Consider the following 72,089-nt stretch of genomic DNA (forward strand, 5'->3'; position numbering starts at 1 on the left):
ACCAGACAAGGCATCATAGGTGTAAAGTTATGTTTGTCACCAGATTTATATCAATGTTCCTGATCCCATTTCCCGTTATCCTTGTTTGCTATGGGCTCATTGCATTCTGGATTAGAAAAAGCAGCAACCGCCTTGGGTCCAGGCGAACATTTAAAATCATTGTTACAGTTGTCCTTTGTTTCTTTTGCTGCTCGTTTCTTTTTTATTTGTGGCCTCTCCTCAAATTTATGGGGGTTGACCTAAACCGGATCTTTGATGCTATAATGCATAATGCTGCACTTTGCTTGATTTATTTTAACTGTTGTCTCAATCCAATAATCTATGTTTTTGTTGGCCGAGAATTTAAAAGATCCCTAAGGAAGTCAATCCCATTTCTTCTAGAAAGCGCATTCAGAGAGAAAAGTGACCCTCTTCAAGCACATGACAACTCTGCTGTAGGAAATGAGCTGATGCCATGCCATGCTTGATGTGCTACAATGCAAGTTATACAAAAGTGCTTCTGCTTCATCTGATTCCTGATAAATACACATGTAGTTTGGCTATCCTGGATCATTATATCTTCATTCTTAAATGTTATTTGATTGATTAAAAGATTCTTAAATGTTATTTGATTGCTCATGTCAGCTTACATCCATTATGGTCTACATCAGGAATCCTCAACCCTTTTTACCCATGAGCCACATACAAATGTATAAAGAGTTGGGGAGCAACATAACCATGAATAAAGTCCCTGAGGATACCACATAAGGGCTGTGATTGGCTGTTTGTAGCAACATGTTACTTGTGAACCACTGGTTTGTAATCACTGGTCTACATTAAGGGGCAGATTTATTTAGGGTTAAATTGAAAATTAAAATTTTAGAATTTTTTTTATGGTCAAAACTCTCAAATTCAAATTGTGAATTATCCAAACTCGAGTTGTAATTCGTATTCAAATAAATTTTAAAGAGCTATCACACTCTGGACCTTTAAAAGCTCGAATTCGACTATTCGAGTTCATGTATAAGTCAATGGCAGAGGTCCAGGAATCAATTTGGACATGCTAGTAGCCTTCCTGACATTAAAGTTTTTTTCAGAGAAAAAATTTGAATTGAGTTTAGTCTAATTTGATTCGAGTTTTCAAGTCGATAAAATGCATGCGAATTAAAGATATTCGATTTTTTCATTAAATAACCCCCCAATTAAATCTCAAGTATATCCGACCTTTAATAAATATGCCTCTAACTGTTATTGCATGTCCCGTATACTCAAAGACAGGTTGCTTGCCTTAAACAGTTCTGATAGCTCTGTATTTAACTTGATGAATTCAATATATTTATCAATTCCAAATCATTTTAGGATGTTTAAGGAGAAGGAAAGTCGGTTTGCACTTGGGGGTGCTAAATGTTAGTGATTGTATTCAGGGCCGGAACTAGGGGTAGACAGAAGAGGTACGTGCCTTTGGCTCAAACCATGGGGGGCGCCAGGCACGTACCTCGTATGCAGCCCTTTAATGTGAGGCATTGGTTGTGCACAGCAAGGCACGCTTGCAGTTGCACATACGTACCCGCAGTAACGTGCATACTTCGGCGGTTGCACATGACCACACGCGCCCAAGGATGCGCACGTCCACCTGCGCGTCCTAGGTTGCACACACCTGCAGCAGGGGGCGAAGTGGCCGGCGGGTTGCCTGGGGCGCCCGGCCAGTCTGGTCCGGCACTGATTGTATTGACTTACCTGAAACCCTGGCTCGGTGCTGCTATCGGCAGAAAACTGCACCAGCGCAGGGTTTTTCTAGCTAGCTCCATGGAGAGACCTTCTTCCGGCTTCTTTCTTCAAATTTCCAGGTGCAAACGAATGTGCTGTAGAACGAAATAGCCGACTTTTAGTTAAAGTTCAGCTTTTCGTTCTACGGCACATGTGCAGTCGAGCGAAGAAAGAGGAAGCAGGAAGAAGATCTCTCCATGGTGCTCACTGGTATAACCCCGGGCCGGTGCAGTTTTCTGCCAATAGGAGCACCGGCCCAGGGTTTCAATACAATTACTTGGGGGTGCCTAACATTTGCAAACAGATTTTCCTTCTCCTTATAACCCCAGTAAATATCTTGTGTTATACAATATAGATAAACAACATACGTTTATGTTTTGAGAGGAGAACATTATGAACAACATTTTTGTAGTGTATCAGCTTCTGCCCAAAACTGGGAAATGAATCATGTCTCTAAAGATGATTAAAGGACTGTTGGCTGAATTTGCTTTCTGTTACTCCGATATATATTTGAAATTTATTGACTCAATGGATCTGTTACTCTTCCAACAAGTGTGTAAATGGAAAATGACATCATCTGATATACAGTAAAGTAGTTAAAATTAAAGTGCACTTACAGTGTCCACCTAAGGAGACATAATAGAGGGTTTCTGCTGTTTTGTATTGATTGTGCTCCTATAGAAACAATGTAGAATGTGACTTTAATTTCAGTTTCAGTTTTTGCCCGGTTAAGTGCAAGAAATAACCAAAAACACACATGTACCTCAAATTAAACAATAAAAAAAATGTATTTTGTTTATTGAGCTCTTGTTAAAGGGGTGGTTCACCCTAAAGTTAACTATTAGCATATTATAGAACAGCTTTTTCTAAGCAACTTTTGCATCAGCCTTTTTTCATTATGCTGTTTTTAAGCATTGGAGACAAATATCACTAGTGATGGGCGAATTTGCGCCGTTTCGCTTCGCCGAAAAATTTGCGAAATCGCGCCGGCTTCTCGTTTTTGACGCCGGTGCCCGTTTTTGGCGCCGGCGTCCGTTTTTTCGAAAAAACATTTTTTGACGTCGGCGAATTTTTGCCACAAATTTTCGCGGGCGTTTTCGCGAATTTTATTCGCTGGCGCCCGAATCGCGCAAATTCGCCGCGAATTCGCGCCTGGCGAATAAATTCGCCCATCACTAAATATCACCGGTGATGTTGCCCATAGCAACTAATTAGACGTTTTCTTTTATTTCTAACTTGCCGATGACTGCTGATTGGTTGCTATGGGCAACATCACCGGTAATGGTTTTCTCCAATGTTTTAAACAGCATGACCAATAGGCTCCATATATGTAAATATTTGATCATAAACAACTGCACTGTGTTCCAATGGGTATTGTAATGGAGTTTAAATATGCAAACTGCAAAATATGTTGGCGCTCTCTAAAAATACATGATAATAATAATAATAATAATAATGATGTACTTTTTCATTTTAATTGGTGTTAAATCGGTGTTTTTGAACCATAAACCATCCAAACTTTATTTAAATTGTTTATTATTAACAGCTGTATAATATCTCAAGAAAGTGCAATAATGAACTCTGAATATGATGCACTTCAAGAAAAAATTGCATTTCCACATTTTACTAATAAACCACAGGGGAACATCCCCAGGCAAGTACTTCTGTGTGCTGGTCCTGTGTGTGCAGAGACATTGAGTTGGGTGCCGTTCTCACCCAGTACTACACCGCCGGGTGCCGTGACAGAATGTACCTTCAGATATTCTATGTTACTATTTGTGGCTTACATATCCTTTCCACCTAACAGAATATCAAGAACACAAATGTTATAAACATATTGATGATAGAACTGATTCCTTCAGCATAAGAACATGTTATCTAAACTGGTAACACAATTCTGGCGCGGGAGGGAAATGTGCCCATAATTGAATGTCTTTTATAAACCCGCAAGAGATGAGAATATGTAGATACAATCTATGGTAAGAGATAATGATGTCCATGTGATGTTTTCATGTGTTACAAAAAGATAATCTTCTCTCAGAAACTGAGACTCAACTTCAGAGTTTGATTGGGATTAAGCGTCGAGAGACCTTGTATCAAGCAGTGACACCAGCAGGTCCGGTAAGATTTTATATGGCTGGAATAAGTATAAATATACAGAGAAACCAGAGGAATGTTCATGAAAAATAGGAAAGGAATCCACAGATTTTCTTAGATAATATGGAGATCTAGCTAAACAGTTTGGTTTAAACTGTGACTTACAGTATCTCCAAAGATGTATATCGTGGCTCTCTGGCTGAACAGCTTTTACATAGACAGAAATGTATGTAGACTTTCACTGGGAACCACAATTTTTGCTCTAGATGGCTGGATCCAAAGCAGCCTCTGAAGGACTGAACCTGATAGATTAGTAACTGTTCACTACATTACACAGCGTTGCTCAATGCAGTCACAGGTCTCTGTAAGGCACAGCTAAAAGATAAATGCTGAGAGGTAATGTACAATAATAACAGGTGCAAAGGTTATCTAGGTTTAGTTATTGTTACCAGCCAAGCAGATGTTTGCTGTTAAGTATCATAGGTTGCTAGAACTTGAACAAACTATGCATCCGATATCAGTTCATGTCATGTTAATTGAAGTTTCCTATTTTTTTGCCAGAAGATTTATCACTATGTCCATAACTGTCACACCTCTTTATAACATCTCAGAGGCAACTGAAGACTTCTATGACTTTTACTGGAAACGGAACCAGATTACACTTCCACCAAATATATATGGAGCCATGCGAATTTTCTCCATCATCTGTCACAGCATTACTTGCATTGTTGGGATTATTGGAAATGGCTTTGTCATCTGGATTGCTGGCTTTAAAATGAGCTCAATAAGCGCCAAGTGGTACCTTAACCTGGCAATAACAGACTTTATATGCAGTGCCAATACTGTTGTACGTATTGCAGAGTGGATTCAGCGAGGTTATTTCTCCCTGTGCTCTTATAGTTTTGCTCTGCCTCTTGCAAACATGCTCACCAGTGTCTATTTCTTAACTGCCATAAGTATTGATCGCTGTATAACAATAGTGTGGCCTTTTTGGGCAAAAAGTCACAGGACAAAAAGATCAGCAACCACTGGTATTGTTTTTATTTGGATTGTATCTCTGCTCTTCAGTGATGGGCGAATTTGCGCCGTTTCGCCGAAAAATTTGCGAATTTAGCGCGAAATTCGCGAAACGGCGAAAAATTCGCGAAACAGCGCCGTCTCGTTTTTGACGCCGGCGCCCATTTTTTCAACGCCGGCGCCCGTTTTTCTAAAAAAAAAATTATTCGCCTGACGCGAATCGCGCAAATTCGCCGCGAATTTGCGCCTGGCAAATAAATTCGCCCATCACTACTGCTCTTCTCTGTCTCAACTTTTTACTTTATATTTGGATTTCATGATTTGATGACGTGCGTTCCTAAAGAAGTGGGTTATTATAATGTCTACAATATTTCTGAGGAGCAGAAGTTTGAACATCAAAAGCATCCTGTTCCTCTTACTATATTTGTTGTTATGTTTTTGTTACCATTTACTATTATCCTCCTCTGTTATGGCTTCATCGTGTGCAAAGTGGCCACTTTGAGAAGAGCCAACAAATCTCAACGGTCGCTGAAGATCATCTTTGCAATTGTCACCAGCTTCTTCGGCTGCTGGTTCCCATATAACCTATGGCAATTTTTCTCAATCAGAACAGACGAAGATGACATTGGTGTCGACTTGATAATAAGTTCAATTTCAGTCTGTTTGGTTTATACCAGCAGCTGCCTCAATCCCATCCTCTTTTGGGGGAATTCACAAAAGTGTCGGGAACGAAAAAAATGTCTTTAAAATGTCGTTGGATCAGGTACATTGCATGTAGACATTAATTAGCATACTTACCAGTTTTATCCTGAGTCCTGCTAATTTAGCCCATACCTGTATTTCTCTTCCACTGTGCATCTGTATTTTCCATATTCTGCAGTCGTTTAGATCTCCTCTGGCTCTGGGAATCACTGATGTTATCTACGAGCAGTTAAAAGGGAGGCTGTTATGTCCCTGCTCTATCGGTCCATCTGTATGGCAGTTCCCTAACAGTTTCTGGTCATGTAAACCTTCTTCAGGGGATAACCTCAATCAGGTAAAAGGCACGTTTAGATGCCTTAAGGTGAGCAAAACCTAACAGGTTCACTTGGAGAATTCCACAATTTTTGATGTATGCCTTAATTCATCATTTATTGATCTCTGTTTTTACTTTAAAGTATCTGATCTAGCTATTCCCACCGTGGTCTCAAATTCTTCGCTATTCTAGTGGAATATCCTATGGTCACTTTCAATTTGAAAGCATTTTCACTTGATACAGTTCCTTTTGCTTTTAATCATTTTGGCTGTTTGTGACATTGTTAAAGGAACAGTTCAGTGTGAAAATAAAAACTGGGTAAATAGATAGGCTGTGCAAAATAAAAAAGGTATCTAATATAGTTAGTTAGCCAAAAATGTAATGTATAAAGGCTGGAGTGAACAGATGTCTAATAAAACAGCCAGAATCCAACTTCCTGCTTTTCAGCTCTCTAACTCTGAGTTAGTCAGTGACTATAAGGGGGGCCACATGGGACATAACTGTTCAGTAAGTTTGTGATTGATCCTCAGCATTCAGCTCAGATTCAAAAGCAACAGAAATGACCCATGTGGCCCCCCCTCAAGTCTCTGATTGGTTACTGTCTGGTAGCCAGGGTAACCAGTCAGTGTAAACCAAGAGAGCTGAAAAGCAGTGATCTGACTGACTTGTTATACATCAAATCACTCCAGCCTTTATACATTACATTTTTGCCTAACTAACTATATTAGATACATTTTTTATTTTGCACAGCCTATCTATTTACCCAGTTTTTATTTTTACACTGAACAATTCCTTGAAGCCATTGGTTTGCTTTTAATGTAAAAGCCCATTAACAGTCACTTCTTTATAATGCATGGTACTAATATTCAACCCATTTTCGTGACCAATATTTTATATTTTATATCTTTTCAAAATTGGTATGTGAATTGCAGTCCCATGTCATGAGAATTGACTATTCCCAGGAACTTTTCTGCTCCACTTGAGTCTCCTTCCCAAATTATAAACAAAGCATCTACGGATAATATTAGCCATAGACAAGGATTCTCACACAAACTCCTCATCGAACCACAAGAACTGATCCTCCAATACTCCCATGGATAAGTTTGCATGTTTGTTTAAGAACCTACACTTTAAAAATAAACAAGCCAGACAGTAGATAATTATTATAGTCATTGAAAAGAGTCCAAGGAGTGTCCACAAATAACAACGTTAAATATCAAAAATAGGAAAAAAGGGACTTAACCTCCAGGGCTCCAGGGAACAGTATTTGAACAAGATCCAAGTAGTTTAAAAAGGCAATATTTATTAAGAACCATGCCCCAAATCTAGGTTAAAACAAGTTAAAAGACAAACAAGGTGCAGCAATTGGGAGGAGGGATCCCTCTCTTAGATTATTTGGCCCCACCACCTGCCATATATTAAAGCAGGTGGGAAGAACAAATCATTATTGATGGGCGAATTTGCACCGTTTTTGCGCGAAATTCGCGAAACGGCGAAAAATTTGCAAAACGCCCCGTTTTTTACGCCGGCGCCCGTTTTTGCCGCCAGCGCCCGTTTTTTTTACGGCGAATTTTTTCGGGCGAATTTTCGCGAATTTATTCACACAGCTGATAAGGCACCAAGCTGAAATAGTAAAAAGTGTTGTATACAACAGAACATGGAACGTAGACACTGTCCAAAATACTGTAAGGTTACAGGATTGTCCCAATGCTGTGAGCACTAGATCTTTCTCAAAAGACAGTTCCACAATGTGAATAAATGGCGCTGTGTACAATGTGTATGCTGTAAATCCGCAATGGGATCTGTATATTGAAGATAATGACAGGTAATGTTGGGAGTCCAGGTGTAAAAGTCCAGCGACTTCCTTAGCGATTTAGCAATCGAGATCAATGTCCTGTCCCACTCCCACACAATATAGATAAGTATACAGACTGTACTCCTGCAGTTTTCACCGCTGTGCGGGTTTAGATTGAGCAGATGAAGTCAGCGTCCATGTTCCATATCTGCCAGTTTAAAGACAGTGGGTGGATTTCACATCAATGCTTGAAGCACCTTGTTTGTCTTTTAACTTGTGTAACCTAGATTTGGGGCATGGTTGTTAATAAATATTGCCTTTTTAAACTACTTGGATCTTAGTTTAAGAACCCCAACGCCATGGCCATCCCTTGGATGTGAAGGAAATATTGCCCTTGAAAATTCTATTGTTGAAAAGTTTAACAATATAAACTCTACCCAATCCAAAAAAAATAAAATATGCTCATGAGTAAATCAGTTAGATGTGTACTGCTCTTTCCATACAAAGCTGTCAAGCTTTTCACTATAGATTGCAATAGTAAATTAAAATATTTTGACATATGTGCCGTAAGACTATCTGAACCTGCATTAATATCAGGTTGGGCCACAAATGAGTGGTTGGCTGGAAGGAGCCTATGTGCTGCATAACATGGATAAAGTGGGTATGTGACTTGATAATAGGCTGGGAACATGCTGTTAGGTTGAAAATGTGATTTTATTAATGAAGACAGACAATACAGCAGGGTCAGTGTAAAGGTATCAGAAGATACACAAGTCCTTATATCTGGCCAGCGGTGGTAGGCAGGTGGCAAACAAACAAGTCTGTAATATAGGCAGAAGTCTGGGCTGGCGGCAAACAGGAAGAATCCAACAAACAGGCTGAAGACAAGGAGGAATCCAAAGAACAGGCCAAGGTGATCAGGAGAACCACACAAAGCAAGGCAGGGAACTGGACAAGGCCTGGCAATAAGGTCTCAGGAACAGGCAGGAAGGGACCAGGCAAGGATTCAAACAGCAAACCAACCGGATCACACAAGGGAGCTCAATGATCAACATGGGTTGTTGGGTTGTAAGAAGCAGGCTTATATAGGAACCTTAGATTGCCTACACATGTTATTAATGAAGGAGGCGGAGGAGGTAGAATAGCAGGGAGACATAACCCATGTACCTTGGTAAGACAGAACAGCACTAACCCTAACAGCCCCCAGTAGGAGATTAGTATAGGTAGTGCTTAGCACACAATCTAGACTTTGGTTCATGACAATTAATGGGTCAACCTTGTGATGAATTTACAAATGTTGGAATTCTGTAGCTTTAACTCATGGACGGGACTCATATCCCACCCTTGACGCGTTTCGTGGCGTCTCGCCACTTCCTCAGAAACATAAGGTTTCCAAACCCCCAACACCGGTTAATAAATCTAAATTGATCCCTCCCATTAAAACCAATTAACCCAGGACGGGAAAGTTACAAACATATCTATCGAATGGCTCGAGTGAATTAATTCATAGTGGGGTTACCACATACGAGCTTAATCAGAAAGACTGTGTATATCACAGCAAGAACATTTGAGCTGTTCATAACATCATATTAATAGCATTAGATTATTATAAGATTTACTGACATTTAGGGGCATATTTATCAAAGGTTGAAGTTAAAAAAAACTTCGAACTTCAAATTCCATTGGTGGTGGAAGTTTTTTGGGGTCGAAGTGGGCCGAATTCAGCCTACTTCTAATCGTAGAATCATGCTACGATCGTACTTCGATCTACTTTGATTCGAAGTTTTTTTAACTTCGACCTTCTATCTCCAAACTCCCCCAATTGCCTCCATACAGGTTCTACGAGGTCCCCCATAGGCTTAATCAGCACTTTGGTAGCTTTTAGGTGGCGAATGGTTGAAGTTTTAAAGAGACAGTACTTCAAAAAAATCCGACCTTTGAAAAGTTTTTTCAAATTCGAATCGAAGTTGGACTATTTCCTACTCGAAGTACATAAAAAACAGCTCGAAATTTGAAGTTTTTCAATTCGAAACTTCACCTCAACCTTTGATAAATCTGCCCCTTAATAACAAAGCATGCTCATAAACCAGGGGTTTACTCAAACATTGTACAATACATCTCACATCCCTATATATAGACTCCTATAAGGAAAATATCATGGATTGTGCATTAGTACATAAAAGAAAAGCATTAATAAAAGTAGCAAGCAATCTCCCACTCCCTATTGAGCCCTCCGTAATTTTCTGTGGTTTTTAACTGATAAATCCAAAAAACCTCGAGCCGATTTAGTTTTTGATCTAAATCTCCTCTCCTCACATCTCTTGAGGGTTTGTCTATAATTTGAAAGATTATGCACTCCTTGCCCTGATGTTTTAGATGTTTGTCTATGGCGGACTTCAAATCTAAACGATCCACTGCAGACATTTGTTCCAAAATTCGGGTACTGGCCATCCTAATGGTTTGAATGCATTGTCATTAAGTGGGGGGCGTGTAACACGAGCCAGCACAGGTGTTTGTTGGACCCGAGGTGCAGGTGCGGGTGAGTGCTCTCAAGCAATACTTTCTACATGTAACTCAAGGGTGGGGTCTTTTAGTTCGTTTCCAACAGTTTCCAACTGTTCGCTTAAAATTCTATTCACCTCTTTATTGGACTACCTTTTATTCATAATAACTGTACCTCCACCTTAATCCACTGGTCATCTAATAATCTCATTATTATTTTTTAAATTATGTAATTCTTGTCTTTTCCCCTTTTTTTGACATTATCCTGGGCTTTTTGAACCAACAATATACCCATGCAAGGACAGAAATCACATACAAACTTCTTGTGAATATTGCATTAGTGAAACCTAGGCCTCCAACACTGCAATGCCGCCATGCTAACCGCTGAGCCACTGTGCTGCATTCTATTTCTCCATTTATTAGGTCACTTCCCTAATTATATCAGATCATGACCCCAATACTGCTAAGTCACAGGCTTCTTCAGCTTCAGGAAAGGTAATTACAACACAATGGGATAGTAAGGGACGTATGGAAGTGGCCAGGACGTTTGGAATACAATGGTAACATAGGCATAAAAAAGACAGTAAAAATTTTTGTTTTGACGCTATGACACTAATAGTGATGGGCGAATTTGCGCCGGCGCCCGTTTTTGATGCCGGCGTCCGTTTTTTCGAAAAAAATATTTGACACCGGCGAATTTTTTCCGCAAATTTTCGCGGGGGTTTCGGAAATTTATTCGCTGGTGGCGAATCGCGCAAATTTGCCGCAAATTCGCGCCTGGTGAATAAATTCACCCATCACTAGACACTAACAACGTAGTATAAACTAAAAGGGAATTGGAAAAATGAAATGAAAGCGTTCATGTATCCACACAGAAATTCAGTATTTTTTAGATTTTGAAACGCAGGTACGTTAAAGCCCAATGAATTGTTCTGATTACTTTACTGTGAAACATCTCTAGCACTTGATGGCATTTTATTCCTCCCATGATGGAGACTGGTACTCATTCCACTTTGTGACTCTTTTGTCCTATCAAGACCAATAACTGTAAGGGGCCCGAAGGCTCAGCCAGGGATAGCGGACCAAGGAGGAAGCACAGTCCAACCAGATCGAGGTATCTAAGGGGTTAAGTGAAAGACGAAGTCAGGTCCATTAAAAAAGATGGTGATTTTAATATGCACTAAACAATATATTTATTTTAGAGCTTAGCTGACTGATTCTGCTTTGGACTTATGAGGTATATACTCCTGTAAGCCATTAATAATTTGTTGTTTGGTATATTGGTAAAATTGGTATAATTTGTTGTTAGGTAGGATAATTTATTATAATGCCTTGCTATTTCTTTCTGCATCTTCCCAATTCCCTTTGGGAGAGTTTATTAGCTGTCCCATATTTTAAGACTATGGCTAAATGGCAGAGACAGCAATGTTTACATCAGACAATGTAGCCCTGGCCAAATGTTGGTCTGTAGAGTGTGGCTTGAACCCAAACATCACATTGAACAGTGATCTACAATAGTGCCAACACTATGGGGCAAATTTTCACCAGCAAAGGCTCCGCCACACTTCGTGCCACTTTGCAGGCGCAAATTCGCTATCACTAGGCTAATTCACTAAAATGTGAAGTTGCGTCTATGTAGCCAAATGCTGCTTAAGTTCAATTAGCGTTAATTCATCAGTGCGAGCATTTCATAGTGAACTTTCTCTAGCGTTCAATTCTGCCTAGCGAAACTTCATTAGTTCTCATACGTTTAGGTCGGGTACATACAGGTCATATATATGTCTTTATTAGACATGTTGGTGCAAATGCTTGAAGTGTTCACTTATTGTTACAAATGTCCAAGGAAGCAACATAAATACAAAAGAGATGCTCTAATGCCCTAGACATGAGCCCACCCTAAAACAAATGTGGCATGCCCCTCAAATTGGTTTAAAAAATTTGATGACACAAAAATCTTTAATAGTTAGAACCTTTGAAGGCAATCCCGCTTTAAAATATGAAAAAAAAACACTGGAGTTTTTTTTTTAGAACTTTTATGACTTTCCAGCATACAGGATATGATGTCACTGACATAAGATTGAGGAGGATGAAGCTTCATCTAATCAGTTCACAGGTCTAAGCTGGTGAAGGAAACTCTGGCGAAAGATATAATGTTCTGTAAAATTCTCACTTTACTGAATTTGCAGAGTATCAATTGTTTGCCTGAGTGACAATTTGCCTGGCGATAGGGCGCTAAACTATGCTAGCGATGGTCTCTTTTGCTAGCAAATTTTCCTCTAATCCTGTCATATCTTGGATATATGCCTGCGGATGGGATTTCTGGTGAATTTTCTCTTCATTTAGTAAATCTGCCCCAAGGCATCTAAGGACCAAGGATGTTAAAACTTCCAAAACAGCATTGTGTGTGTCCCCCGCCTCTATTCAAACTTGTTTTTTCAGTTTTTGCAAATACGGTTTGGATTCTTTAACAACTCTTTTGAATCAGTCACTCTCCCGGTCCAGAATCTGGAAGGTTAAATAACACCTCAAAGCTCCAATCATGCTAATACAATCAACACCTAACTTCATGACATCTTTGCAGGCTTATGATAAACAGATTATGCTGATTGGAGTGACATTCCACAGGATATATCCCCCCAAAAAAGATCATAATTACAAGTATTTCTGAATTGAGAAAGCCAGTTGGATGACTGGTGAAACGTCTTCAAGGAAAAAACACAGCAAGTCCACTTGATTTAACTTATTTCTACAGATATACCATGAACTGGATGAATGAGAATCGTCACAAACAAATCCCTATATTGTTCACACTTGTGAGGATCTGCATTGTTCAGAACTGTAAGGACCTGCGTTAACACCTGCATTAAAGAGATTTATAAGAAACAGTTTGGAAACATGTGTACTATAATGTAGGATAGTATATGCTGTACCAATTGCATATCCAGAAGCATCTACAGATACAGATCAGAGTTTTAAAATGCAGAACCCATGTGACATGTGTGGTTTAAACTATTGATATCTAGGAAAAACATCAGAGACCAATTTCAGCCAAAATAAATAAATAAAGTTCTGCATCACGCTTGTTAAGTATACATATTGTTGTGTTTTTCTGTTGGACACGTAAGAAAGAAGCTCATAAAGAGAGGAGCAGAACTCAAAGGCTGAATTGGTAAGGACAATCTGGGGCAGTATTAACTAGAGAGACTGAAAGCAGGGCTGTTACATGAAGGAGATCTACAAAGGTTATTGATTGGTCTTTGGACTGAAAGGAAGACGCCTGATGGATACAGTATCTCAACCTCAACTAATATTTAAAACACCAGTCACTCTACTTGTGTAGACCGTAGAGGAATGTGTATCAGAGGATGATTTTTTGTATTAGAAATACTCCGATGGATGTCATTAAGATAGTGATGAGTACTCTTTTACATCCCAGCCATCATTTATTTGACGGCATTGATATTTTTCTAGAATTGTGGTATACTTGTTCCAGTTTTTTCCCTCATTTTAGCCTACTGTACCTCCTTATTACCTTAATGTCTTCCTGGTTAGATTTTGTCAGGATCAGCCCGGGACTTGAACTCTGGTAGTGCTGTTCTGCTTATTTGCAGCACTTACCTGATGAGCCACTGGGGGCTCTCAGGGCTGTTTCTGAACTCTGGTGTGTATTGTTTTCTGTTATCTGCCATTCACAGTCCGTTTTCCACCTACCTCGTTTACCCTCATGTGTTTCCCATTTCCTAATCACCTTCCCTTTATAAACCCCGCCCTGAGCTTTGCTCAGGGCTGAGTCATTGATTGTATTATGTTTGTTCCTGACCTGCAAATCTGAATCTGAATCTGAATCTGAATCTGAATCTGAATCTGAATCTGAATCTGAATCTGAATCTGAATCTGAATCTGAACCTGAACCTGAACCTGAACCTGAACCTGAACCTGAACCTTGAATACCTTGTATGTCTTGTTCCTGAAAACCTTGTTACCTTGTTTCCTGAGTGAGTACCTTTGTTCCTGTGTTCCCCATTTTTCCCTCACCATGTGGATTCCTCGATCAGCCATTTTGCTTGTTCCTGCCTTTTGTGTTTCTGTGTTCTGACTGCAATAAACCTACTATAACTTCATCACCATCATGTCTTTGCCTACAATTACCTATGGCTACACCCCTGGGCGTCCACCATATCCACTCCCCTTGGAGTGGCTATCCTCAGTTACAGCGGTCCCCCGTTGTGAACGTTAGAGAATGACTCAGCCTAACTGCAAGAAGCCTTTGGGAAAGCCCTCCATGCCTTCTGACTCTGTTGTTAAACTGCAACTCCCTTGGGATGGAGAGGATAAGGCAGAAGACGCCATCCATTTCTTTGATGATGTCTGGCAGGATTTTGTCTCCGATGATGACTGGGAGGATTCAGTCTTCGATGAGGACTGGGAGGATCTAGACTCGGATGAACTACAAACTGCTATCTGGCCTGTGTCAGATCGGCCACTTCCAGTTTTTGGGCCCTTGTCTCCTCCACAACCTTCTGCTCCTGTGGCAGCTGCCAAACCCAGGTCACCCTCTTTTTCTCTCAGACCTGAACCCCAGTTTATTAGTTTTTCTACAGTTTCCCAGCACCCTCTCCAGTCTCCAGCTTGTGTGCCGGCTCTTCAGTCACCTGCTCCTGTGCCGGCTCTTCAGTCACCTGCTCCTGTGCCGGCTCTTCAGTCACCTGCTCCTGTGCCGGCTCTTCAGTCACCTGCTCCTGTGCCGGCTCTTCAGTCACCTGCTCCTGTGCCGGCTCTTCAGTCACCTGCTCCTGTGCCGGCTCTTCAGTCACCTGCTCCTGTGCCGGCTCTTCAGTCACCTGCTCCTGTGCCGGCTCTCCAGCCACCTGCTCCTGTGCCGGCTCTCCAGCCACCTGCTCCTGTGCCGGCTCTCCAGCCTCCAGCTTTGGTGCCGGCTCTCCAGCCTCCAGCTTTGGTGCCGGCTCTCCAGCCTCCAGCTTTGGTGCCGGCTCTCCAGCCTCCAGCTTTGGTGCCGGCTCTCCAGCCTCCAGCTTTGGTGCCGGCTCTCCAGCCTCCAGCTTTGGTGCCGGCTCTCCAGCCTCCAGCTTTGGTGCCGGCTCTCCAGCCTCCAGCTTTGGTGCCGGCTCTCCAGCCTCCAGCTTTGGTGCCGGCTCTCCAGCCTCCAGCTTTGGTGCCGGCTCTCCAGCCTCCAGCTTTGGTGCCGGCTCTCCAGCCTCCAGCTTTGGTGCCGGCTCTCCAGCCTCCAGCTTTGGTGCCGGCTCTCCAGCCTCCAGCTTTGGTGCCGGCTCTCCAGCCTCCAGCTTTGGTGCCGGCTCTCCAGCCTCCAGCTTTGGTGCCGGCTCTCCAGCCTCCAGCTTTGGTGCCGGCTCTCCAGCCTCCAGCTTTGGTGCCGGCTTTCCAGTCAGTCCTCTCTCCTGTGCCGGCTCTCCAGTCAGTCCTCTCTCCTGTGCCGGCTCTCCAGTCAGTCCTCTCTCCTGTGCCGGCTCTCCAGTCAGTCCTCTCTCCTGTGCCGGCTCTCCAGTCAGTCCTCTCTCCTGTGCCGGCTCTCCAGTCAGTCCTCTCTCCTGTGCCGGCTCTCCAGTCAGTCCTCGCTTCCTGTGCCGGCTCTCCAGTCAGTCCTCGCTCCTGTGGCCGGCTTCCCAGCCAGTCCTCGCTCCTGTGCCGGCTTCCCAGCCAGTCCTCGCTCCTGTGCCGGCTTCCCAGCCAGTCCTCGCTCCTGTGCCGGCTTCCCAGCCAGTCCTCGCTCCTGTGCCGGCTTTCCCAGCCAGTCCTCGCTCCTGTGCCGGCTTCCCAGCCAGTCCTCGCTCCTGTGCCGGCTTCCCAGCCAGTCCTTGCTCCTGTGCCGGCTTCCCAGCCAGTCCTTGCTCCTGTGCCGGCTTCCCAGCCAGTCCCTTGCTCCTGTGCCGGCTTCCCAGCCAGTCCTTGCTCCTGTGCCGGCTTCCCCAGCCAGTCCTTGCTCCTGTGCCGGCTTCCCAGCCAGTCCTTGCTCCTGTGCGGCTTCCCAGCCAGTCCTTGCCTCCTGTGCCGGCTTCCCAGCCAGTCCTTGCTCCTGTGCCGGCTTCCCAGCCAGTCCTTGCTCCTGTGCCGGCTTCCCAGGCCAGTCCTTGCTCCTGTGCCGGCTTCCCAGCCAGTCCTTGCTCCTGTGCCGGCTTCCCAGCCAGTCCTTGCTCCCCGAAAGCTGCCTGTGCCCGTTACCATGCCAAGGCAGCTGGATCCAGCCTCCGTGCCTGCAGCCCAGCCGGTTCCAGCCTCCGTGCCTGCAGCCCAGCCGGTTCCAGCCTCCGTGCCTGCAGCCCAGCCGGTTCCAGCCTCCGTGCCTGCAGCCCAGCCGGTTCCAGCCTCCGTGCCTGCAGCCCAGCCGGTTCCAGCCTCCGTGCCTGCAGCCCAGCCGGTTCCAGCCTCCGTGCCTGCAGCCCAGCCGGTTCCAGCCTCCGTGCCTGCAGCCCAGCCGGTTCCAGCCTCCGTGCCAGCTCCCAGACGACTGCTTCTTCCTGAGCCAGTTTCTGTACTGTTTGCCCTGGCCTCCGGGCCTGAGGACCTGTTTGCCCTGGCCTCCGGGCCTGAGGACCTGTTTGCCCTGGCCTCCGGGCCTGAGGACCTGTTTGCCCTGGCCTCCGGGCCTGAGGACCTGTTTGCCCTGGCCTCCGGGCCTGAGGACCTGTTTGCCCTGGCCTCCGGGCCTGAGGACCTGTTTGCCCTGGCCTCCGGGCCTGAGGACCTGCCTGCCCTGGATAGTGCCACTTTCCCTGCTACTGGACCTGGTAGGGCGGTTAATCCTGTCTCTATCAGGTCTATTGCTGTAGGTGGTGGTATTGCTGTCCTGGCTTGCCTCTTCCTGTTTCTAACGGGTGCCTGTGCTCCTGGTCCGCCACCTGTGATGGGTGCCCGTGCTCTTGGTCCGCCACCTGTGATGGGTGCCCGTGCTCCTGGTCCGCCACCTGTGATGGGTGCTCGTGTTCTTGGTCCGCCACCTGTGATGGGTGCTCTTGGTCCGCCACCTGTGATGGGTGCCCATGCTCCTGGTCCGACACCTGTGATGGGTGCTCCTGGTCCGCCACCCGTGATGGGTGTCCAAACTCCTGATCCGCCACCCGTGATGGGTGCCTGTATACCTGGTCTGCCACCCGTGATGGGTGTCCAAGCTCCTGGTCCGCCACCTGTAATGGGTGCCTGTATTGATCTTGTCTGTCTTCATGTCCTGGTTTCCGACTCTGACTGTGATATCTTGGCTCCTAATTCTGCCAATGTTCCTGTTCTGGCTCCTGACCCCAGCAATTTCTTTGTTTTGTTTTCCAATCCTCAAGAAGCTCCTGTTCTCGTTTCTGGCGAGGCTTCGGCCCATTTCCCCAGGGTTTGGACTAAAAAGGATGGGGGACCATTTGATCCTGGGATCGCCCGGAGGTCGATCCTCAAGGGGGGGGGTTAATGTCAGGATCAGCCTGGGACTTGAACTCTGGTAGTGCTGTTCTGCTTATTTGCAGCACTTACCTGATGAGCCACTGGGGGCTCTCAGGGCTGATTCTGAACTCTGGTGTGTATTGTTTTCTGTTATCTGCCATTCACAGTCCGTTTTCCACCCACCTCGTTTACCCTCATGTGTTTCCCATTTCCTAATCACCTTCCCTTTATAAACCCCGCCCTGAGCTTTGCTCAGTCATTGATTGTATTATGTTTGTTCCTGACCTGCAAATCTGAACCTGAATCTGAACCTGAACCTTGAATACCTTGTATGTCTTGTTCCTGAAAACCTTGTTACCTTGTTTCCTGAGTGAGTACCTTTGTTCCTGTGTTCCCCATTTTTCCCTCACCATGTGGATTCCTCGATCAGCCATTTTGCTTGTTCCTGCCTTTTGTGTTTCTGTGTTCTGACTGCAATAAACCTACTATAACTTCATCACCATCATGTCTTTGCCTACAATTACCTATGGCTACACCCCTGGGTGTCCACCATATCCACTCCCCTTGGAGTGGCTATCCTCAGTTACAGCGGTCCCCCGTTGTGAACGTTACAGATTTCTTCTTGATTTGTACAGCTGAGAAACGACTGTCCTTGCCTTGCACTGAGGGATTCCAATACTGTGGAAATGTAATAAATGGCACAAAATTGGCGCCCGTTCTAGTAAAATAAGCAAATGATCAGATTTATGCTTTTAAACATGTCCCCATCAAACACCAACCATTTAATGGTTATAGAGGAGTAGACCTGGTTCAAAGTTTCCAAATTGTCTGTAAAGTTTTTCTTATTGTTTCAGAGTCATGATATACAGTATCTGAAGCAACTGGACTTGCTGAGTAACCTCAAAAATGTTATGCTCTCCATCCAATGGGATTCTTCAGTTCACTGGTTTCTCAGTTACTCAGTAAATCCAGTTGCTTTATCAGTAATAGACAAGTTGAATTACGTTACCTCCAGAGTTTTACTCTATCAAAAGAGAACATTATTAATAATTTATGGGATGACTGGGATTGTAACCCTTAGCAACTAATCAGATGTTTGCTTTCAGTTAGGTGACTAGTACAGACGACCCACTTATGGGTTACATGACCCTCAAACAGTCTATGGGGCAAATTCACTATGCGCCGTATCGCCTAACGCTAGCGTCAATTCGCTAGCGTTGGTCATTTTCGTTACTTCGCAAATTCACTAACGAACGCTGGCGTAAATTCGCTAGCGTTACTTCGCACCCTTACGCCTGTCGAATTTGTGCAACGGACATAACTACGCAAATTCACTAACGCGCGCATTGTACTGAACGCTACCTTTTACGCTAGACTTCCTTCGCCACCTCAGACCAGGCAAAGCTCAATAGAGTAGATAGGGATTGCTTCAAAAAAAGTTAACATTTTTTCTAAGTCCCAAAAAACGCTGGCGTTTTTCTATATTATGGGTGATAGGCTGAAAAAGATCGAAATTTTTTTTGGGGCTCCCCTCCTTCCCCCCTACATTTCCTAACTCATGGCAACTTAACTATACAGTGGGCACATGTGTAGGGCAAAAAAAAAATTTTATTTGATGTTTTGAAGGTTTCCCAGGCATTTGTAGTGATTGTACGTATTCCTCCATTGAAATTTGGCGCTGTATGCAAATTAACCATCGCTAGCGTAACTTCGCTTTGCTTAGCCAATCAACGCTAGCGCAACTTCACAACCTTACGATACCCCTGAGCTCAACTTCGGATTTTAGTGAATTTGCGGAGCGATGGCGAAACTATGCGTGGCTAAGTGTGCCGAAGTTACGCCTAGCGCAACTACGAATCTTAGTGAATTTGCCCCTATGTGCATATCCAGATATAATTTATAAACGTGTGGCTTTTAATTTGCTATTGAAACTATGCATTTCTCAATATTGCTTAAACTACTGCTGAGAAGCATGGTAGCACCATACTTAGCCCTATTTACTTGTCACACAGGGGTCTCGAGTTTGATTCCAACCTGGACACTATACGCTTTCCCCAGGTCTATACAGACTTCCTTCCACATTGAAAAAAGCATAAAGGCAGGTTTAAAGAAATATAACTATAACCTACGTTATACACTTTAAAACCTGTGCAATAATCACTGTACGATAGATAAAATGGAATGGTGAGTAGGAAACTATTTTCATCTTTATATTGGGGCAGGTATTATGTGGTGTGAAAAATGGCAGAATAATTTGCTACACATCGGCAGGAATCACTAAGTAAAAGATGGTGTAAAAACATTTAATTTTTTAAATGCATTTAATTTGAGCGACTACCACCCAAACTTACTTACAAAGGTCTGAATCAGTGTAAAATAATGGCGGCAAATCTGGCATTCGTGTGGCGTACAATAAAGCATACCTTGATAAATTTGCCATTTATTTTACACAGCATTTTACACCATTTTCCAGCGAATTTTGTTTTGCACAGCAAAATAAATAGGTTCCTTAAATCTGGGAGGGAGTAATTACAAAGCTTTCACAACCCCTTTAATTGGCTTCTGATGAAACTGACCATAGTGAATGTGACAGTGAACTCAGATTGCAGAGACTGAGGCAAACGATGAACAAACTCTATAGCACTGCATAAATGTGTTATTCGCTAGGCATAAAAGAAGGTAAGTACCGTATATACTCGAGTATAAGCCGTCCCGAGTATAAGCCGAGGTACCTAATTTTACCTCCAAAAACTGGGAAAGCTTACTGACTCGAGTATAAGCCTAGGGTGAGAAATGCAGGAGCTTCTGGTAAGTTTCAATCAAAAAATTGAGGGTTTCTGCTCCCATTGGAGGTGTCGGCTTCTCATTTTTGGATGCTGGCGACCATTCTTGGACGCCGGCGAATATTTTTGGAGACTATTTTTGGATGCCGGCGACTATTCTTGGACGCCGGCGACTATTCTTAGGCGCCAGCAACTATTCTTAGACGCCGGTGACTATTCTTAGACACCGGCAACCGTTTTTGCGCTTGACCCGAGTATAAGCTGAGGTAGAGTTTTTCAGCATATTGTGGCGGCTGAAAAACTCGGCTTATACTCGAGTATATATGGTACATTCTATTCTATTTATCTCAATTTCTTGAGCTTTTGCCTAATGTTTTTCTATTTGGACCACAGGAGGCATTGCAATATATTTTACATATATTTCATTCTATACCTACTGGTTCCTCTGTTTACTTGTGTAGCACTGAGGTATCAGTATTGTGTGTCTAGAATATACCTGTAGCATTTCAAGCCTGTTTGCATTGCTATCAGCAACGACAGACTGCGGTTACATGTGTTTATGGCCAGTTGACTTATGCATTGTAGAGAAACTCTCAAGTTTGCACATTTCAGCTTTGAAACATTCACTGAAAAGATTTGTACATCAAATGAAAAATGTACCTTTAAAACGAAGGAAACAATTTCCAACTGATCTTTCTTTAAATTCAAATTATTATTTAAAAAAAATAAAAATAAAATGAAATCTTGCTTATTCTGATGCAACCACAAAGCACACACCTTCATTTGTAAGGCTATTGATATTGTTTTTTCTTTGGAAAGATGTATCTCTTCAGTAGTGATGGGCGAATTTGCGCCGTTTCGCTTCGCGCGAAATGGCGACAAATTCGCGAAACGGCAACGGCATCTCGTTTTTGACGCCGGCGCCCGTTTTATCGACGCCGGCGCCCGTTTTTGACGCGAATTTTCCCGGGCGTTTCGCGAATTTATTCGCTGGCGGCGAAACTCGCAAATTCACCGCAAATTCGCCCATCACTACTCTTCAGAGCTGGAGCAGCCTGTAACACAGCTACAACAGTCCCCTGAGCACAGGAAATCATTAATCTGTATGGGAGCAACCTGACTTTAGCTGCTCCATCAAGAGTTGGGGCTTAAGTTTTAAGCAAAAGAAATAGCTTTCCCAAGACATCCAGTGGTGCTCCTGTTTATACGTTTTGTCATTGATGACTTTTCTTTTTGTCTTCTCTTTCTCTCTTTCCGTCATTATCTTCTTTGTAATGTCCATCAGCGTGGATCATTGCACCACTATTCTAAACCCTGTATGGTCAAAAAATTATAGATTTGTGATATTAGCTAGGAACATCTCTATGAAAAATCTGTTTTTTGTGCTTGGCTCTCAGCTCTCCTTATCATGCATATATTTTGGGGCAAATTCATCAAGGGTAGAATCTCGAGGGGTTAAATCCCTCAAAATTCGACTGGGGAATAGAATCGAATAGGCAATTCGGGCGAATAGTCGAATTGGTGAATATTCGCCAGGCAAATAGGCACTCAATCGAATATTCGCTCGAAGGATTTTCATCCGATCGAATGCCTTTTTATTCGATCAAAACCTTGGAAAACAAGCCTATGGGACTTTCCCATAGGCTTTTAAAGCAATTCGGTAGGTTTTAGGTGGCAAAGTATTTTTAAAAGAGACAGTACTTCAACTATCGAATTGGCGAATAGTCACAGCGTTTTTGCGTTCAATCCAGTACTTTGACTATCGAATGGCGAATAGTCGTAGCGTTTTTGCGCTCGATCTTTTCGAATCATTCTACTCAGGCTAATTTACGCCAATTCGATAGTCGAGGAGCACAAAAAACTACTCGAAATTCTAGCTGTTTTTCCCTCTATTCATTCACCCAAGCTTGGTGAATGGGCCCCTTTGTATTGAGCACAGTACTAACAGTAATACTGCTTATTGTACAGTCATGTATGCCATCTGGGATAACACACCTTTCTCTGATTTCCAAACATGGTTGCTAAGGCACAAAGCTACAGTATGTATGTCCCCATATTGATATCAATGTTCCTGATCCCATTTTCCATAATCCTTGTTTGCAAACACATTGGGTCCAGTCAACTTTCAAAATTATAGTTACAATTGACTTTGCTTCTTTTGTTAATGTTTTTTTCTTAACCATTTGTTTTGTCTCCTCGATATTATGGAGGTTAAAGTTAACTGATGATAACTTTGATGATATAATGTTGCACACTGCTTCGTCTACTTTAACAGTTGTCTCCATCCAATGATGTATGTCTTTATTAGCAGGGACTTTTAAAGAACCCTAAGAAAGTGAATTCTATTTCTTCTGGAAAGCACACTCAGAAAGAGAGAGAGAGAGATACTGTAGAGGGAGAGAGCGACTATTGAAACACATGACAACGCAACTGTATAAACTAAACAGGTGAGATTCCATGCATAATGAAGTGCAAACTACATGTCACTTATCCAAAAGGGGTTCTGCAGAATTTGATTTCTGATAAATACAGATTTAGCTTGTGTTATCCTAAAATAACGTTTTAGGCTTCTTAGATCATTATATCATCATTCGTATATGTTTTTAGAGTGAGATTGCTGTGTCCGGGCCCAGCAGCTTTACTGAGGTTAAAGTCAGGACACAGGAGAAAGCAACAATACAGGCAGGTTGGAGTAGTCCAACATGCAGTATTCAAAGGGTTAAGAGGCTCAAGGTTGAAATCCAGGCAACAGTCAGGGCAGGTATCAGTGTAGTCAGAATCAAAACTGAAGGAACCAGAAATCAAGTCAGAATAGCAACTGACTTGGGAATTAAATTGGGAATCATGAGATGAATATTTTTGGTGGAAAGCCAGGTTTTCCTAACCAAATAACGAGGAGAGTATGTTGCTTACGTAAGGCTTTAGTAGAACTCCATATTTCAGACATGGGCAATATTATCGTTGGCTGGTGGGAAAGGAGGAAGTCTTGGAGGAAGGTCTCCCAACCCAACTATCCATAGACACATAGGCATGGCGACCTTCCAGTAAAGTTATGAGAAGAATTGCGATGTGAGAAATCCACCCACGGAAGATCAGACCAATCATCCTGACAGAAAGATACATGACATCTCAAAAATGGCTTGAGAGCTTGGTTAACTTATTCAGTCACCTCATTAGATTGTGGGTGATAGGAGAAGAAAATTGGAGAGAGATGCCTAGGGATTTACACAGGGAGCACTCCTGACTTGCTGAAGTCAGTTTCCTTCCTTTACAGTTCACAGCAGCTGCAACTGCATACTCAAGGGAGTTTGTTTGGCATTGTCTATATTTAGTAGCTCTGACGTTGACTTGAATTGAATTTATTCAATATATTTATGAATGTTATTTCATTTCAGAATGGTAACCAGGGCACTCAAGTATATAAGGGAGGTTATTGAACAGAAAGAGAAACTGCTAGACTGACTGGAGGTTACAACATCTCCTGAGATTAGAGTGCCCCAGATAAGTTAATGAATAACCCTATGCTTGCAAATGAGGTAATAAACAGCTACATGGGGGTTCTGTCATTTTTGTAGGGCATTTGTTTTTCTCCAAAGAAAGTAATTCACTACCGCAGTTGGGTTCATCAAAAATAAATAGAATTGTAGCGCGAATTGTCACCATTAAAGATACTTGTGTCCAAAGATATTCCTTACATTTCTGTATAGTTGGCTAAAATAACAAAAATTACTCAGCAATGGTATAATTGGCTATAATCGAGGTATCACTACTTAAATTACCATACTGAAAATCAAAAAACACAATAGGACTTCATCACCAAAAAGCCAGATAATAAGATACTAAATCGGAAATATTGAGTATAATTAAAATGCCAAAGTTTATCAGTCAACCATGCCAAAACGTACAAATTAAAAACACATTAAAAACCCTAAGACTCCTGTAAGAGGAGGGGCCCCTCCCTCCTGTGGCACAAACAATTGTATTATAAAATAATAATGTTATCACGATACTGTGAATAATAACTGCTCTTAATACTTAATACTGAACTAAAAAATTAATAAAACGTCTTCAAAATATTGTCACTCCTACTTGTGAGCTTGTTACCGTATATACTCGAGTATAAGCCGACCCGAGTATAAGCCGAGGTACCTAATTTTACCTACCAAAACTGGGAAAACTTATTGACTCTAGTATAAGCCTAGATACACTTACAGCCCTGTCTCCCAGCAGCGCACATTCTGCCAAAGCGACCCCCCCAGCGATCAACCGGACTTCTTTGCAAAGTTGATGGTGACAGAGAATTGCCAAACGGATTAATGTGTGCATTGTCCCACTGTCCCACTACCATGTGCAGAGGGTGCTGTGTGATATTGCCATCACTGTTAATCTTTCGTATAACCAACAGAGGGCGCTGTGTTATATTGCAGTCACTGTTATTCTTTCATATAACCAACAGATGGCGCTGTGTGATATTGCCATCACTGTTAATCTTTTGTATAACCAACAGAGGGCGCTGTGTGATATTGCCATCACTGTTATTCTTTCATATAACCAACAGATGGCGCTGTGTGATATTGCAGTCACTGTTATTCTTTAACATAACCAACAGAGGGCACTGTGTGACATTGCAGTCACTGTTATTCTTTCATATAACCAACAGAGGGCGCACTGTTATTCTTTCATATAACCAAGAGAGGGCGCTGTGTGTTATTGCATTCACTGTTATTCTTTCATATAACCAACAGAGGGCGCACATTGTGATCTACAGCCATTAAAAGCACTGTTAGCATTTTGTTTCATGGAAATGTTATTTCAATATTTTATTGATTTTTAAGAAAATGTATATTTCTATATTTAACACATCACTATTTCTTATGTAACATAAAACATATCTGAATGAAAATAATTAAATAGGAGGGTGATTTAGATAAGCTGTTTGTTGATAGTGTCTTGAGATGTACTGATCACCACCAGCTAATGTGCCTATTTGAACTCAAAATGTCATCTGATTGCTGAACTCTCTGCCTAAATAACAAAGACTAAATTTGTATGAACATTTATATTATCACTCATCCTTCTCTTTAGATCGTCTCCTATCCATCCTCTAGTCTGCCATTCACACAAAGAGCTGGTTGCTAGGGTAAGTAGGACTCACATTTGATTTTTAAACAAAATAGTACAAAAAACAGGAACCAATGTCTTTGTATGGCAATACAAAAAGAGATTCTTACACTCCATTGGGCACATGTACGTCTGCAAGTGCAGTGAGAAAAGTGGAATTTTTTTTGCGTCCCTCCATGTCAGTACAGATGGGGCAGTATTGTCCCTCCCAGACTAGGAGGTAGGACCTATAACATAGCCAATCAAAATGAATCATGACCTATAAGACCACATGACTTCCTCCTCACCACTGGGATTTTTTTGTCCTACTGGACAGGGAGGTTGGATCTCCCTCCTCACTCTTTTCGTGATTTTTGATAGAAGACAAACACAGTTTTTGTTTTTTCTTTTGCATTTTTGGTTTATTTTTTACCTCTGTGTAGATGGACTATTCCCAGGTAATATATAAGAATTTACCTGATGCCCCAAGATGCATAATATGTTAATAGTCACGTATTGGGAAGAAACACAGGTGTGAATATACCCTGGTCCTAGTCCTGTGCTAAAATAGCCCACTGCATCATGCTCAGCACACACAACTCAATAAACTACTTTTTGGGAAGAGATGTGTGGGCTTCCTACCTTGTTAACTGTGAGCTTTTTGGCCTCCCTTTTCTTTTGGGTTTTTAACGCAAATTCTGCTTAAATGAACACAATATTAGATGTACATGTTCAGAAGTTTTTAACAAAGGGCCATGGATATCGATATGGGCTAGTTACAACACAGCCTGAAGCTTGGGAGTATGATCCTTAGTATTCATTGTGGGATTGAAAGGCTAGGGGGCAAATTCACTAAGATGCGAAGTTGCGCCAGGCGCAACTTCGCCGCACTTTGCCAGGCGAAGTTTCGCCAGGGCTCCGCAAATTCACTAAAATCTGAAGTTGCGCACAGGGATAGCGTAAGGTTGCGAAGTTGCGCTAGCGTTGATTCGCTATGTAAAGCGAAGTTACATAAGCGAAGGCTAATTTGCATACGGCACGAAATTCAAATTTCAATGGAGGAATACGTATCAGCACTACAAATGCCTAGAAAACCTTCAAATCAGCAAATAAAAATTTTATTTTGCCCTACACATGTGCCCACTGTCTAGGTAAGTTGCCATGAGTCAGGAAATGTAGGGGGAAGGAGGGAGCCCCAAAAATTTTTCGATCTTTTTCAGCCTATCACCCATAAGTGGTAGAAAAACACGCCAGCGTTTTTTGGACTTAGAAAAATTTTTGACTTTTTTTCAAACAATCCCTATCTACTCTATTGTGCTTCGCCAGGTCTGAGGTGGCGAAGGAAGTCTAGCGTAAAAGGTAGCGTTCAGTACACTGCGCAAGTTAGTGAATTTGCGTAGTTACGTCGCTAGCAAAAATTCGCCAGGCGTAAGGGTGCGAAGTAACACTAGCGAATCTACGCCAGCGTTCGTTAGTGAATTTGCGCAGTAACGAAAATGCCAAACGCTAGCGAATTAACGCTAGCGTTCGGCGCTTAGTGAATTTGCCCCCAGGTGTTCCAGTACTGGCTATGAGTTTGTGCTGCTGTAGCAGTATAGTACCCTGTTCTTTCCGATGATGTTCCTCACTTAACAAGCAGTTTTCCTATTTATGTGGTGCTTTTTTGTGTGATAAAGGTTTTCTCTTTAGAGTTTTGTTGGCTGTATGTTTCCCTTCTTGTACCGGTGTGTTGAAGGGCAATTACTGTAATGTCTGCTGGCATCTTAACAGACTTGAAGCCAGCTGGTTTTCTATGACCCTTGGTTTGGATGGCCTCTTGATTCTTGCCATGGCACTTGCATGGCCTCTGGCCCTCATTATGGCCCTTGGCTTGTGTTATGGCCCTTGTTATGTTCCCTGGCTCACATGGAAGCTGACCTGTTGTCTTTTTTTAAGCTTGCACAACTGCTGGCCTCTTACCAGGACCCTTGGCTCATATGTCTGCTGGACTCATACCAGGGTTCTTGTGGCTGCTGGCCTTTCCATGGTCCTTTGCTAATGTGGTTGCTAGTTTTTCATTATAGGGCTTGTGGTTGCTGTCTTTCATGGGGCTGCCAACCTTTGTTTTGACTTTTGCTGCATTGACCATTGGTTGTGCGGTGGCCTGTGGTAGGCATGGCTGTTTGCTTTGTGGCAGTCCTTGGCAGAACAACATCCATTGGTTCTGTCTTGTCTACAACCCTTGCATGTTTGGTTGTCGGTTTGCACCAGTATTTGGCATGATTTGCAGTTTGGTTGCATCTAGCATAGGTAGCACTGGCAGCTAGAGTTTGCTCTGAGTTTCGCAGACCATAGTTAGTTTTGGTGCTGATTGGTATTCAGCCTCTGTTGTTGGCCCTATGTTGTTGGTTTTGCTTCAGCCTTGAATACGTTGTTTTGGTCTTGTATGTCACAACATATGAGCAATAGGGCTGGCTTGTGGACCAGTGTTTTGAAGATGCAGTAATTGGCTTGTGCTCAGTGGTTGCATGTGTGGACATTGATTTTTTTGTCTGGTGCAAGTGCAGTTGGTGGCTTTTTGCCCAAGGGTGGAATTCACAATTACTGGCTTGTGTGGTATTTGGCATCAGGGTAACAGCTGTCTTGCACATCTATGTTGGCATACACAGTAGATGACGTGTCCACCAGTGATCTGCATGTATGGTTGTATAGCTAGCTTATTTGCCAGTGGTTAGTGCATTATTTCTGGTTGGCACCAGTGTTTGCAGGTTATGAGCTTCTTGTGTGCCTGATTTCTGATCCTGACATCAGCAGTTTGCTGTTTCAGTTGTCTCTTAGATTCAGTAGCTTCAATGTATGGTCACAGGATTAGTTCAGACTTTGCATGAACTGTAACATTTCACAGAGTTGTAGTGACCTTTGTTTTTATGGATGTATTCTAGCACTGTAAGTGGTTTTGTCTGCCCCATCAGTTGGTTGGGGCATCAGCACATCTGACTGGTAGATGGCCTAAAGTCACATTTGGCTGGCGAAGTAGCTGACCCTTGTGATGTTGTATACCCAGTTCAGGCAACTGAACTGGGTATAGCAGCAATGATCTGTTTGTACTGACTTGTTGAGCACAGCTGTGCTCAATTTGGAATGGAAGGCAAGAAGGACTGAGTAACGCAGAAATAAACTATATGGAAGTGCAAGGAGCGCATTTTAATGAACCTTTAATGAAAGTGGTTAAATGCAAGGAAATTTTTGGACCACAGATAGACGTACATAAACCCTCACATTAAAAATATGCAAAATTTCTATGCCCACACTCTATTGCTAGGCATTCCATTTTATTTTTCTAAAATGTCTGCATTTTCTGGGCTAGAGCAGCCTCAAAATACAGCTCCGAAATTTCTCTGAGCAGAAAACAATTCCTTATTCTTTATGAGAACACCCTGAGGTTCTTCAAAAACAGTTGGGTTGTAGTTTGGGCTGCTGTAAATCAGAAATTACAGTGCTGGTCCCCAGATGTTCTGCATCTGTTAGAAACAATATCAAGTGCCCCTTTACTACTTTCCAAAGTTATATTCCATCCGAAATAAGATGTTAGACCCGATCATGCAAATGAACGTAATCTCTAATTTTAATTCAAGTGCCCAGTACTGTGTAATAACATCTAAAACATGTAATGGCTCCTCATAATTAATGTATTTCTGCAGTTTACAGGTTGAAACTAAAAATGGAGAACATGCAGCCTCTTAACTTCACCAACTCTTCCCCTGCCAGTTTCCCAGACAAGGAATATAACAATACATTTGTTCACTTGTGGAAAATATTGATCATAATATGTTTCAGCATAACATTTTTGGGAACAGTGAGCAATGGACTGGTCATATGGATCTCTGGATTCCGAATGAAAAAGACAGTTAATGCCATTTGGTATCTTAACCTCAGCATTGCCGACTTTTCTTTCTGTTTTATTTCTTTTCTTCTTGTATTGATTTCTATTCTGGTTGCCCACTGGCTCTCCGGGCAGATAATGTGCAAAGTCATGTTTACCAGCCTCTTCCTAAACATGCAGGTCAGTATCTTTTTCTTAATGACCATCAGTGTGGATCGTTGCATCTCTGTTCTGTGCCCTGTATGGTCAAAAAATCATAGATCTCTAAAGTTAGCTAGGAACATCTCAGTGATAATCTGGCTCTTAGGATTGGCCCTCAGCTCTCCTTATGTTGCTTTTGCTGGTATTGAACACAATCCATACAATAATACTACTGATTGTGCACTCACGTATGCAACCTCAGATGACACAACATGGCATGCAAGGGACAAAGCTATGTTTGTCACTAGCTTTATATCAATATTCCTGATCCCATTTTCCATCATCACTGTTTGCTATGGGCTCATTACATTCTGGATAAGAAAGAGCAGCAAACGCCTTGGGTCCAGTCGAACTTTCAAGATTATAGTTTCTGTTGTCCTTTGTTTCTTTTGCTGCAAATTTCTTTTTCCTTTGCTTTCTCTCCTCGACTTTATGGAGGTTGAAATGAACTCACTCTTTCGTTTTGTAATGAGTGGTATTGCAATATGCTCTACTTTCTTTCACAGTTGTCTCAACCCAGTGATCTATGCCTTTGTTAGCCAGGACTTTAAAAGATCCCTAAGGAAGTCAATCCCATTTCTTCTAAAAAGAGCAGTCAGAGAGAAAGATGACCCACTTGAAACACATGACAACTCTGCTGTGGGAAATGAGCTGATGCCATGCCATGCTTGATGTGCTACAATGTCAGTTATACAAAAGTGCTTCTGCTTCATCTGATTCCTGATAAATACACATGTAGCTTTGCTATCCTGGATCATTATATCTTCATTGAACGAAAGTCTCTAAACTACATTGTGTATAAATATCAGCCTTAATATAGTCTGTAAAATATTCCCCCAGTTTAATTTGACTATGAAATGGCAAAATCGTGTTCTGTTACAATCCAGTGCTGCTTCCCTTTCTCCACTAACAAAGATTTCCCTGAGCAACAGCATGTGCACCGCAGAGCTGTTCCTGTATTTGCATAGTCAGCCTGTACATGCTGATAGTCTTGACTCTGTTAGTAGTGATGGGTGAATTTATTCGCCAGGCGCGAATTTGCGGCGAATTTGCGCGATTTGCGCCAGCGAATAAATTCGCAAAACGCCCGCGAAAATTCACGGCAAAAAATCGCCGTTTCGCAAATTTTCCGCTGTTTTGCGAATTTCGTGCGAAATTCGCAAATTTTTCGGCGAAGCGAAACCGCGCAAATTCGCCCATCACTACCTGTTAGTCCCGCCAACCTAATCACATTCTCCAATCGGATGGTACCCTTATTGATTCTGGGATTCTAGGACGACACTATACACAGTCCTGCACAACAGGGTTGGACTAGCCAGCCCAGACCCGCTCCCCCTAAAGTGTGACCAGTGTCGGACTAGCCCGGCTGGACATCCGGGAAAAAAAACCCGGTGGGCCCCGACCCTTAATGGGCCCTCGCCGGACAAGACCCCTCTCCCGCTTCAACCCTGGCAGTTGAGTACAGCTTCTTGTATAGCTTTGAGAGCAATTATATAAAATTTCCCAATAAGTTATGCTATATAGTAAATACTTACCTGTGACAAACCTGTCTTTTGTTGTGTAGATATAGTTTTTAATGTGTCAGTAATTGATAGCTTTAATGGCTTTAATGAATGTTAGTATATAAGGCACTGCACAACTGTAGACTCCATCTCTGATGAAGTGCCGGAACGAGGCATGAAACGCGTCAGGTGACTGCACATGTTATAAGTTTAGGAGATAAGTCTCACAAATGATACCTGTCAATTGTTTTTTTATATATTAGCTTGGCAATAAAGATTTTTCAATTTTAACCCGTGACTCTAGGAGGCTCCTCGCCCATTCTTGTTTGTTGAACAAAAATTGCATTTGCAGTTTTAAAGTGGTGACCACAATCTACTGTATAGTGATAAGATGCGTAACTGAAGTAAGAAAGCGCAAACATATGAAAAAATCTGGCGGTCCAGGAGGCACCAGTACCATAAAGTAATAAGTGCTTTTATAAGTTCAAACCTTTACTTCTCCTTTAAATGTCATTAGAGAGACAAATCTCACGTTGGCTTCACTTCCTTAATGGTCAACATTAACTGCAATTGCATGTCCAGTATACCGTGAGTCTATCTCTGAGCGCAAGCAGAACAAGTTTGACCGCGACGCACAAGACTACCGCCGTAATCAAGTCTACAGCCGGCGGGGGGAGCGGAAAAGGCAGCAACAAACCTACTATTCACCTCTGCATCGCAGCAGCAGACAGAGAAGGAGGAACACCAGGGATAGAACCACTGGCAATTTCTCCCCCACCTACCCAGCAACACAAAGGAGAGGACAACCATCCCTCTACAGAGGCAGCTCAGGGGACCGTTCGAGCAGCAGCGAAGTGAGCGGAGCTGGTTTTTTAGACCAGGATATCGCACAACATCCACCCAAGAGAAGGAATCCTCGTGCACCGATCCCAAGGGAGCAGTACCCAAACAGATCCAGGAGGTAAAAGAAAAAGACAATATTGTTATTTATATTTCGTCTTATGTACTTTCGACCTCAGAACTAAACTTTAAATAATGGCCTGGGCTTTGTACCTACCTACTAAATTGACTGTCACTGTCGGCACCCAACACCAGAACAAATGGCAAGCACCCTGGTCTCAGCTCATGCTTCACCTGTAGTGTGACAGCCTTTGGTCTTGGGAGGAGCCCTCAACTACTTGGATGCCACTAAGACTTAAACGAAAGGTGCAAGGCTAGAGGTTCTGGATAAGCAGAGAGTCTTTGGGCAGAAGGTTGTATTACAAGACGTTAGGCAATAGAGTAGTCAGATCAGGCCGGGTCGAGGCAGGCAGAGAATAAGTGTAGTCAGGCAGGCAAGGGTCAAACCGGGATATCAATCAGAAAGGATTTAGCAGAAGAAGTAGTCGGTATTCAGGCAAGGGTCAGGATCCAGAGGTCAGAATAGTCAAAAGCCAGGCAGGAGTCTCAACAGGAATCAAAACGGGTTCAGACAGATTTAGCTTAAAGCTCAGAAGCACTAGGAACAAACTCCTATAACGGGCAATGAGAACCTGCATAAAGGCCATTTAAATATCTTCAAAATCAACGTCATTGCGCGCATGCGCCAACACGCCAGCGCACGCGCCAACACGCCAGCACGCATGCGCCAATAAATACAGGAGAGACGCGCGCCCTAGCAGTCAGCGCACACAGGAAGAAGAAGATGCGGCTCGTGGCGGGCGTCCCTGCCGACCCCCTCCAACGCCAGGGTAGGTTATTACACTGACTTTATAGAGTGGGAAATAGACTTTCAAAAGTTTGTTCGTAACCTAAAATTAAAAATGTGTTTTCATGAAAATCCTAAAACCTGAGGCAGACAGGTTGAAGAAAAAAAGTACATATATGCCTGATGTTCAAAGTGAGGCTTTAACAGCTTTTGAGTAATGAGGTCAAGAAACTGTGGTACCACCAGAGTAAATGTTTACCGAATTTGTCACATGATGAGAAATTAGCACTTAATTCTTTAAAAAAACACTGATAAAATCATTATTAAAAATAGTGATGAGCGAATTTATTCGCCAGGCGTGAATTTGCTAACCGAGCATCCACGTACTCCAGTGTTGTATGTATTACCAAAAATATACAAGTCACTTATTAACCCCCCAGGGCTCATACCTACAGCCACAAAATAGCAATATCTGTTTAAAAGACACAAATGATTTATTGAAGCGGCTGTTCAATGGTAGCACCGCCCTTCGCTAATCTGTACGTCCACATGCTGGAATTTTTTTTTTCTTTAAACATAAATACAGTGAAAATATTGAGCTGTATTTGCGGTATGTGGATGACATACTGGTGGTATGGAAAGGAGACGTTTCCTTATTTCAGAGGCGAATAATGGGCATACAATAATTACGTTTACTACAGAGACCTTGAAAAACAGTATTCATTTTCTTGATGTAAAAATAGTGGCAGAAAAGGGAATACTGATCACAGACCTATATAGAAAACCCACGGACGCAAATAATCTGCTGAAGGCCTGTAGCTTCCACAACCCCAGATCCATTACAGGTATCCCAAAAGGCCAATTCCTAATGGCAAGGAGGATAGCGTCAAGCAAGGGGGGTTATTGGGATGCGGCATTGACCCTAGTTGATTCAAAGAAAAAGGATATAAAGAAAGATCCCTGATGGATACAGCCAAAGAAGTAAGTAAAATCATCAATTGAAAACTAGGGATGCACCGAATCCAGGATTCGGTTTGGGATTAGGCCAGGATTTGGCCTTTTTCAGCAGGATTCAGATTCGGCCGAATCCTTGTGCCTGGCCGAACCGAATCCGAATCCTAATTTGCATATGCAAATTGTGGGCAAGGCAGGATTTCACGTGACTTTTTGTCACAAAGCAAAGAAGTAAACCAATTTTTTCCACTATTTCCTTTCCCGCCCCTAAATATGCAAATTAGGATTCGATTCGGTATTCGTCCGAATCTTCCAAGAAGGATTCGGCCAAATCCAAAATAGTGGATTCGGTGCATCCCTACTGAAAACATTATGCTACGTGCAATACAGAAGGGGTGGTGTACATGGTGTACATGCTGAAATGCCCATGTGGGAAAGTCTACGTCAAACTAATAGACAAATCAAGGCGAGAATAAAGGAGCATAGAGGAAATATTACGAATTTTAAAGCTAATACTTATACTGACACCCCAGTATCCCGACACTTTAACCAGAATAGACATAACATTTCACAATTGAAGTGGTTGGTGCTGGAGGTAATCCAAAGACCACAGAGAGGGGGAGATATCAAGAATCGACTTTTGCAAAGAGAAGCACTGTGGATAAAGAAATTATGTGCGCTGGATCCATTAGGCTTAAATGACCAATGGAGTGTTGCCTGTTTTCTGTAGAATTGAGTATTTAATTCTTCTCTTTCTTTGACAGATAGTGCTACCTAAATATGAATTTGAATTGGAACCTACAGTATGGCAAGAAACTGTGTTAGTAAGATGGCTGGACTTTAATATACATTTAGAAGTAACACACAAACGCCCAGCGCTGTTGAATGGTCTTGATTCACACGGGTGCTCCATCACTGGCAACCACGGGATTAACTTCAATATGTAGAGTGAGTGAATCAAGAAAAAGCAAAAAGCAGAATACCTGCAACTTAGTATTTATTGTGCATCCACACGACATGTTTCGGGCAACAAGGGCTCTTTTTCAAGTGTGTACAAATCAAAGTGAAAAAGTGCTTTAAAGAGTCAGACAGGAAGCCCCACCTCTTAATCAATGATGTGAACCACAGTTAACCCTTACCACTGTGGAGTATTATAATCAGGTTTAAATACAATTAAAATATTAGCACAAACAGTGTATATAAATATTAGATTAACTGCATAAAATTTGTATAAAAAGTCCATGGATATCAAAAATTCCCGGCTCAATCCGTAATGCCAAAACTTGTTAACCAATAAAATACGATCATCTCAAACGATTTCCTCATGAAATAGTGAAGTCAAACGAAACATTAATATAGATAAAAACGATAAATAAATGACTTGTGAGAACTGCTCATCAAAAGAGCCTACCCTAAGGTCACCTTGTTTCAACTGCCTTAATAGAAATTGCTCACATTTTACAAAAGGTCTTACCCTTAGCCGATACTCTCAACAAAGTATTCTAATCAAAGCTGTGGTCAATATCTGTGAAGAAAGAGTAAAGGTGGCCATACACGGGCCGATAAAGCTTCCAACAGACCGAGTCGGCGGCTTATTGGCCCGTGTATAGGGCCCCCCGACGGGCTTCCCCGATCGAGATCTGACTGAAAGTTGGCCAAATCTCGTTCGGATGGGACTAAAAATCCTGTCGAATCGTGATCGCATATGTTCGTGGATGCGGTCCCGCGAACGGACCGCCCGTAAAGCCACCATTAGGATCCGATTGTTGGGCCCTAGGGCCCACGATCGGATCAGCCCGATATTGCCCACCTCAAGGTCATCGCCAAATGAGCGGATTTCTCTGTGTATGGTCACCTATACATGCATAAACAATATACAGTAACTATAAAAAGGGAGATAAGCTCCAAAAATCATTCGAGCCTGCAGGAGCCAATGTATTCATTCTTTTTATCCAATACGCTTCCCATTGTCCAAGGGATTTTCTTACATTGCCTCCCCTACTAGTCTGTGTTATCTTTTCAAGTACCAGCCATCTAAGCTGGCTTACATTATGGCCCTGGTTATGAAAATTAGTGATGGGCGAATTAGTCCCATTTCGCTTCGAAATGGCAAAAAATTAGCAGAAAATCGTGAAATAGGAAACAAAATTCTCAAAAAAAATCGTGAAATTCTAACGTTTTCACTCAAAAAACGTGAAATTCGAAAGTTTTCACAAAAAAATGTGAAATTTGAAGGATTTCACTCGAAAATCATGAAATTTTAAGGATTTCACTCGAAAATCATGAAATTTGAAGGATTTCACAAAAAAATCATGAAATTTTAAGGTTTTCACAAAAAAATTGTGAAAATCGGACATTTTCACGAAAAAATCAGGAAAACCGGAAATTGAGACCGGCGAATTTTCACAGGAGATTTGCAAATTTATTCCCTGCCGGCGAAACGCTAGAATTTGCCACAAATTCGTGCCAGGTGAATTTATTCGCCCATCACTAATGAAAATGTCTCGAGAGGTGTGTCAGTAGCTGTATTCGTTTTGTAGTTCCTTATAGTATTTCTGTTCTTTAATTCGCTCCTTGACCATTCTGATAGTTTGTCCTATATATGCCACGCCACAAGGGCATTTCAGCATATACACTACAAATTTTGTCTCGCAAGTAAAAAAGTTTTTTATCTTTATGGGAGTACCCTTCGTCGGATGATTAACTGGTCTACTTTTCATTACTGATGAGCAACACACACAACTAAGGCTTGGAAAAGTGCCTTTTCTTAATGTTTTAGTAGATGTGATGCCATTTTGGTTGCAGTCAGAGGGACAGAGTAAATCTCTCAGTGATCTGCCTCTTTTGTTGTTTAAAAAGACCCCCATATTGTTTATCTTTCTCAGAATAGGCCAATATTTTTTTATAATTTTCTCAATACATTTACTTTGTTTTCCATATTTCGTAACAAAAGGGACCCTTTCCATATCACTTTTCACTTTCCCTTTTGTTTGTAATAACTCCTCCCGGTCTAACTGATTAACCTCCTGCATGAGGGGTGACAACTTTTTCTTTTTGTAACCTCCATTGAGGAATTTATGAGTGATATTCCGCATAGAGGACTGGAACGGCTCATTATTAGATGAAATCCGCCTTGCTCTTATATATTGTACCTCCGGAATAGCATTAATAATATGTGGATTGTGGAAGCTATCACAAGAGGGGAGGGTATTACGGTCCATAGTTTTGGAAAACATTTGCGTTAAAATTTGTTGGCCACAAAGTCTAATATTTACATCCAGGAATTTAATGGAGGTAGCTGAAATCTCACTGGTAAATTTATTAGTGGAATGTTTTTGATTCGCCTCATCAATCATTTGATGAAACAGCACTTCTGGTTCTCCAATACTTAATAATATGACTGTTATATGGACCTTTTATGAACAACTTCTGTTCCAAATAATGGACAAAAATATTGGCAAACGATGGGGCAACCGCTGCTCCCATCGACGTTCCCTGGCGTTGCCAGAAAAATTGGACTTTAATATAAGGCTGGATTGATTTTGAAATGTCGTGGAAAACTTGGACTTGAACTTTGCTGACCGCTAGGCTAATAAATCCTCCCAGCAGTGGCTTGTTAACCAATGTGATAGGAGGGGGTGGGGTTTGTACTTGTATTTCTTTTTTTGTATCACAAAGAGATGTTCACACTTGATAAAGAGCCATTAAGCTTGAAACATGTTGTGTTGTTAATAATCCCTGCGCTGAATGGTTTCATTACTCACCAACTGGATTGAATGTTTATACTGCAAGGGTTTCTGAGACCAGAATAAGACAAGAAGGGTAATTATACCAGTTGATTGACTTTATACTCAAAGGCAGGTTGCCTGCCTCAAATCATTTTAGTAGCTCTGCAGTTTATTTGATTCATTCAATATATTCAACAATGCTAATCAATAGTGATGGGCAAATTTATTCGGCAGGCGCAAATTTGCGGCGAATTTGCGCGATTCGCCGCCAGCGAATAAATTGGCGAAACGCCTGCGAAAATTCGCCGGCGCCAAATTTTTTTTTTCGAAAAACGAGACGCCGGCGCCGTTTCGTGAATTTTTCAGCGAACCGAAACGGCGCAAATTCGCCCATCACTACTAATCGATTTTAAGATGTGCATACTCCCAATAAATACATAATTATAAGTGATTGGTGAACCGGCTTCACTTATTTGAAAATTCGCTAAACGGCCAAAAATTCCCCAAATGCATTGAAATTAAAAAATTTTTTGATGTGCGACTATTTTTTTCGCTCATTGGACCATTTGAGTCTTTTTTTGCGTAGAAACCTGGCAAAACAAATTGTGCTCATCACTAATAATTAGCGATGGACGAATAAATTTGCCAGGTGCAAATTCACTGCAAATCTCCGCGTTTCGTAGCTGTCACGAGTAAACATTATTTGGAGAACTATTGACTTTAATGCAGGTGCCAAAATTGACGCGGGCATCAAAATTCACAAATTTTTCTGTTTCGCAGATTTTGCAGGAAATTCGCGAATTTTTCATTGAAGCGAAAATTGGACAAATTCGGACCCATCACTGCTAATAATTACAGCCTATAATAGATAATTATTGATATGTTACAAACAAGGTCATGGAGATAGATGGAGATACTGTCTAGATAGAGTTTCTGCTTTAGTTGATCTGCAAGATCGGGCCGGGGCATCAAAGCATAGCAGTGTATGGAACAGGAGAAACTGCCAGGCTTGAGATAACAAGTCCCCTGAGGACAGAATGTACCCATACAGCGTATTTAACAGCACTTTGTCTAACAGCGAATATTGTGCTCCTATGGAAAGGATATAGAATGTGACTTTAATTTCAGTTTCCGTTTTTGCCCTGTTAAGTCGAAGAAGCAACCGAAACCATACATTTACCTTTAATAAAACAATAGGAAAAAAGTATAAAAAAATATAAGTTTATACTCATACTGACCTTGTTGGTCCCTTCCTTTGAAGGAACAGTAAAGCCAAATAATGTATTGCATATTTCTGTATTGGAGAAGTTCACCTCTAGTATTAACCAAAGTGCAAGTACTGGTGGGTTTCTCAGTGGACGGCTGATTTGTATTGAGTGTGCTCAGATAGAAAGGACTTGCCCTGTCAGTTATAAGAAAACCAAACATTTAATGCAAATAAAAGAGTTTAATTGAACTCTTGTTGAAAAAGAGGGGTATACCTACTGTAATGTATGGTATCCCAAAACCCAGAGTAAACTCCAAGGTACTGGTCACAGCCTATAGCAGCCGTCTTTGGTTTTTGGAGGAGCCCTCCGCTACTCGGATGCCGCCAGGACTTAGCACGGGAGGACCAAGGGGAAAGCTCTGGACAGGCGAGGGAACCATAACGTTTAAATGGAATGGAAAACAAGGAGCGGGGTCAGGGGACAGGCCGGGTAAAAACCAAACAGACTGTATGGTGTAACAGAAGTGTAATCGAGGTCACAGGCCAGGGTCATACACAGATCAGAAGCGCATTACCAAACCAGAATGCGAAGAATAGTCAAACGCAGGCAGGGGTCACTTCAGGCAGCAGATTGGCAAGGTCAAGATCAGGCAGTGGTCAATAAACAGAATCAGATGCGAAGTCGCACCCAGGAACTATGGAACATAGACCTATACTAGGCAATGAGCTCCAGTAAGGGGTTTTATAGCAAGTCAAATGGCTTACACAAATCACCTGTGGCCAAATTGGCAATAGGTAAAACAACAATTACTAACAATTACAAAGCATAGCCAAAGGAGTGAACCAGAGCCTTAGCTGCACAAAAATGCCAGCTCCCTGGTTCAACTCCCCTTTAAAGGAATTATCATGGACTGGATATTTCTGGTTTGTTGAGCACTTTTCGTTTGGTTTCTTTCAATTTGCCTGTGGCCTCGTGGAATTATATGAACATGGAACATCTCTGTGACCTCTGATTTTGTTATATTGAATAGTAGGAGCTGCATTATACCCTGTATCAGTGCTGCCCAATAGTTTCCATATAGAGGCCACTTATTCATTACATTACAGAAGTAGGATTCAATTTATACCATGGCAATATCTTCAGATTAAGTTAGAGGAGCTATTGACCAGTCAAACATAAATATGTTTGAAGAGCCACCACTTGGACATCTTTGTCCTATATATTAGGGATGCATTGCTAGTATATATTGTGCGTAACATAATCCCACCCAACAAAATACAGTAAGATAAAGAAATGTAGCCATAAAAGTAAATACTTCATGCATTCCTACTTTCTATATTGAAAGCCTCAATATATTGTCACATGAAATAGAAGCACCTTTTTATATTGCAGTCATTTCACTGGAAAAAAGTGTGTGTATATGTGTCCAGTTATGTTCATGGAAAGGAGGACTTGGGACTTATTATGAGTGGGGGATGGGAATACATAAATCAGGGATATACTACCCACAAGTCCACAGGCATTGCAGTTTAATAAATGCTACTATCACACAATGTATAGACTGTATATATAAGTTCTTTGATCTTTCATCTAGGTTTTATATCCATGAAGCCAATCTTATGTTGCAGTCCCAGGTCAAATTACTTCTCTGTCCCAACAGCTACCCCTAAAAATGGCAATAAAGAGGCTTAAATGAAGTTTGTACTGTAATTCAGAATATTATGTGCAGTACCGATGGCATATCTGAAAGCTTCAGTAGATACAGATCAGTGCTTTGAGATGGAGAACCCATGTGACTCTTTTTCCTATGTGTGGTCTAAACTGTTGCTATCTTAGAAAAACAGAGCTCAATTTCAGACAAAAATAAAAAATGAATTATATAATGGACTGTGTTTTCTGTTGGGCATGAAAGGAAGAAGTTCACAAGGAGACGAGCAGATCTCAAAGGCTGAATTGGTAAGGACAATCTGCGGCAGTACAATCTAGTGAGACTGAACGCAGGACTGTTACATAAATGGGATCTTTTAGGTGAAGAACAAAGGTTCTTAATCTTAGGAATGAAAGGAACACTAGGGTTACTGGTAATGTTCTACCCTACATTTGCCTGATCTCAACCTCAACTACTATATAAAATACTAGTCACTTTACTTCTACTCTTGTTGTCTGACCGTTGAGGAATGTGCAGTAGAAGATGAAGGATCGTTAATTAATTAGAAACTGATGGTTTAACAGTTCTTGTATGTAATTAAGATAGTGATGAATACTTTTTTTATATACCAGCCATCATTTATTTTTCCACATCATTTGGTCTTTGATAGAATCTTTGGATTGTGGAATACTTTTTTCAAGTTATTCACTCATTTTAGCTGAACTGCTTCTAAGTGCAATGCTTTCCTGGTTGGGTTACTACACAAGTTGTTCAGCTGAGAAGCTCCTGTCCTTGACTTGTACTGATGGGGTCTAACACTGTGGCAATGTAATAAATGTCACAAAATTTGCACCAGTTGTAGTAAATTGAGCAAATGATTGGGTGTTTGCTTAGCTTGCTTGTTTGATGTGTCCTACTGGGATCCTGAGTTGGATTTCAAATGGACACTATTTGCACGGCGTTTGTATATTTTCCCTAGGTCTATATGGGCTTCTTCCCAAAACATAAACGCAGGGTTATATAGGAGATAAAACTACTACTGACTTTTGACTATAGTATAATTTTAGAAACTGTGCAATAATCACTGCATGTTAGATTATGAATTTTATCCATCCCAGTTTCTTAAGCTTTTGACTAATTTTTCTGCCATTTGTATATCAGGAGGCAGCTGAATATATTTTAGATCTTAGATTTCAATTACACTTACTGGTCCCTTTGTTTATTGACACTGTAGCACTGAAGTATCAGTATTGTGTGTATAGAATATACTCTAGCATTTCAAGCCTGTTTGCATTTCTACCATACTACTTGTTCCAGCAACTACAGACTGCAGTTACATGTGTTTATTGCCAGTTGACTTATGCATTGTAGAGAAACATTATATTCATATCATTGTAGAATTGAGCAATATGAATTCTGACTCCCAGCACCATGTCAGGCATCTTGCTCTTATCTTACATACAGAGATAATTATGTAATTGTTTTCTTGATGATATTACACAGGAATCAGATTGGGGGATCATGGACCAGATTGTTTAGTGTTGGGAAACTGGGCTTGAAGCTTCCAACTCACATTATAGGCACAAAGAACAGGGAGTCAGATACAGATCCGCTTGGATTCTCATTGGCTGATTGGTTGCTTGCTGTGGGGATTTGGGAGGCACGTTTTGAGAAAGTTTTGCTTGCAACTCCAATGTTGATGTACTACAGCTCCCAGCATGCCTCAACCTTCATTATATGTTCCATTATTCTGGGATTTGTAGTCCAGCAACAACTGAGCAAAGTGTGGTTGAGCAGTGCCGTGCAGGAGAGTTTACTTCCCCTTTAATATTTAAAAATGAATCACAGGCAGACCTACAAACATTTGAATATTACAATTATTGAAAATCAACATATCCATGAAAATTGCAAAAAGGTTAAAAGTTTGGGCAACGCATTGAACTCAGGGGGCAACAAAAATTTTGAAGGGTTAACCTCCCACCTCCCCAACCCAATCTGGTGTTGAAGTGATGATTTCAATTGTTACAACTTAATGCTTTTGAGTCTCCACTCCCCCCCCTCCATTGTGGCCTGTACCTTATCCGATGCTCCCTGACCCTAGTTGGCGCATGCTCTGTTGGCGAGCGTCTTCTAACATCGTTCATACCGATGCTGACGGCGGGATAAGCAGCAGGACTTGGGTGCTCTGGTATAATTGCACCAAATAGATTTTCTAGGTGATTTATGGAGTGGCTGGCTGCTGGCACAGGGGGAAAAAAGGTAATGCCATTCAAAGGGAGAATTTAGAGGGGGGTTGGGACGAGTGTAATTTTTTAAAAATCAAGGCTGTGCATCTGACATTTAAAGATATTCAACAGTCAATATGTGCAAAAGGGTGACATTTTTCTTCATGCAAGTGTTTTCTTTATTTAGCTGTCTCTTGCTTTAACATTTTTCCACATCGATGCATAATAACACAAGGACATGGGCAAAAGGCTCATAACATCATTATTAAATTGTTGCAACTATTTAAACAAAAAAAAATAAACAAAAAAATAAACAAAATAAACAAAAAAAAACCCAAAAAATCAAAAAGGCCTTTTTGATTTTTTGTTTATTTTGTTCCCCTGAGGAAGACCCTTAAGGTCGAAACGCATTGGGCTCACCTTATTATTTGATTTTTTGTATATTATTTTTGTATAATTTTTTCTTTTTTTTTGTAATAAATTCATTTGTTTTTCAAATCGCTTGTGCTATCCATTATCAATAATGAATGTAGTCACACAGCTATACACATGCTCATTATAGTCTCTATAACTCACACACAGTTTGTCAGACCTTCTTACACACAGTTGCCCTTACACACATCAACACTAACAGTTAATTTTACACACAGACATAGACACACACAAAGACACACATATACACTGGTATTCACACTCTGAGCTTAACACATCTGACAGATTCACACTCATCTGCCCTGGGAAAGAAGCTGCTTCATCAGAGACAAACACAGCTGAAAAGAATATAAACATATGAAAAGAGAATATAATTTATTTTAAAGAACAAGTCCTGGGGGGGAAGTGTCCCCCTTGCCCCTATCTGTGGACGCTCCTTGGTTGGAACACATGCACCAAAGAAGGAGTGGACCCTGGATAGAGCATCTGTATTACTCTTCTTAAAGCCTGGCTGATGTTTCACAGTAAAATGATATTCCTGTAGGGCCAAGAACCATCGGGCAACCCTTCTATTTGTTTCTTTCTTTTGGTACATCCACTTTAGGAGGGCATGATCTGTTATCAACGCAAATTCTCAATACCTGAGTTCCTCTAGTGCCCACTTTATAGCAAGACACTTTTTTTCCCCCACTGCATAACTTTTCTCATGATCATTTAATTGTCTGCTAATATATAGCACTGGGTGCTCCTCCCCATTTTGTAGCTGTGAGAGAGCTGCACCTACACCCACTTCTAAAGGATCTATTTTCACCATGAAAGATTTTGAAAAATCTGGTGCAAAGAGTACTGGCTTAGTACACAAAGCACCCTTCAATGCCTGAAAGGACTGCTCTACCTCAGGGGTCCACTTTATCATTATCAATTGTAGGATATTGGTGTCAAAAGGGCCCAATATTGTGTGTATTTTACCAGCATTAGGCTGGTGAAGTATAAACTCCAGGGAAAAGTCTGTGTGGCTACAGAAAGTAATGCTGTTTAATTCTATTCTGGATTTGGAAAAGCTGGATAGTGGGTCCCTGGAGTAAATGGAAGAGAGCAGGGTGGGCTTCCATTCCTTGATTCAGTAAGGGTTTTCAGCTGCCAAGCTAGAGGCAGTTAACTAATTAAGCTACAGGTGAGCTGTGGTTAAAAGGAGGTGTGGAGCAACACCTCAAGGCTTCTTCCCCGGGATATCGCCTGGAGCTGGAGGAGGGTGTGGGGCCATGTGAGGACCTTCTTGAGTGAAGGAAGGTGCCTGTGTGTAGCTGGGAAGGAGAGGGATTCCCTGCTGATGTGTTTGAAAGAGAGCTCTAAAGGACTGGAGAGGATAAGAAAACCCCCTCCCAGGAGACAAGTGTATCTTGGGTGTGCCCAGAGAGGATTCTGGGATTTGTGGTCCACCAAAAGCCAGTGCTAAGGAGTTACAGTTAACACCAGTGAGGGTGTGAATTGGGACTGTTAATGCTTATGTGAAGTGAATGTTATCCCCAATGTGAAGCCAGTGGGCTGAAGATTTGTGTTTTTGCCAAATAAAAGTCAGCAAAGCTGCATTTAAACTTAAAGGCGGTGTCAGTCTCCATTCTCTGTGCTGAAAACTGTGCCGGGGCCTTGGGGTTTCTCTACCTGAAGCTCACACAATTCTTTGCCTTTTGTATGATCGGTTAAGGGAGCTGCAAAAGTGGAAACGTTTGGAATAAATCTCCTATAATATAATTCCCAAGAAAGCACAGACTTGTTTCTTATTCATGGGATGTGGCCACTCTTGTATGGCATCTGTTTTGTTTACCTGAGGTTTAACAATGCCACTTCCTATGTTGTAACCCAGATACTTTGCCTCCTCTAGCCCAATTCTGCACTTTTTAGGATTGACTGTCAACCATACAGAATGGAGAGCATCCAACACAGCCTGAACTTTCACCAAATTTGAGCCCCTGTCAGTGATGTGAATTACGACATTGTCTAAGTGAGCTGTTGCATATCGTTTCCGAGGTTTCAAAATTTTGTCCATTGAAAATTGGCAGGAGCATTTTGTAAACCAAAAGGCATTACTTTATATTAGAATGCACCATCCAAACTTACAAAAGCAGCTTTCTCCTTTCTCTCTGGGAAAGGGGTATCTGTTATTAACCTTTGGTGAGATTTAAGGTAGTCAAGTAGCGAGCACCCCCTAGTCTGTCGATGAGCTCATTGAACCCTGGACATAGGGTAAGTGTCTAATTTTGACACCGCATTTAGTTTGCGAAAGTCATTGCAAAATCTCCAGCTACCATCTGGTTTAGGGACAAGCACTATTGGACCAATCACTAGATGCTTCTTCAATCACCCCTAAATCTAGCATCTTTTTTACTTCACTATAGCCTTCCTTCTGGCCTCTAGAATTCTATAGGGCTTAAAATGAACTCAAACCCCAGGTTCCGTGACAATATCATGCTCTACAATGTTAGTTTGCCCGTGTAAATCAGAGAAAACATCCCTGTTCCTCATGAGGAATTATTTTACCTCCTGTTTTCGCACAGCAGATAATTCTTCACCTATATTAACCTCAGACATTAAAGGATCCCTTGTGGACACAGTCTTGGGTAATTGAGCAAATCCAGTAGCTAAAACCTCCCTATATTTCCAGTGTTTCAACAGATTCACATATCTGTTCTGTCTTTCTTTTACCTGGCTGATAACTTTGTAATTCACATCTCCAACATTTTCCTTTATCTCAAACGGTCCCTGCCAAGAAACTTGATTTCCACTGTGGAAACACCAAAACTCGGTCCCCAGGAGAATATGTAAGTAATTTGCATTTTTGATTGTACACTCTTTGTTGCATGGTTTGGGGCTGAATCATATGTTCTTTTACGACATGATAGCGGCAATCCTGTCCTGCAATTGGGAGATATGTTCAATAACACTTTTATGAGGAGTGACCTCGCCCTCCCATGTCTCTTTAGTGCTATCCAAAAGTCCCCTGGGATATCTGCCATATAACAACTCAAACTGAGAATATCCCGTAGAGGATTGAGGGATTTCTCTGATCACAAACATAAGTTGATCCCAATTTTTCTCATCTTTGTCTATGACTTTCCTCAACATGGCCTTTAATGATTATTGAAACGCTCTACAAGACCATCTGTCTGAGGGTGATAGACTTAGGTTCTGAGTTGGGTGACTTTAAACAATTTCCATAGTTCTTTGGTTCCCCGGGACATGAACGTGGTACCTTGATCCGTAAAGATATCCTTGGGGATGTCGACTCTGCTAAACACCTGCACCAACTTTCTGGCAATAACTTTAGCAAACATATTACATAGTGGGATGGCCTTTCGCAAATGGTATAATCCTAATAACCAGGATATGCTGGTTTTACCAACGAAGTCCATGGCTATTCTTTCAAAAGGAAGTAGGGACCTCAATAATGGGAAGTGGCACAAGGGGACTACGGAAATGTACCATAGGGGCAGAGATTTGGCACTCTGGACAAGATTCACAGTACTTTTTAATTTTCTCTACTACCCCGGGCCAGTAAAACGTTTAAAATACTCGTTTGGCCATTTTCTCACTACCCAGATGTAGTACCCCATCACTTGGCCATGGGCGAGGTCCAATACAGACTGCCTATATGGATTGGGAATCACAAGCTGTTCTATTACTTAATTAGCCTTTTTAGACATACAATACAAAAGATTCCCTTAAGTGCAAAATAGGGAAAGCAGACCCCCCATCATTGGGCTCTCTAGGCTTACCATCAATCATCATAACATTTTCCCGAGCCCTAATAAGGATGTATCTAGCTGCTTGCATTTGTTGTTGCTGTAAAGCTTGTTTCTCTCTTGGCTGAAGGCAGGCATTTGTCTCTCTCTGGACAGTATACTCTTCAAGCAACTGCGTCATGATTGCCTTAATATGTACAACATTGTTTTATTACACTAAGTCCAGAAATTTTGTACTGGCCCATTCAAACCCTATGCTTTAAGTTTTTCTGTGCCAGTGCATCGTCCAACATATTTGAGATTCAGGTTAGTAGGGATCAATAGCACAGCACTGTTTAGCACACAAAAGTGAGTCGAAAGCTTAGCTGTCTTTTATTATAAAGAAAATTTGCTACCACTACGCTAATTCACCAATACGCAAAGTTGCGCCCTTTCTTTGGCAGTGCAAACATTTTATAGCGAAGATGCGCTAGCGTTCGTTTGTGCCTAGCGAAAATTCACTAGTGATCTTGCGCTTAGGCCATAAAGTTATATGGACGTCTTTATTATAAACATTGGCGCAAATGCTTAAAATTTTTATTACACAAGTCCAGGGAACCTTAATAAAGACAAGAGAGTTAATATAATGCCCTACACATGAGCCCACTGTAAAATGAATGTTCCATATGTTATAAAATGTCTGGAGAAAACCAGTTACCCAAAAAAGTAAGTTAGGACTTTTGCAGCCAATCCCACTTAAAAAAAGAAAAAGTTGCCAGCGTTTTTTGATATGATGTAACAGAAGATTGAGGACGATGTATCTGCTTTAAAGCACTTCACCTGGTCTGAGGTGGAGAAGTCAACTCTGGTGAAAGAGGTAACGTTCAGTAAAATCTGCACTTTAGTGTATTTGCAGAGTAACGTTTGTTCACTAGAGTGAAAAGCCGCCCGGCGATAGAGTGTGAATGACCACTATCGATGGCCCCGTTCGCTGGTGAATTGGCACCTGCATCTGTTAGTGGCTTGTTGATGTCCCTGCGGGTGCCCCATAGTCCCACACTGGGAAAGCAGTTTAAATTAGCCCATCTGAGTGCAAGAAAACCTGGACAGGCTACACAGTCCGGAACCATTCTGAAACCTGGGACAAACATAAACTGGGTCCAGGAGTTTCATCTTTTATTCTCCTCTGTGACTTCTCTGCCCTACTCATGAAACCTGGATATTTAACAGATCGAAGTTAGAGAAATGTGTAATATTATTCTGAATGGTGTATGCAATTTTAATGACCTATCTGTAAGCTTTTGTAGATACTTTTTCATTATATATCTTACTGTGTTTTTTGCTGGATATGAAAAGAAAGAGCTCCAAAATGGTAGAGCTGATCCATTCAACTGTTAAGGACCATCTGGGGCAATAAAGACTGGTGAGATAATGAATAAGCAGGGCTGTTACATTAATGTTTTTTTTTTTTTAGGTTAAGTACAAATGATCTGTGTTGGTTGTTGGAAAGAAAAGAACACTAGTGGAACTGGCAATATTCACCAACCCCTTGGCTATTGCTTCCATTGGCCTGAAAGCAGGTGCTTATTTTTTTAATTACTGGCTTGGAGGCAAGTTATGGTTGCTTAGAAACCAGATGTACTGCTAAATAGAGCCTCCTGTAGGTTGCCAATCCACATAGTGGCTACCAATAGCCAATCACAGCCCTTATTCTAACCACCCGGGACCCTTTTTCACGTTCATGTTCAACTTTTTTTACAATTCAAGGGCTCCGAGGTAAAAAAAATGTTTAGGATCCCTGATCTAGGGTGCTCAGGGAATTGTAATCTGTAGGACAGTAGCCCATGTATCTAGTATTCTCCCAATATGGTAATCAGACTGCAACTCCACAGCATGTGAATGGAAGTCCCATTATCTAGCATACAATTGGTGCATGTGTCCGCGTTTACTGTATATAGTGCAAGTAGACCGGGTTATAATATGCCATTTGAAAAACATATATCTGGATCATTTATAGGCCGTAGTTTGGGGGATACAATTTGAACAGCTTTTTAGACTTCCTGCAACTGCCAACATACATCGTGGCTATGAGAGCCTTGGCATGGCCTCTACTGAGGTAGATTAGTGGATGCATACAAATACGTTTTTGGTGTTTTGAAATGCTTTTAAGAGACTGAGAAAAATTGCCAGCGCATGGTTTGTCTTTAAAAATAATTGTTACAAAAAATTAGGTGTTCGTACCACACTTTGGCCAAAATATGTAAGCTCATGTGCCACGTCAAGGCGCCTCATTGTGCATGAGTCCTACACTATTTGTGAGCAAGTATGTAATGCATTTAAAATCAAGTCCCCCAGCAAACAGTGTGACTAAGTAGTAAGATAAACAGTGAACTTACCCTTAAATCAGAAGCTCTAGTGAGAAAGCAGGAAGCTTTTAAGCCCCAACATACACCTGTGCTAGCGCTCGGTCTCACCCACAATCTGGAATTGACCAGCTGCTATAAATTATAAAAATCCAATATTTGTACACAACAATAGTGATGGGCGAATTTATTCGCCAGGCGCGAATTTGCGCATTTCGCCGCCAGCGAATAAATTTGCGAAACGCCTGCGAAAATTTGCGTCAAAAAATCGCCTGCGTCAAAAAAAATTTTTTCACTGGTGTTGGAAAAAACAGACGCCGGCGTCAAAAACGAGATGCCAGCGACGTTTTGTGAATTTTTTGCCATTTCGCGAATTTCGCACATTTTTTGCAGAAACGTCGCCAATTCGAAATATAACTGCAAATCCATGCCTGGCAAAAAAATTCGCTCATCACTAGTGATGGGCGAATTTGCGCTGTTTCGCTTCGCCGAAAAATTCGTGAAACGGCGCCGGCGTCTCGTTTTTGACACCGGTGCCCGTTTTTGACGCCGGCGCCCGTTTTTTCGACGCTGGCACCCGTTTTTGGCGCCGGCGTCCGTTTTTCGAAAAAATTTTGTTTATGCCGGCGAATCTTTACCGCGAATTTTCGCGGGCGTTTCGCGAATTTATTCACGAAAACATAATTCTGTCTCTTTATAGGTCCCTGGTGAGGCCTCATCTGGAGTATGGGGGCAGTTTTGGACTCCAGTCCTTAAGAGGGATATAAATGAGCTGGAGAGAGTGCAGAGACTAAGTGCAACTAAACTGCTTCGAGGGAATTTAAGAAATTAAAATTTTGAGGGTAGAATGTCACGTTTGGGTTGTTCACTCTGGAGAAAAGATGCTTGTGAGGCGACATGATTACTCTTCATAAGTACATTAGAGGGCATTATAGACAACTAGCAGGAGGTCTATTATTCCATAAAATGCATCATCGGACCAGAGGCCTCCCCTTCAGACTAGAGGAAAAGAACTTTCATATGAAGCAACGTAGGTGGTTCTTCACGGTGTCGACAGTGATGTTGTGGAATTCACTGCCAATTATGTTGTTATGCTGATTCTGTTAATGCTTTTAGGAGGGGCTTAGATGATTTTTTGGACAAACATAATATCCAAGGATATCGTGATACTAAAAAACATAGTAGATGAAATTGGTTCAGTCAAAAGATAGCATGAGATGCAAAAATAAGGGGAAAACAATGTACTTTTCCACTGAAGTGACTTTAACGGTATCCACCTGTTATTATGCAAGAGGGGCAGATTTGGGCCCAGAAACTCTGAAGTCTGCCCCATGTGATGCCAGACACAGAGGATTAGCAATTATGTTCAAGTTTACTATTAAAATAAAAGAGTTTCTGGGCCAAAATCTGCCCCTCTTGCAATGTGATATTTCTGTAAAATGGCATCCGGTTGCTGAACTCTCTGACTCAACAACAAAGCTTACATTTCTGTGGTTATTAATGTTCATTATTAATTAGTATGGTTTTGTTTTTCAGATCCTCTCCTATCCATCCTCCAGTTATCTATTCACACAACGGCCTGGTGCTAGGGTAAGTAGCTTTAAAAAAAATATTCTGACAATAAAAACCCCATAAAGAATACAACATATTTGCAACGTGACATAATACATATTTTGGCCTGAAGAAGAGCTTCCTGGAAAAGATAGATTTGATATTGGTTTATTTTCCTGCACAACATCTAGAGTGTTCAGGGAATTGTAATCTGTAAAACAGTAGCCCATGTATCTAGTATTTTCTTCCAATATGGTGTAATCAGACTGCAACTCCACAGCATGTGTATGTCCCATTTTCTAGAATACACTTGGTGCATGTGTCCGTATTTATGGCCAGATCTGAATTTTCTTGGGGTGGCATTTTGTTCTAATAATAATATGGTTTATGTGGGTGCCAAAAATAATAATCAAATCTTAAAGTTAATCATGGGGAATATTCTCACAATTCACCCCAGTCATAGGGTGTAAGTCCAAGTCAACATTTCAAAAAAGAAAAATGTGAGCGTCCCCCAAAATAATGAATCAATCAGTTAAAAAAAATGAAAAATTTATTAGGACATCAGAGCAAGACCTAATGCGTTTCGTGCCTGCTGGGGCACTTACTCATAGGTTTTTTGTTTTACCCAAATGTACAGTATTTATTTTCTGATCTAGAGGAGCCTGAAAATACAGTTCGACATTTCATTGAGCACTGAAAGTCATTATTCTGCACGGAATCATGTGCTCCATTAAGACCAAGCAACTATTTTTCAAACTGTATAATAAACAGTTCCTTTCTAAAACATGTTTTGTTTCCTTATAATTAATTTATCTCTGCATTTTACTAAACATCACAGGTTGGCTCTGAATATGGAATACATGCTGTCTCTGAACTTCACCAACTCGTCCCCTGACAGTTACAATGAAGAGGAATATGACAATGGAATTGAACGCTGGAGACAAACACTGGTCATAACATGTTTCAGCATAACATTCCTTTTGGGAACAGTGGGCAATGGACTGGTTATATGGATCGCCGGATTCCGAATGAAAAAGACAGTTAATTCCTTCTGGTTTCTTAACCTCAGCATTGCCGACTTTTCTTTCTGTCTTTTTCTTCCTCTACACATACTTGATTGGGCAATGGATGGCCACTGGCCCTTAGGGCAAGTAATTTGCAAAGTCATGTTTACTAGCCTTTTCCTAAACATGTCCGTCAGTATCTTTTTCTTAATGGCCATCAGTGTGGATCGCTGCACCTCTGTTCTGTGCCCTGTATGGTCGAAAAATCATAGATCTGTAAAGTTAGCTAGGAACATCTCAGTGATAATCTGGCTCTCGTGCTTGGCCCTCAGCTCTCCTTATGTTGCTTTTTATGATGTTGAGCATTACGCAGACAATAATATTACTTATTGTACAGTCACATATGCAGCCTGGGATAACACAACTTTCTTTGATTACCAGACATGGTTTCTAAGGCACAAAGCTATGTATATCACCAGATTTATATCAATGTTCCTGATCCCATTTTCAGTCATCCTTGTTTGCTATGGGCTCATTGCATTCTGGATTAGAAGAAGCAGCAAACACCTTGGGTCTAGTCGAACATTTAAGATTATAGTTACAGTTGTCCTTTGCTTCTTTTCCTGCTGGTTTCTTTACCATTTGTGGCCTCTCCTTGAATTGATGGAGGTTGACATGAACTGGCCCTTTGATATTATAATGTATGATCTTGGCCACTGCTTGGCTTACTTTAACTGCTGTCTCAACCCAATGATTTATGTCTTTGCTGGCAGAGAATTTAAAAGATCATTAAGGAAGTCAATCCCATTTCTTCTGGAAAGCACATTCAGAGAGAGAGGTGAACCTCTTGAAACACAAGATGACACTGTAGGAACTGAACTGATGACATACCATGCATGAAAACTCCATGTCAGTTATACAAAAGTGGTTCGGCTGAATTTGATTTCTAATACATATAGATGTATGTAGTGTTATCCCTAAACTATATATTAGGATACCCCAGATCATTATTAAATGAGATTTATTTTATTTAGAGTTGTAAAGCTTAAAGACAGCTTGTATGGATTAACAGCTCAGTAGTTGGCTTTATGTATTAAGTATATTTATCAATGTGTTTTTCAGAAAATGGACACACTCAGCAAATATCTTGTGTGACATTTATATCATTTTATATTATTCTTTGCTTATATCTTCAAAAACTGCCTTAATACAACCAGTAAGTAATACAAAGTTACTGTACCATGGGGACTACTTCATGTAAATTAACAAATGATACGTAACTGATTTTTTTGCCACCACCCTGGTGCCAAGGTGGTACATCACAATATTTCCGACTTACAGGTCCTGAGTCCCATTTGCAAGGTGAAAGGGTACTGGGAATTTTCTTCTCTGGCAGTGCCTCCACCTAATGGGATCCGGGAATACACCTGCGGGTGGCCCCATTAGGAATAACATGCAACACACACTTTGCTTTTATAAAAACAACAACTTTATATAAAGAAAGTGTAATTTAAAGGGTAAGTAAAACACATTTACAGCAGAAATCCTCCAGCAGTAATGGCTGACTGAGCACATGGTAATCTCCTTTTATAGGGCACAGCAGCGACACCTTGTGGCTGCTTTTGGGATCAGCCATGCTGCACCAATCCAAGGGCTCTGTCCCTGGGAAACCCCATATCTCAGCCATACAGGGGATTTCCAGACCATGAGGTCTCAGACCGTAGGGGATTAACACAACGGGTCCCTACAGGTATGAAAAAAAAATCCCTATAAATCTTCTAATTAAATTACATACAGTATCAATAAATATCAATATACAATGGACAATGGAGGCCTCAGTGACATATTTGTTTGTTTTACTAAGTTTAAGAATCTGCAATAATCACGTAGACATCTGCCTTTCTATAACCTCTTTCTATACCCCCTACTCCTGCTATCAAAGACAAGACAGACAAATGCTAGAACCGTTTTATTTTTATGTAGGGAAAATTAGTGATTCACTGATTACGAATATAATACAGGGCATTGAAGCTTTTGTGCTAAATATCAGTTAATCACGTATCTGTTTTATCTCGATGTATGTAGGCAGTCTCAATCACAGAACCCAAAAGAACCCTTCTCAATATAATTTATCAATAATGTGCATTCAAAGTAAAAGTTGTTAAACCTGGACAATTTTAATAAAAAATACTTTTTTAAAAATGTTTTACCTTATTCTAAACACTTTAAAGAAGTTCTGTTATCCTAAATATCTCAAAAGGATGTCGTCTGTATGTTCTTAGGTGAAACAGATGAAAGAGAGCTTTGTTCTATGATTTTCTTTTTGTTCAAACACACCTCATCTATCACATTTGCATTTAGGTTTGGTGGAGCTCAGATGTGGCTGGACAGGACAGTGAGCATGCTCAGACAACTTACCAGTGATCCTCTTGCAGATGGAGAGCACTTTGACCAAAGCCTACTATAGCCATGGCTATGAGCTTGAATGGAGGCTGCATTTTTGGAAAATGTAATGTGTGTTTCCTTATGCAAATTGTGCTTTTTTGAAATGATAAACTGCTTAAATTGCAGTAGGATTTGTAGTCAGTTCTTCTGGCCACATGGTAACTGCAGTTGCCTCCTCAGTCACAAGCATGTATAATAGAGACCAAAACTCCCCCCTTATCACTGTGGCAGAAAGGGAACCCATCATCGACCAACACAGCTTTACAGAAAGTCTTACAGAACACAGTAATCTGGGTCTTACTTAATGTAGATCTTCTCTTACCTGAACCTAATATCAAATGTTTATAAACATCAAAACAAATCTTTGTCAAAAACGGTATAATACCAGTTCAATGCAGATTTTTACATTGCTCATTAGAAATGGGCAATACTTGAAAAGCAACAAAACAATCTGACCACATCAGTCTATTATTTGAACTTAAAGAATTATAACAACAATACAAAAACTTATATTTATGAAAATGTATAACTGGGATGAACCTAGCTGGAGATTTATATGAAGCCTATTAGCCATGGGGTGAGGGCAAACAATTACACGAGGTGTATAGTAACGATGTGTGGATCAATAAAATCTCAACCCATGGTTTATCCTTACCTGCCCTCTACCAACCCGACATACGAGGATCCTCCATACTGTGCTTATTTACATTACTTTACTTGTATTTCTAAATAATGAGCAAAGTTTACTGCACAAAGACCTGTTTCCTTAGTGAAAAGTGTGGGAAATCGTGGAAAAGGGCAAAAAATGTGACAGTTTGCATCTGCCCTCATAAATGACTAATAGTAATGTAGGGGTCCATAGGGTTAAATTACTTTATGGCTTGGCCACCCCTACTAGCTGGAAATCCCCTGGTTTTAACCAGCTAAGGTTAAAGTGTTCCCTAAAGCTAGGTTAAAGTGTTCCCCTGGTGTTCCAGATTTGGCCCGGAAGAAGGTGTCATTATTTCCTTTATACCAGAAAGGCATTGCATGTTCTACCTCTTTGGATTCCACATTTGTTGGAGAACCTGGGCATAGTTAAGGAAATGCCCCAAAGGAGGTAAGCTTTGGAGGAGTTGAGGAACAGGGCCCCATTAATGAGGTATTAGATACTAGTAAGTGTAGTTCCTGTCATAGTATGTTCTAGGAGTGGAAGGCCGATAGGTTGAGCTAGAAAGAGCAGTTCTGAGCTCCAGCTTCTCCAGCTAGCAGAAGTCTTTCTTTTTTTAAGACTGGGAGGCACATTTATCAATGGTTGAATTTCAAATTCATGTGAGTTTTTTAAAATTCCCATAAATTTGAAATTCGACTAGTCAAAATTGATTAATGAAATCAAATTTTTGGAGAAAGGCATTTATAGCAGCTCAATGCAAAGACAGGCATTTGGCAAGGAAGAAACCAACACAATTAACATCAGAATTAATAATCAGCATCAACTTATTTGACAGGCAAACTTCAGTTTCTTTTTGATGATTTGCGATGACCTTTAAGCTTAGCTTCTTAACAGCTGCTCAGAGCCCACTGAGCATGTGCGTGTCACAGACTATCCTAACAAATCCAAGATGGGTAACTCCTGTAGCAAATTTGAAGTCCAATATTTTATTTACTGAATTCATAGCTAAGTTCAATAAATTCAGTAAATAAAATATTGCATTTCTAGCCATATTCATTTTTAGTTTAGTTCAGTTCTTCTTTAATTAAGAAGCTTTAGATGAGCTCTAATATAAATGTATTAGTCGTAATACACAAATAAAGAAGTAACTTCTAAAGACCATACAGTGCACGTCTCTATATGTCATGCTCTCATCAACAGAATATATATATTTATACACATGTATTTCAAGCACTCAAATATTCAGTGTTGGCCTAATTATGTTAATGTAGAATTCTTAATCACAATCCCAATTCTACCTTGAGTAAGTCAACATTCTTCTGTTTCTTATTACCCAGGAAAATATCTTACTTATAATAAAAAATTTTCTGGATAAACAAAGTACAGGGCAGTATTTAGATCCCGTATCTGGATACCAGACTATTTAAGACATAATGGGTAGGATGGTACAGCCTTTTAAAAGACCTGAGGCTAGCCACTGCCAAAAGGAGTGAGGAGGCACAAAATTTCACATTGAGTATCTAGAATGCCCTGTTCCTTGATGTCCTCATATGTGTGTGTGTGTGTATATATATAGTTCTGAAAGTACAGAGAGGAAGAAACAGGCAGAAAGAGAAATCTGCAATACTAAGGCTCAGAAATAGTGATGGGCGAATTTGCGCCGTGCGAATAAATTCGCCCATCACTACTCAGAAACCAAATCATAGTCACTGTATTTCTCATTTTGAATCCAGTAACCCAGATGACTAGTCTTTTACCCACGGTTCCTAAAATGAATGTTAGGCTGTAACACATTATGCTCATAATTCAAGCCACATACTCAATCATGTCCTCGTGTTTCCTTTCTGCTAAACTGGCACCTATAGATAAGTCAGTGACATTGGGTTCCATTGAGGACCTGCTTAAAGGGCAAGTAAAGTCTAAAATAGAATAAGGCTAGAAATGCTGTATTTTGTATACTAAACATAAACTTGAACTTACTGCACCACACGCCTAATCAAACAAATGATTTATGTTTTCATTGTATTTAGTGGAAAAAAATCAGTTGATTCTGTCCCTTGCTTCTTCTTCTGTTGTTTTTTTTTGCATTTGTGGCCTGTAAATGATATTGTTAGTGTCAAATATGAGTGGCCTTGGAGATACCTTCTTTATAGAGTTGCAGATAGCTTGGCTTTCTTCGACAGTTATCTCAATCCAATCATCTACTGTATGTCTTCATTGGCCAGAACTTTTAAAAAAAAGTATACAGTATATCAGAGAGTGCCACGTTACACCTTCTTTGCTACCTGGATGACAGGAAGAAATTCCTTAACTATAAGAACTTAAACACATGGGGGCACATTTACTTAGCTCGAGTGAAGGATTAGAAGGAAAAAAACTTTGAATTTCAAAGGTTTGTTTTGGCTACTTCGACCATCGAATTGGCTACTTCGACCTTCGACTACGACTTTGACTTCGAATCTAATGATTCGAACTAAAAATCGTTCGACTATTCGAACATTCGACCATTCGATAGTCGAAGTACTGTGTCTTTAAAAAAAACTTTGACCCCCTACTTCGCCACCTAAAACCTACTGAGCACCAATGTTAGCCTATGGGGAAGGTCCCCATAGGCTTTCCTAGCAATTTGTGATAGAAGGAAAATCGTTCGATCGATTAATTAATTAAATTCCTTCGAATCGTTCGATTCAAAAGATTTAATCGTTCAAAGATTTTTCCTTTGATCGTTCGATCGAACGAATTGTGGTAAATCCTTCGATTTCGATATTCAAATATTCGACCCATAGTCAATGTGCCCCATGCCAATACTTATTTATTAATGACTTGGAGGTGGACATTGAAAGTACTTTTTCTACTTTTGCTGATGATACTAAATTTTACAGAACTAGAAATAATTTAAATGTGAGTTATATTATGGGGGTTATTTACTAAATCTCTATTTCTTCTAGTTGGGCTTTTAGAGAGGAAAAAAACCCTTACATTTATTATACCCCGAAGCTGCTAAAAATCTGAATCCAAAAATTCTCCATCTCAAGCCTGCCGAGCTAATGTAGAAGTCATAATTTGTATTTTTTTTGATAAATAAGGTAAAATCACGGATGGGAGTTTGATCGGGTTTGTTTTAATAAAATAATGAGAAAATATGAGTTTTAGTAAATAACCCCCTTTAATGTTAAGATTGAGGATTTTTGTAGAAAACAAGTTGTCTAATTAGCGCAGTGTCATTCTGTGGCCACTAAAGCATAAGGAAATGGCATTAACCTGAGGGATAAAAACAGTATTGCTTCTGCCATGAGGCAAGGTGAGTACCTTGCCTCAGGCGGCATCTCCCCAGTAGTTACAAGGGGTGGCAAAAAGCCGCTCCTGGTAACTTTAAGAGCCAAATTCCGGTTATTAAACCGGAAATTCGGCTTTTCTAGCACAGAGAGCTAAATTTTGCTCTCTGCACTAGCGATGCAGCCCCTTCTGGACCCCCGTGGGCAATCTTTAGGTAACTGTGACAGGCGGGGGGGCGGCATTTCCAAAGCCGCCTCAGACAGCAGTAATAGCTGAAGCGCGTCTGAATAAAAACATAACTTTGCCTTTATGTAGATCTTTTGTAAGGCCTCATCTGGAGTATGGGGGCAGTTTTGTGCTCCAGTCCTTATGAGGGATATACAGTATATGAGCTGGAGAGAGGGCAGAGACTAAGTGCAACTAAACTGGTTAAGGGGATTGAAGATTTAAATTAGGAGGGAAGGCTGCCAAGATTTGGCCTGTTCTCGCTGTAAAAAAAGGCACCTCACTGGGGACATGATTACTCTTTGCATATACATAAGAGGATATTGTAGACAGATCATGGGGGATCTTTTTTCACATAGGAAAGAACAAACAAGCAGGGGCCAAATTTAGACTTGAGGAATGTAACTTTCATTTGAAGGAGCAAATGTTGTTCTTTGGTTGAGGGCAGTGAGGTTGTGGAATGCCCTGCCAGGTGATGTTATAGCAAACTGTATTAATGTCTTAAAGAATGGCTTGTATGACTTCTTGGGTAAGCATAATATCCATATGTGTATGGGCCAATCCACTCTTTTATGTGAGTTCATTTGGCCAAATCAATCCCACTTCAATTATACTTTCTATTACTTAGACTTAGACTCTCCTACAGTCATTTTTTATTCTAATATGTGTGCAGATACAGAGCTGTACAGATGCACAACGAATTGCACTATTTACAATATTAACATCAGTTTCACGTTCCACTTTGTAATCATACTGTCGGCATGTTTTTGTCATTAGATACTGATCATTACTTAGAACAAGCAGTTGGCATGTGAGCTTCTAGAAAAACCTGATATCTAAGAAATTGACCAGAGACCAATCGCAGAAGCCCCAAAGATTTATTAAGGTTTTTTTTTTATTTTATAATTACACATTTATGATCATCTCTGACACTGAAAGGGATACAGAACCGAAAGAGTAGCAGCCAGACTGGCCTGGTAAGCATATAGGATTATAAACTAGACTGATGTGGCTCAAGTTGATGTAGATCTGTATTGGCTTGGTCCGTACTGGAATGGAAAGCATCCCAGTGCTACTATAAATACATTTGACTACAACTTTGTATATATATATATCAGAAACATATTTATACATAACAATAGAACAGATTTGCTAAGCCTTACGTCTCCGGGATGTGCCAGTACCAGGTATATCTGACTCGTATAAGCTCAAAAGCTCAAAGCACTAGCAAATTTTCAAGGCATCTCTTCAAAAATCAAATGCTTTAAATTACAAGGGTGGACATTTCCTTTAACAGTAGATTTCTCAGAAAACCATATAGCTTTGAAAAATGAACATTCTTCATTTTTCAATCATTTTTATTGGAACTCATAATACTTAGCCACCGCAATTACATAAAACAGTAGAGATAGGCAAGATCTTATTATATAAGCCAGTGAGTATAGGTTAAATGCAGGTTTTACTGGTCAATACTAGAAATACCACCATACAATCAATAATTATTAATAATATCAAAAAAGGCAACATGAATAAATCTTCAAAGGGAAGAAAAATAAACAAAAGCACTACCATGACTACAAAAAATATTCTTTAAATTAATAGTGAAACCTCAAATGAAAAATATTATCTCTATCACTTTTGTTCAAAATGTCAAAATATGGTGACCACTTGTACAGGTATAGGATCCCTAATCCGGAAACCCGATATCCAGAAAACTCCGAATTACGGAATGGCTGTCTCCCATAGACTCCATTTTATCCAAATAATCCAAATTTTTAAAAATGATTTCCTTTTTCTGTGTAATAATAAAACAGTATCTTGTACTTGATCCCAACTAAGATATAATTAATCCTTATTGGAAGCAGAACCAGCCTATTGGGTTTATTTAATGTTTAAATGAATTACTAGTATACTTAAAGCATGACGATCCAAATTACTGAAAGATCCATTATCCGGAAAACCCCAGGTCCCGAGCATTCTGGATAACAGGTCCCATACCTGTATTCTTTTTTTAATTTATTCATACTAAATCTAAATTTGATACTCTTAAATGAGCAAAGATTGTTAAGGTAGGTAGTTAAAAATGAGTAAATATGTATTTCTGCTATTCCAAATTTTTTTTGGAAAACTCACCTTAAAGCTTGTCGTTTGCAGCATTTTATCTCACCATGTCATTAGGTACCAAATAACAAAATCATAAATATGAATACCAAGGGCCTTCTGACAGTTTGATGTCCAGTATATATAGGATTTCCAAACTATGTGCCATGTAAAGAATCCAAAATAATTATAGTGCAAATTAATTTTTATAAAAAATAGCTGACACTCTGGCTAACAAAAGTATGTCTTTTTAAGGTCAAACTACCAAACTGAAATCCTTTGATAAACTTTTCTGACAATCGGCTCAAAGCTTGCACTTTACAGCACCACACTTGACAAAGAGCCTCACAAGCTTGAAACAAGTTGTGTTGTTCGGCAATAAAACACTATTTAGCAGTTAACCTGTGGTGGAGTGCCATGTTCTTGAAAACTTTTGTATTGAATTTTAAAGCATCATATGCTCTACATATTCTTACATACAAAAATATAAGCATCATATATATATATATATCATCTGAGAGTTTGAGAGATTGGTAGTAAAAATTGGTTTTTAAATGTTTTGCAGTGCTTTGGAAGTTTTATGGGCACAGCAGAATCAATGTTTTATGGCACTAAAGTGTTTTATCCACAAAACATAGATTCAGGGGTTATATATCAAAAAACGAAAATATCACATTATTTTCTGAAAGCTACAGGTTTTTTCCCCTTATTTATCATAACGTTTTTCCGAGAAATCTTTAAAAAATTGTGAAAAAATTTGAATCTGATGGATTTCAGATTTTTACCCTAAAACCATGAAACCTTTGGATTATTGCTTGAAACCCAGTGCAGATCAAGATATCTTCGAGACTTCTCCTTTTGACTTCTACATAAACAAGGCAGGTCTGAGTTGGAGTACTTTTTTATTCGGACTTTAACACCCTCGGGGTTTAATAAATTCTGAAAAAAATCAAGGTTTTTTTCCCACTAAAAATTTGGATTTTATAGTAAAAAAAACTCGAATTTTTGGAGTTTTTGCCATTTGGACTTTAATAAATAACCCCCTCAGTGTTCTATACACGGTGTACCTTGTATAGTAAGAGCTGCTGAATTATCTGCTTTTGCAGTGGCATCTTCCAAAAACATCAGAAATTAACTGCAAAGTCAACAAGACTAAAAAATATTCATGCCTTGATTTAGAGTGATTTTCCCCATATAATAGTAGTATGGAAACTTCTCTAGAGAATTTTTGCCATGTAATAAAATTACATATGTTGGATATTATTTTTAAAATGACTGTTCACCTAACTGAACCTGGAGAAATTCCTTTTGGTGAAAATTTGCTCTTGTGTTCATGGCAAATATTTTCTGAAGATAATTTGCCTGGCAAATAGATTTGAATTTACATCAATATGCAGAGGTTTTTCACAAATGAGAAATTAAATCGTCAAAAGTTGTTGTAAATTGCAGATGTTGTAGTGAATTAATATTCTTGGTGAAAATGCTCCAAAATTAAACATTCATTCTTTATTGAATATGGCCCAATGCTCTGTCAAGTTTTTATAGTCACTCATGCTCTGGGGGCCCTCCATCCCCTGCCCCACACTTGCCTCAACAATGGCTCTCTCAAAACATTTTAAAAACCACTAGGGTAGGGGAAGTACATTAATGTTAGCATAACACATTTTTATTTAATATATGGAGGATAAGCAAATCAGTCCTTTTGTGCATCCAGTAAAAGTATTATTTGATGGTGTTCACCAAAATTTTTTTTATTTATATTGGGTATATGGGTATGTGATCCGTTATCCGTAAACACGTTATCCAAAAAGCTCCATAGACTCCATTATAATCAAATAATCCAAATTGTAAAAAAATATTACTTTTTCTGTGTAATAATAAAACAGTACCTTGTACTTGATCCCAACTAATATATAAATGACCCTTATTGGAAGCAGAACCAGCCTATTGGGTTTATTTAATGTTTACATGATTTTCTAGTAGACTTAAGGTATGAAGATCCAAATTACGAAAAGACCCGTTATCCAGAAAACCACAGGTTCCAAGCATTCTGGATAACAGGTCCCATACCTGTATTGGCTTTAGACATATTTGCTATATGATTAGTTATATCATTTGTGTTTTTTAAGAAATAATTTTCAATATACTTTAAATATGAAGTCAAATTAGAAGTCAACTACAACCGATGAGCAAGGAAAGGTAGGCATGGGGGACACCATTCCCCCCATTACAGTGCTGTATTCATCTATTTCATTCAGGAGCACAAAGACTTGCAATTTAGGGTTCTATATGCAGGGCAGTGAAAAAACATTTCTGATTGACATAAATGTGAATTGTGTTATATTCAGACAGGCTGGCTAAATTTACCCTAAAGTGCTTACCCTAATATTTCAACATTTAGTCTCCAAATTGCTTTAAGCAGGTCATCATTTGAAATGGAGCATCACACTCCTTCCCGTAACATCACCGATTTTTCCACTGATGGAAACAGGAGGAAGGGACATGAGGAAGGGATTGACTATGGAGAAGTCATGTACATAACATGTTTCATCATTACAAGCATTTTAGGAATTGTGGGCAATGGACTGGTCATCTGGATTACTGGATTCAAAATGCAAAAGACAATGACTACAACTTGGGTTCTCAACCTTGCGATTGCAGATTTCTCTTTCTGCCTGTTTCTGCCCTTGAGACTTTTTGTTGTGGAACAGTGGGTTGCCCAGCCATTAGATTGGATATTGTGCAAGATCAGTTCTTTCACCAAATACATAAATATGTATACAAGTGTATTATTTTTAACTGTAATCAGTATTGATCGCTGTATCTGTGTTCTGTACCCAATATGGTCAAAAAGCCACAGAAGTTCCAGGTTAGCAGCAATCATCTCAGTAATCATTTGGTTTTTATCCATTGTGCTAAGCTCTCCATACTTTATTTTTAGTGATACCTTAAATGATGATTCTATTTTTTATTGTATCAACAGTAAAACGCCCTGGACAAATTTAACCGAGCTTGATTATGAAACTGTAGACCTTATAGATGAAGCAGCGTCTGTTACTGAATTTGTGTGCGCCTTCCTGATCCCCTTTTTCATCATTGTTATTTGCTATGGGCTCATTGCTTTCAAGGTGAGAAGAAACAGCCGAATCCTTGGGTCTGGTCAAACCTTCAAAATTTTAATTACAACTGTCCTTTGCTTTTTCTTCTGCTGGGTTCTTTATTATTTGGTGCCCATTATTACTTTGGTAAATTCTAATACTGATTGGCCTGGTTCAGACTTTCTTTATCCACTTTCCGAATGCTTGGCTTTCTTCAACAGTTGTCTCAATCCAATAATCTATGTCTTCATTGGTCGGAACTATAAACAGATTTTAAGAAAGTCAATTCCATTCCTTCTGGAAAGCACATTCAGAGAGAGAACTGAACCCACAGAAACTCAGGAAGACGACACTGTATAAGTAGATATTGTGGTTTTGTATATCAAATCAATTTTTGTGTAGTAACGTTGTAACACAGTGAGTAACACAGTGGTTGAAAAAGACATGTCCATTGACTTTATATCTAAAAACTGCCTAACTGCTAGCTGATCCAGAGGAAAGCAAAGGAAAATGCACTGTATATGCTTCTGGATATTTCCTTTGGTTATGATATTTGCGACTGAGTTGATAGAAAAACTGCAGAAAAACTGCTGCACAAACAGTATCACTACACAAGGCTGGTTGTGAGGGAAACATCTGCCTAGTGATCATTTACTGCTTCATTCAGCTAATAATGCTATTTAGAAAAACAGATATTCTTTGCTTTGGGACTGACTCAGAAAATACTGAGTAGAAAGGGAACTATCATTTACATAATGAACATTTTATCAGGTTCAATATTTAAATCAAAGGGGTAATATTGTTATATTTGAAGCCAGTTTAGAAGCAAGCAGTCTGTGCTCCGACACTGATACAAACTGTCAGATGCAGCCCTTGCTATGCAGTCATGCAATGCACCTATGAAGAGGAACATTTTCTTTTTAAAAAACTATTTTAAACTTAGCATCCATAGTAACATAGTAAGATAGGTTGAAAAAAGTTTAAACTTTTATGTCTATAAATAACCTGCCTACCTGCCAGTTGATCCAGAGGAAGGCAAAACCAATCAGTCTGAAGTCTCTCCAATTTGCCTCAGAGAGGAAAAAATTCCTTCCTGAAGATGGCAATGGGACCAGTCCCTGGATCAACTTGTACTATGAGCTATCTCCCATATCCCTGTATTCCCTCACTTGCTAAACACCATGCAATCCCTTCCTGATTATTGGGGTGGGTCGAAGAATGTGAGTGAAGGCCTACTTCATTTTTCACAAGTAACCCTACTTATGACTGTTATGGCAAGTTTCATTCAATTTTGTATGTATCTTTTTGGTGCAAAGAAAGACATTAAAAAAAGGTCTATGTCTTCTTGTACTTCTTGAAAGCACATTCCGGAACTGTAATAACCATGCCCCCAACAACATTATAGTCCAGCATATTGCTTTAAGAATACAGGGTTGTATTCTTAAAGCAATATTGCTCAACATTGCTCAGATCTCCAGGGCCCATGGCAGCATTGAAATGCAAAATAATCCTCCAATGAGAATCCCAGCTGATCTGTGTAAATTTGAATCCAGGTTCTTTGTTCCTGCATTTAGAGTTGAAAGCTTTAAAGGGGTTGTTCACCTTTAAATCAACTTTTTAAAGTAAGATGTAAAGAGTGAAATTCTAAGACAATTTGCAATTGGTTTTAATTTTGTATTATTTGTGGTCTTTGAGTTATTTAGCTTTTTATTCAGCAGCTCTCCATTTTGTAATGTCAGCAATCTGGTGGCTAGGGTTCAATTTACCCTAATAACCATGCATTAATATGAATAAGAGACTGGAATATGAATAGGTGAGGCCTGAATAGAAAGATTAGTAATACAAAGTTGCATTAACAATACATTTGTAGCCTTACAGAGCTTTTGTGTTTAGATGGGTCAGTGACCCCCTTTGAAAGCGGGAAAGAGTCAGAAGAGGAAAGCACATAATTAAAGAACAATAAAAAATAAATAATGAAGACCAATTAAAAAGTTGCTTAAAATTGACTATTCTAGAACATACTAAAAGTTAACTTGAAGGGTGAACATCCCCTTTAAAGGGCATGTAAAGTCTACAATAGAATAAGGCTAGAAATTCTGTATACTAAATTTAAACATGAACTTACTTCACCACAAGCCTAATCAAACAAATGATTTATGCTTTCAAAGTTGGCCACAGGGGGTCACCATCTTGTAACTTTGTTATACATCTTTGCAAGACTAAGACTGTGCACATGCTCAGTGTGGTCTGGGCTGCTTAGGGATCGTCATAAACAAAGCGGCTTGAGTTCTGCATGGCTGGGAAGTAAGGCGGGGGCTCCCCCTGCTGTTCATAAGTATGATTGTTTCCCTGCTCAGCAGTTAGAGACTGTCTGACAATTCCTTTCCACAGCAGTAAATGAAGGGAGAATTTCACTGCACATAGTCAGGTTTCTCATAAAAACGGTACACATTTTTTAATTAAAGTATATTGTAGATAGGTTTCTTTTTCATTAAAGAAAGTAAAAATGGGATTTTATTTTTTTGCCTTTACATGCCCTTTAAGCACAGTTTCCCAGCACTGAATTAGTCTGTTCGCCCCATGTCTGATTCCAGTGTAATATAATGACTCTTAAATGGCACAATAATCTCTGTATGTAAGATAATAGCAAGATGGTTGACAATCAGCATTCTCACTGATCAATTCTCCTGCATCTGTAATTATGTTTTTGGTCAGTTGAATTGTCATTGGTGAATTGGTTTCCATGTGTAATTATGTTTTTCAACTTCTGTAGAGAACTAGTGGGACAACTTTATAGTTGGGTTTAGTGTCTATTTAAGCTACTAAAAAAGTCTTCCCCTTTAAACAAAACAGGGATTGTTTGTCCATATATTGCAAAATATTCAAGATGGTCGACTATGTCAAAGTCATCCCTGGTCTGGCCAGTCCTACTCTCAACATATATCTGACTCATTAAGAATGCTGTTGCTTTATTATACATTTAACACAGGGACTAAGTTTTACCTGAACTCACTTGGCCACTGCTCCTGTATAAACTATAACAAACAAGGTAAAGTTGTGGTCACCACTAATTTTTAAAAACATTAAACGAGCTTCAATGAGGCTGTGACCACAAAAATCATACATACAAATACAAGAGGTCCTCTGCACTCAAGCTATTATCTATTGTGACATGCCACTGCCCTGCACATGCACTTTTATGGGGGAATTAGTGTTTGGTAGGCAGGTAGCATAGGATTTGGAGCTTAGAGACAGGGACACCAAGGCTTCGGACAAAATACAGCTTTATTAAGCACTGGGCATTCCCAACAAAAGGCAACAGAAAAGTGTTTAGGGTGCAATTCAACAACTTCAAAACAAAACATTCAGTGTTCATTCTCCTCCCCTCTGGTCGCTCACCATCAAGGGAAACTCTCACCCTCTGGAACTTCAGAGCCTTTGGGCTTCTCACGCAGCCCTGCTGGCTTCCCCTCCTGGGACTCAGACTCACCAGCCTCTGCCAGTTCCTTCTACTCTCCAGGGATTTAGTCTCACCAGCCTCTGCCTCACTGTTGCTGGCAGCAAGACCCCTTTTGCCAGGCAAAGTCTCTCCCAGCAGCACCCACTTCCCTCGACTTTAGGAGGTATCTGGAGAGCCTTTAGGTGTGGTAACACAGCCCTTTTACCTTTCCTAGGTAGCTCCTCTCTCAACTGCCATTTACCGTATATACTCGCGTATAAGCCGAGTTTTTCAGCACCCAAAAATGTGCTGAAAAACTCTACCTCGGCTTATACGCGGGTCAGCTAAAAAGGTTGACGCTTACTCAGTGTGTGTAGTGACTCCTCCATGCTGCCCGTTACTTCTCCCCGCTCGTGGCTTCCTCAGCCCCTCCCCTCTAAGCTCTCGTCACACAGTACTCCTCAGCCCTTCCCCTTTTTGCAATGTGTGCGCATTACAGTATTGCGAGAGGCGTAGGCCGTGTCAGTGAATGTGTGACAGGAGCGGGGGCAGAGAGGAGGGGGAACAAACTGATCAGCACAGTGCGGAATTGTTTGTGTTTGTAGTGTGTGTTGCCGTGGGATAGTGTGGTTGTAGGGAAGGTTCTGGTATGGAGGACAAGACGTTTACTAAAGAGCTGGACCAGTGGATCGAGCAGCTGAATGACTTCAAGCAACTCAACGAGAGCCAAGTGCGCACCCTGTGCGAGAAGGTGAGACCGGCCCCGCGTAGCAACGTCTGTAAACACTCCACATACACGCACATAGGTGTATAGCGCTCACAGCATCGTAGCGTAACAGGCATGATGTCATGAAGGGAACACATCTGTATATAAACGCTTATAAGGACATTTGCTTATGTAGCAAATCTAGTTTATGTCCGTACATGCACGTCCCACACATAAATAATACATCCATACACCCATCAGGGGTTGCTGAGGGTTACCAAAACTGGAGCAAACTTTTCACCTGCTATTGCTACTATTGCTACCCATACAAGGATTTCCTTGTTCATATGGGGGAAAGCACAGCAGTTCATGATCCCTACAGCTAAATGCCTTTAAAGTACAAATATAAAAATTAATTTTTGATGAGTGCCTTCCTTAAATCATTTTCGTTTTTTTGTAATCTAGCCTGTGGTCAGTAAACACATGGCATAAAGCAAAAATAGTACCAGTTTCTCACCCCTAGGCTTATACACGAGTCAATAAATTTTTCCAGTTTTCTTAGGTAAATTAGGTACCTCGCTTATACACGGGTCGGCTTTATACACGAGTATATACGGTAATTACATTGCTGAGAGGGAATATTAACCCTCCCTGTGCTGAGTATTTATTTGCAACAGATATAATGCACTTTAATGCATTTTCCTCTAAGACAACACCCTGTCACACTATATATTAAGACATTTTGCACATTAAGCTACTAAAATGCCCTCTAAATGAATTATTTGTCCATAGTTTGTCCATAGTAATCAATTTTTTGAGAAACGATAGACAGGAAGGTTCTTATATCCATATATAGTGGGATTTGCCCATACAGAAAATATTCTGGACTTGTATTTGATCACAAAATGTATCTGATTGAATTAACTTTGTCTTCTACAGTACAAATGTCCTCCTAAATCTGTATTTATCTAGTCTAAAATGCAATTGTGAACTCTTAACTGATGTGTGTGTTCCATGTTCTGTAAGCAACTAGACTTAAATCGCCTGGAACTAGAAACAGAAAAAATTCCCTACTCAAACAGAACTTGTTAACTTCATAAATCTATGAAGTTTTAGTAAAAACACTGTTTGTTTTCTCTGACTTCCTATCATTTAGTATGGTAGCAATGGATTGTGTGAAAGTCGAGGTAAATTATATAAAGCATTAGGATCTCAATCTGGGAATTATAGGCCTGTAAATTTGACAAATTATTCAAAATTTTGCAGTGCACTCACATGTAGTCATAGCTTCTGTCTGGTTTTAAATCCATACTAAATATCAAAGAAGGGAAATGGACACACTCCCAGATCTTGAAGTGAATATTACCATTTTATTATTACATAGTAACATAGTAACACAGTAAGTAAGGTTGAAAAAAGACACACGTCCATCAAGTTCAACCTTTTAGGTTTTTTTTGTTTTTTTTTAATCTGCCTGCCAGTTGATCCAGAGGAAGGCAAAAAAAACCCATCTGAAGCCTCATCAATTTGCCTCAGAGGGGGAAAAAATTCCTTCCGGACTCCAAAATGGCAATGGGACCAGTCCCTGGATCAACTTGTACTATGAGCTATCTCCCATATCCCTGTATTCCCTCACTTGCTAAACACCATCCAACCCCTTCTTATACCTATCTAATGTATCAGCCTGTACCCCTGATTCACTTCCCAGCTCTCCCTGTAACACCCCTTTCCCTCCTCTAATCTCATTGGCTCCCTCCTGTCTGCTGGGAGGAGCTACTGGTGAATAAAGCATCCGACCCTTCCTTATACCTATCTAATGTATCAGCCTGTACCACTGATTCAGGGAGACAATTCCACATCTTCACAGCTCTCACTGTAACAAACCCCTTCCCAATATTTAGGCGGAACCTCTTTTCTTCTAATCGGAATGGGTGACCTTGTGTCAGCTGGAAAGACCTACTGGTAAATAAATCATTAGAGAGATTATTATATGATCCCCTTATATATTTATACATAGTTATCATATCACCCCTTAAGCGCCTCTTCTCCAGCGTGAACATCCCCAATTTGGCCAGTCTTTCCTCATAGCTAAGATTTTCCCTTTACCAGCTTAGTTGCCCTTCTCTGTACCCTCTCTAATACAATAATGTCCTGTTTGAGTGATGGAGACCAAAACTGTACGGCATATTCTAGATGGGGCCTTACCAGTGCTCTATACAGTGGAAGAATGACCCCCTCCTCCCGTGACTCTATGCCCCATTTAATACAACTCAAGACCTTATTTGCCCTTGATGCTGCTGACTGGCATTGCTTGCTACAGACAAGTTTATTATCTACAAGGACTCCAAGGTATTTTTCCATAATGGATTTGCCCAGTGCAGTCCCATTTTTTGTGTAATTTATTCTCATTTCAGAGGCTCACACTGTCCTAAGGAATTCCACATGGAGATTCAGTGCATTTACACATGGAGTTAAAGAATAGAAAGATGTGAATTAAAATTGCTGGTAAATTCAACCTTTAAAAGGACATCACTCAATAAAAATGTAATTCACAAAACTAGCTCATATTCAGTACATTATTAAGAAAAACTTTTTGTTGGAAGAAAAAATATGTTGATAAAAGAATTATATATATATACCAGAAACATATTTATACATAACAATAGATCAGATTTGTTAAGCCTTACGTCTCCGGGATGTGCCAGTACCAAGTAGATCTGACTCGTATTAGCTCAAAAGCTCAGAGCACTAGCAAATCTTCAAGGCATCTCTTCAAAAATCAAATGCTTTAAATTGCAAGGGTGGACATTTCCTTTAACAGTAGATTTCTCAGAAAACCATATAGCTTTGAAAAATGAACATTCTTCATTTTTCAATCATTTTTATTGGAACTCATAATACTTAGTCACCGCAATTACATAAAACAGTAGAGATGTGCAAGATCTTATTATATAAGCCAGTGAGTATAGGTTAAATGCAGGTTTTACTGGTCAATACTAGTAATACAACCATACAATCAATAATTATTAATAATACCAAAAAAGGCAACATGAATAAATCTTCAAAGGAAGAAAAATAAAACAAAAGCACTACCATGACTACAAAAAATATTCTTTAAATTAATAGTGAAACCTCAAATGAAAAATATTATCTCTATCACTTTTGTTCAAAATGTCAAAATATGGTGACCACTTGTACAGGTATAGGATCCCTTATATGGAAACCCGATATCCAGAAAACTCCGAATTACGGAATGGCTGTCTCCCATAGACTCCATTTTATCCAAATAATCCAAATTTTTAAAAATGATTTCCTTTTTCTGTGTAATAATAAAACAGTAGCCTGTACTTGATCCCAACTAAAATATAATTAATCCTTATTGGAGGCAAAACAGCCTATTGGGTTTATTTAATGTTTAAATGAATTACTAGTAGACTAGAAGACCCAAATTACGGAAAGATCCGTTATCCGGAAAACCCCAGGTCCCGAGCATTCTGGATAACAGGTCCCATACCTGTATTCTTTTTTTTTAATTTATTCATACTAAATCTAAATGTGATACTCTTAAATGAGCAAAGATTGTTAAGGTAGGTAGTTAAAAATGGGTAAATATGTATTTCTGCTATTCCAAATTTTTTTGTAAAAACTCACTTTAAAGCTTGTCGTTTGCAGCATTTTATCTCACCATGTCATAAAGTAACAAATAACAAAATCATAAATATGAATACCAGGGGCCTTCTGAACAGTTTGATGTCCAGTATATATAGGATTTCCAAACTATGTGCCATGTAGAGAATCCAAATAATTATAGTGCATATGAATTTTTATAAAAAATAGCTGACACTCTGGCTAACACCCTGCATGCGCTTATTTTTGGAGTAAATAAAGTATGTCTTTTTAATGTCAAACTACCAAACTGAAATCCTTTGATAACCTTTTTTTGACAATCGGCTCAAAGCTTGCACTTTACAGCACCACACTTGACAAAGAGCCTCACAAGCTCGAAACAGTTGTGTTGTTCGGCAATAAAACACTATTTAGCAGTTAACCTGTGGTGGAGTGCCATGTTCTTGAAACTTTTGTATTGAATTTTACAGCTCATATGCCCTACATATTCTTACATACAAAAATATAAGCATCATATATATATATATTATCTGAGAGTTTGAGAGATTGGTGGTCAAAATTGGTATTTAAATGTTTTGCAGTGCTTTGGAAGTTTTTATGGGCACAGCAGAATCAATGTTTTATGGCACTAAAGTGTTTTATCCACAAAACATAGATTCAGGGGTTATATATCAAAAAACGAAAATATCACGTTATTTTCTGAAAGCTACAGGTTTTTTCCCCCTTATTTATCATTACGTTTTTCCGAGAAAATCTCTAAAAAATTGTAAAAATTTGAATCGTATGGATTTCAGATTTTTACCCGAAAACCATGAAACCTTTGGATTATTGCTTGAAACCCAGTGCAGATCAGGATATCTTCGAGACTTCTCCCTTTGACTTCTACATAAACACGGCAGGTCTGAGTTGGAGTACTTTTTCTATTTGAACTTTAACAACCTCAGGGTCTAATAAATTCTGGAAAAATTAAAGGTTTAGAGT

At 40.3% G+C, this 72,089-nt stretch overlaps 4 protein-coding genes across 4 annotated transcripts in view; all 4 read left to right on the plus strand.

Annotated features, from left to right (window-relative positions):
• Positions 1-467, plus strand: part of LOC108695933 (N-formyl peptide receptor 2) — a 1,056-nt gene extending 589 nt beyond the window's left edge. Inside the window, exon 1 of the mRNA XM_018224880.2 lies at positions 1-467. This exon is cut by the window's left edge and continues 589 nt beyond it. Coding sequence (XP_018080369.2) covers positions 1-467 — 467 coding nt within the window.
• A 24,960-nt stretch (positions 468-25,427) lies between these two features.
• On the plus strand, positions 25,428-30,554 carry LOC121396175 (formyl peptide receptor-related sequence 1-like). The gene is made up of 2 exons (XM_041570738.1): positions 25,428-25,496; positions 29,137-30,554. The coding sequence occupies exon 2, from the start codon at positions 29,157-29,159 to the stop codon at positions 30,189-30,191; it is 1,035 nt and encodes a 344-aa protein (XP_041426672.1). The 5' UTR covers positions 25,428-25,496; positions 29,137-29,156; the 3' UTR covers positions 30,192-30,554.
• Positions 30,555-50,448: 19,894 nt separating this feature from the next.
• Positions 50,449-52,889, plus strand: LOC121396176 (N-formyl peptide receptor 2-like). Its single transcript, XM_041570740.1, has 2 exons — positions 50,449-50,575; positions 51,375-52,889. Exons 1-2 carry the CDS (start codon positions 50,505-50,507, stop codon positions 52,438-52,440), a joined length of 1,137 nt encoding a protein of 378 aa, XP_041426674.1. The 5' UTR covers positions 50,449-50,504; the 3' UTR covers positions 52,441-52,889.
• A 9,548-nt stretch (positions 52,890-62,437) lies between these two features.
• LOC121396177 (chemokine-like receptor 1) lies at positions 62,438-64,313 on the plus strand. The gene has a single exon (XM_041570741.1). The coding sequence runs from the start codon at positions 62,674-62,676 to the stop codon at positions 63,694-63,696; it is 1,023 nt and encodes a 340-aa protein (XP_041426675.1). The 5' UTR covers positions 62,438-62,673; the 3' UTR covers positions 63,697-64,313.
• The last annotated feature ends 7,776 nt before the right edge of the window (positions 64,314-72,089 follow it).

Source organism: Xenopus laevis, chromosome 7S (genome assembly GCF_017654675.1).
Source record: "Xenopus laevis strain J_2021 chromosome 7S, Xenopus_laevis_v10.1, whole genome shotgun sequence".
Lineage (NCBI taxonomy): Eukaryota > Metazoa > Chordata > Amphibia > Anura > Pipidae > Xenopus > Xenopus laevis.

Coding starts and splice junctions, on each gene's coding strand:
- LOC121396176 (XM_041570740.1), top strand. CDS start 50,505: ATGGTTTTGTTTTTCAGATCCTCTCCTATCCATCCTCCAGTTATCTAT. Junction 50,576..51,374: donor CACAACGGCCTGGTGCTAGG/GTAAGTAGCTTT, acceptor TAAACATCACAG/GTTGGCTCTGAATATGGAAT.
- LOC121396175 (XM_041570738.1), top strand. CDS start 29,157: ATGGAGAACATGCAGCCTCTTAACTTCACCAACTCTTCCCCTGCCAGT.
- LOC121396177 (XM_041570741.1), top strand. CDS start 62,674: ATGGAGCATCACACTCCTTCCCGTAACATCACCGATTTTTCCACTGAT.